The sequence below is a fragment of the Leptodactylus fuscus genome, chromosome 11 (genome assembly GCF_031893055.1).
Source record: "Leptodactylus fuscus isolate aLepFus1 chromosome 11, aLepFus1.hap2, whole genome shotgun sequence".
In the NCBI taxonomy this organism is placed as follows: domain Eukaryota; kingdom Metazoa; phylum Chordata; class Amphibia; order Anura; family Leptodactylidae; genus Leptodactylus; species Leptodactylus fuscus.
This window is the reverse complement of record NC_134275.1, coordinates 75,378,909-75,450,997: the sequence shown is the minus strand read 5'-3', so window position 1 is coordinate 75,450,997 and position 72,089 is coordinate 75,378,909. Positions and strand designations below refer to the sequence as shown.

At 45.5% G+C, this 72,089-nt stretch overlaps 1 protein-coding gene and 1 pseudogene across 2 annotated transcripts; both read right to left on the bottom strand.

Moving 5' to 3' along the window:
- Positions 1 to 773: 773 nt before the first annotated feature.
- On the bottom strand, positions 774 to 3,985 carry LOC142185499 (ficolin-2-like; annotated as a pseudogene).
- Positions 3,986 to 34,685: 30,700 nt separating this feature from the next.
- Positions 34,686 to 63,321, bottom strand: CCDC180 (coiled-coil domain containing 180). Of its 2 annotated transcripts, XM_075259066.1 has the most exons (37): positions 63,268 to 63,321; positions 59,384 to 59,564; positions 59,105 to 59,295; positions 57,165 to 57,253; positions 56,012 to 56,121; positions 55,805 to 55,933; positions 55,283 to 55,393; positions 52,909 to 53,004; positions 52,371 to 52,534; positions 52,170 to 52,289; positions 51,711 to 51,790; positions 51,096 to 51,184; positions 50,613 to 50,735; positions 50,354 to 50,527; positions 49,664 to 49,779; positions 48,673 to 48,799; positions 48,209 to 48,559; positions 47,892 to 48,115; positions 47,639 to 47,814; positions 46,028 to 46,208; positions 45,606 to 45,752; positions 45,376 to 45,520; positions 44,611 to 44,727; positions 44,202 to 44,300; positions 43,525 to 43,611; positions 43,252 to 43,436; positions 42,841 to 42,911; positions 42,449 to 42,566; positions 40,471 to 40,545; positions 39,652 to 39,718; positions 39,061 to 39,205; positions 38,596 to 38,756; positions 37,493 to 37,630; positions 37,148 to 37,259; positions 35,847 to 35,952; positions 35,548 to 35,683; positions 34,686 to 34,912 (listed from the first exon to the last, which is right to left on the bottom strand). In XM_075259066.1, exons 2-37 carry the CDS (start codon positions 59,450 to 59,452, stop codon positions 34,775 to 34,777), a joined length of 4,767 nt encoding a protein of 1,588 aa, XP_075115167.1. In that variant the 5' UTR covers positions 59,453 to 59,564; positions 63,268 to 63,321; the 3' UTR covers positions 34,686 to 34,774. The 2 variants fall into 2 exon arrangements, with proteins under 2 accessions (XP_075115167.1, XP_075115168.1); XM_075259067.1 differs by lacking the exons at positions 35,548 to 35,683; positions 35,847 to 35,952; positions 37,148 to 37,259.
- Positions 63,322 to 72,089: the final 8,768 nt, after the last annotated feature.

Sequence of the window (72,089 nt, the reverse complement as noted above, 5' to 3'; positions counted from 1 at the left end):
AGTGCCGGTACTGTAGCTCTTCACAGTCAGAAGGGCGTTCCTGACATTCAGTCATGGACGCCCTTCTTCACAGCAGCGCCTATAGCACTGTACTGTGCAAGCGGGGAAGAACGCCCCCTCCCTCTCCTTGCAGGACTCGTTCATAGATGAGCACTATCAGGAGGGAGGGGGCGTTCCTCCCCGTTCTCAGAGCACAGCGCTATAGGCGTTGCTGTGAAGAAGGGCGTCCATGACTGACTGTCAGGAACGCCCTTCTGACTGTGAAGAGCTACGGTAGCGGCACAACTTGTGAATTCAGCGCATTGTCGGCTTTCTAGCGGTATATAAAACTGCATGTGCCCCAACCCATGAAAGGTCCTCTTTAATGAATTACAAATAACCCTATCAATACTGGCATTGTGTTTTACCTTTTAACCCCTTCCTGACATCCGCCGTACTAGTAAGGTAGGTGCTGGGTGTTTAAAGATGGCGGCTGCCATAGCCACCGTGTGTCTGCTGTTTTATTTTTAGCAGACATCTGGCGCCAATGCCTGAGATTGGTCCCCGCACTGTACTAATAGTCATTTTGCGTTAATGGGTTAATAGCATACTATTAATACTGGTTACAGCTGTAACAAACCCCATTCACTGACTGCAAGAAGAGATCAAAAACTAAAATAAAGTCTAAGAAGAAAGTTACAGAGATTCATGTGATACAACGATAGAGCTTTATTCACACACAGTCAGTAAAACGACAACACCCATCGTACAGCTCAGGCGTAGGCACCTCGCACCTATCTGATCTTCATCTCTACATGCTCAAAGGAGTAGTGGTCACCCTTGGCCGAGACCCAGTTGATGCCAATGAAGGAATCGTTGTGGAAACCCTTAAAGTACCTGCCATTCAGGTAGGCGTAGTGACAGGCATTGAACCACCAGCCGCCCTTGTACAGACTGCCGCAGTTAGCGGTCGCGTGTGCATCATTGTCGCTGTCATAGGTGGAGAACTTCATTTTGTTGTGATGAACCAATGAGTCTCCTGGAGAAAAAGAAAGCACCATGTATAAATCCCCCCACATTACGGGACCCCAGAAACTGCACTGCATGAAATATCGTTTGTGTATATGCTAATTAATAGCTAAATTTAATGGGTACCTTTCAGGTCTGAGGTCACTGTCAATCATCCCAATAGGACTCGAGTTCACTATGAATTATTAGCTTTTGAACATACAAAGACTGAATTATATCATAGAAACTATGTATCCCAGAGATGGCATCTTCCACGTTCTCCTGGGTCGCCCTCAGATAGGGACCTGACAGAATCCCTTTAATACTTGCAGGGATTGATGCCGCAGTTTACACCTTCCTACCTGCATTTCCCTCAGTAAAGGGCCCAGCACTAATTGGTACTTCAGATTCTCGCTCCTCGTACTGAAGTAGGCGTATTTGCCATGGAATTTATTAGCATCAAAGTCCTGAAGGTCAACACGTAGCTCCCTTGCACCTGCAGAAGGACAGAAGTACTAGTCAGATTTTTTGAAATGCAGATTGGAGGATTTGATGTAAGGACAGGTAGGGTATAGAAACAAGTGGGAGATCACACTCTAAGGGTGAATTCACACTGAGTAAACGCTAGCTTATTCTGAACGTAAAACACGTTCAGAATAAGCGGCGTCTAAAGCAGCTCCATTCATTTCTATGGGAGCGGGGATACGAGCGTTCCCCATAGAAATGAATGGGCTGCTTCTTTCACTCCGTGCAGTCCCATTGAAGTGAATGGGGAGTGCCGGCGTATACGGCAAGCTCTGCTCATGCCGGAGCGTACACGCCGGCACTCCCCATTCACTTCAATGGGACTGCACGGAGTGAAAGAAGCAGCCCATTCATTTCTATGGGGAGCGCTCGTATCCCCGCTCCCATAGAAATGAATGGAGCTGCTTTAGACGCCGCTTATTCTGAACGTGTTTTACGTTCAGAATAAGCTAGCGTTTACTCAGTGTGAATTCACCCTAAGGGTGCATTCACATGGAGTAAAATGGAGTGTAATTTGGAGTGTAATTTTTATACGTGTAAAAAATTTACGTGCGTATTTTGGAGCGTTTTTTTTTACACGTGGCGTTTACGGAGCGTTTTTTGGAGCGTTTACGGAGCGTGTTTTTCCATATGTAAAAAAAACGCTCCAAAATACACGTGTATATTTTTTACACGTGTAAAAATTACACTCCAAATTACACTCCATTTTACTCCGTGTGAATGCACCCTTAGGCTGCGCCGCTCATTCTGACACGTAAACACGTGTCAGAGTGAGCACTATAAAAAAGAATCCCATTGACTTCAATGGGTTCTGTCTTACGCGTGCTACCCATTGAACTCAATAGAATACTTTATTACCTATTGCTTTCAATGTGATACGCGCGTATCACATTGAAAGCAATAGGTAAGAAAGCATCCCATTGAGTTCAATGGGTAGCGCACGTAAGACGGAACCTATTGAAGTCAATGGGATTCTGTTTTACAGTGCTCACTCTAACACATGTTTACGTGTCAGAATGAGCGGCATGTTACTCCATTAATGGAAAGTGAAGGGTTATACAGCAACACAGAGCATTTCAGGAGTAAACTGTACTGATCCTGTAGACAGCAGCAACCCCTCCAAACAGTTGATCACCCGCATATGACAAGCAGTGTTGTAACGTGAGTAAATTGAAACAAACAGGAATTAAAGACTGACGGATAGATCAGAGAGTCAGCAGCACAGAGTATTTCAGGGAAGGAGTGTACTGACATGCAAAGCCACGACTTGGCCATCTCTGTGATGAAGTTAGTGGGGGCAGGGCTGCCAGCAACAAGGGCTGTGTCGTAATGTGGGCAGGAGAATGCAAAGTGGAGGTCAGACTGATAGCAGAAGAAGCAGACCACCAGCAGCACAGAGTATTTCAGGGAACGAATGTACTGATGTGCAAAGCAGTGTCCTGTGCACTTATGTTATGATGTTAGTGAAGTTAAGGCTATGTGTGACAGAGCCAGTGTTATAATGTTAATAGGGGAATTTAGACACGTGGGGGTCACTAACTAATAGAAGAAGAAGCTGGCACACAGCAGCACAGAGCTTTTCAGGAACCTGGTCTGCTGCACTGACAGGAAGGAACAGTGACCCATCCAAAAGGCATTTACCAGTTAATGTCAGCTTGTGTATGTTCTCATTCCCCAACCAAAATTCTTGACTACTTCCAAATCCCTGTTTATAAGATTTCCAGTCCCTGTTGAAATCCACAGATCCATCCCAACGCCTCAGAAACACCTGCACATCGGAAGAGGGATTGTGTTATCCTTTATTCTTACCAGGTAAAGGTAAATGCACACAATGCAAGAAATTGCATGAGGGAAAAAAAATGTATGTATGATTTTGGGCGCAATTTCATAATTTTATGGATAAAGTTAAGAAACTGCACCAAAATTGCTGAATCAGAACTACATGCATTTATTTGAAGTGTGGATGTACCCAAAGTGACTATTCAACCATCTAGTTACTTACAATCCATCCGCCTCCATCCGTGTGCATGTCACAATAGACTCTCATGGGCTGATATGGGGAGGGGTATATGGTGTACCATTCACTGATGACGACCCCTCGCTGCTGCAGCTCTCTACAGTCTTTGGTACCTTTAAAAAAACAATACAAATCAATATATGAAAAGTAAAGTGAAGACTGGCACCATCTTGTGGGCATTCTGCAGAATGCAGGCTACAGTATAAATTAGAATTTGGGGAACCCAAGAGGCAAGTTAAAGTTTAGATATCAGCCCCCACAATCTTCCATTATATAACTTACCATTGTAATTATTGTCTTCACACTTTGAGCCACCTTTCAAGATAGAAAAATTCTATGTTATTGCGTTTTAAAGGGTTACAGTACTGAAAGTTGCAATTCTTGACATAGTGACATACCTGACCTAGCAACACAAGCCATCGTGGCCAGGCCCAGGGTCAGCAGAAGAGTCCACATGGTGGTAGTCAATGACTGGTCTGGGCGCTCTCATTCTGCTGCGAGTTATATAACCCTTCTACTATGATGACTCCCTCCTGTGTGTAAGCAAAGATGTTCTGCAGAACCGAGAGCCATAGTCTGAGATAACAGAGGTTGAATTAAGAGACATGGCTCATAGAGACAGTTGTAGAATAACTATTGGCACAATTGTTTTATGTAAATATTTACACTTTCAAATAAATTTATTTCAGAGGAACTTCTCTTATCAGCCACGCCATCACTGTACAAACGACGACCCACAGTCACAACATTGCCGTAATTTTAGGTTATTCATTTTCAAGTTAAAGCTAGACACAAAACAAAGAGAGCAAACACAACAATGAGGTCAGACAATATCTTTTAGACCAGGGCTTCCCAACCCCTTCAAATGAAGAACCCCCTAGTGAGAGAAGGTCTAAGATGAAGAACCCCCAAAGTAGCGATCACTACTATTGTCAACCAAATAAGGCTTCCCTCACCTATTATGTACAGTCCTATGAAAAAGTTTGGGCACCCCTATTAATCTTAATCATTTTTAGTTCTAAATATTTTGGTGTTTGCAGCAGCCATTTCAGTTTGATATATCTAATAACTGATGGACACAGTAATATTTCAGGATTGAAATGAGGTTTATTGTACTAACAGAAAATGCGCAATATGCATTAAACCAAAATTTGACCGGTGTAAAAGTATGGGCACCTCAACAGAAAAGTAACATTAATATTTAGTACATCCTCCTTTTGCAAAGATAACAGCCTCTAGTCACTCCCTGTAGCTTTTAATCAGTTCCTGGATCCTGGATGAAGGGATTTTGGATCATTCCTCTTTACAACACAATTCAAGTTCAGTTAAGTTTGATGGTGGCCGAGCATGGACAGCCCGCTCTCAAATGATCTGAAAACAAAGATTGTTCAAAATAGTTGATCAGGGGAAGGATACAAAAAGTTGTCTTAGAGATTTAACCTGTCAGTTTCCACTGTGAGGAACATAGTAAGGAAATGGAAGACCACAGGGACAGTTCTTGTTAAGCCCAGAAGTGGCAGGCCAAGAAGAATATCAGAAAGGCAGAGAAGAAGAATGGTGAGAACAGTCAAGGACAATCCACAGACCACCTCCAAAGAGCTGCAGCATCATCTTGCTGCAGATGGTGTCACTGTGCATCGGCCAACTATACAGCGCACTTTGCACAAGGAGAAGCTGTATGGGAGAGTGATGAGAAAGAAGCCGTTTCTGCAAGCACGCCACAAACAGAGTCGCCTGAGGTAAGCAAAAGCACATTTGGACAAGGCAGCTTCATTTTGGAAGAAGGTCCTGTGGACTGATGAAACAAAGATTGAGTTGTTTGGTCATACAAAAAGGCGTTATGCATGGCGTCCAAAAAAAACAGCATTCCAAGAAAAACACTTGCTACCCACTGTAAAATTTGGTGGAGGTTCCATCATGCTTTGGGGCTGTGTGGCCAATGCCGGCACCGGGAATCTTGTTAAAGTTGAAGGTCGCATGGATTCCACTCAGTATCAGCAGATTCTTGAGAATAATGTCCAAGAATCAGTAACGAAGTTGAAGTTACGCCGGGGATGGATATTTCAACATGACAATGATCCAAAACACCGCTCCAAATCGACTCAGGCATTCATGCAGAGGAACAATTACAATGTTCTGGAATGGCCATCCCAGTCCCCAGACCTGAATATCATTGAACATCTGTGGGATCATTTGAGAGCGGGCTGTCCATGCTCAGCGACCATCTAACTTAACTGAACTTGAATTGTTTTGTACAGAGGAATGGTCCAAAATCCCTTCATCCAGGATCCAGGAACTGATTAAAAGCTCCAGGAAGCGACTAGAGGCTGTTATCTTTGCAAAAGGAGGATCTACTAAATATTAATATCACTTTTCTGTTGAGGTGCCCATACTTTTGCATCGGTCAAATTTTGGTTTAATGCATATTGCGCATTTTCTGTTAGTACAATAAACCTCATTTCAATCCTGAAATATTACTGTGTCCATCAGTTATTAGATAGATCAGACTGAAATGGCTGCTGCAAACACCAAAATATTTAGAACTAAAAATGATTAAGATTAATAGGGGTGCCCAAACTTTCTCATAGGACTGTAATTGTCCTCTTAGGCCTCATTCACATCAGCGTTCCCCAAGCGGACTCTCCAAACAGAAACCTGAACGCTGATGTGAATGGGGCCTTAGTGCCACCCACATGTAAGATAAGGACCCCTTAAGTGCCCCACATGTAACATAATGACCCTCACACTGAGTAGAATGGCCCCTTTAGTGCCTCACATCTAATATAATGGGACTCACAGTGACCTACAAATAATACAATGGCACCCACAGTGCCATGGAGGCCATTATATTACAGGTGGGCACTGTGGGTGCCATTGTATTACTTGTGGGTCACTATGAATCCCATTATATTAGATGTAAGGCACTGAATGGGCGTGTGAGGGACATTATGTTACTTGAGGGGGGAAATGTAGGTGGTGTTATATTACATATGGGGAACAATTGAGGCCATGATATTACAACAGCTACATTTTCCCCACATTTAACATAATGGAACTCCACACCCCCAGATGTTTGAGAAGCCAGAGTGGTGAGCAATGAACCCATCTCCCAACTCACTTCCTGGGGAAATAGTAACTGCAATGGGCACTCATTGAGTTTCTAAAGTAAGGATGGCGTTTGCAGGCCTCCATTCTGGGGGAAGGGGTAGTGGGCAACATTCATTCTCAGCTGCAGTGCATAGCCCTGGAGACTGCAGGGAGAACCCCCCCGGGGTACATGTACATTTGTAACACTCAGGAGGGCCAGGGCTGGTATCACGGGTAATATATCAGATGTGGCCGGCTTGCAGGGAGTCCCTGGGTCCCAGAATGTGCACAAAATCTCCTTTTTGATGTCCCCGACTACCCACCCCCACGTGGTACCTGACAATGACAACAGACAACCAGGTCTCGGGGGTAGTCGTTGCTCTTTCACTAGCAGGACAAGGTAATACAAATGTACATATGGAGTAATTCTTCACATACAATACAGCGATCTTTGTAGATAGTGTCCAGTCAAGCAGGTAATGGAGCTTGGAGCAGGAATACTCTGTGCAGCAGCACGCCGCACATTTTGTCCCTCTTTCCGTTTTGAAAAAGTTGGGAGATATACATTATCACTGTGCCTAGAACATCATATTCAGCTGTGATACAGATGTATTCAAGATATGATGTCATTTTCGTACAGATCAACAAAACACACTGTATAAGTGCATATGTGTCTCAACAACTAGTATTGAGGATGGCAATCAAGGGGTTAAGTAGGTGCTGAACTTTCAGACTTGGATAATTGAATGTTGGATTGAAATAATTTCACTAACTCCAGACCCTTTGGCTTCTGCACACTTGTGATTATTACATATTACACCTCTGACTAGGCTGTGACCGCACTCTTCCTTCTATGATGATTCTTCTGCCATCCCATTATCAGCCTATAGAAACAATACATGTATACAGTGAGTACAGCGCACATACAGGATGTGGTGGGGACCGCTGTACCATTCACCACTGAGCTCAAAGGTGTAACAACACACACATGGAAAATCTGTCATTATTTATACACAACTGTGAGGTTATCTGCCCTGCAAAAAGTGATCAGTAAATATACAGACCAGAGATAGCAATAAAGATGTGACAAATCCATTGTATAGGGAAGTGTAATCACCAGTACCAGCCTCCTGTAATATAGTGATGTCACCAGTACCAGCCTCCTGTAATATAGTGATGTCACCAGTACCAGCCTCCTGTAATATAGTGATGTCACAGTACCAGCCTCCTGTAATATAGTGATGTCACCAGTACCAGCCTCCTGTAATATAGTGATGTCACAGTACCAGCCTCCTGTAATATAGTGATGTCACCAGTACCAGTCTCCTGTAATATAGTGATGTCACCAGTACCAGCCTCCTGTAATATAGTGATGTCACCAGTACATGCCTCCTGTAATATAATGATGTCACAGTACCAGCCTCCTGTAATATAATGATGTCACCAGTACCAGCCTCCTGTAATATAGTGATGTCACCACTAACAGCCTCCTGTAATATAGTGATGTCACCAGTACCAGCCTCCTGTAATATAGTGAGGTCACCAGTACCAGTCTCCTGTAATATAGTGATGTCACCAGTACCAGCCTCCTGTAATATAGTGATGTCACCAGTACCAGCCTCCTGTAATATAGTGATGTCACCACTAACAGCCTCCTGTAATATAGTGATGTCACCACTAACAGCCTCCTGTAATATAGTGATGTCACCAGTACCAGTCTCCTGTAATATAGTGATGTCACCAGTACCAGCCTCCTGTAATATAGTGATGTCACCAGTACCAGCCTCCTGTAATATAGTGATGTCACCAGTACATGCCTCCTGTAATATAGTGATGTCACCAGTACCAGTCTCCTGTAATATAGTGATGTCACCAGTACCAGCCTCCTGTAATATAGTGATGTCACCAGTACCAGCCTCCTGTAATATGGTGATGTCACCAGTACCAGCCTCCTGTAATATAGTGATGTCACCAGTACCAGCCTCCTGTAATATAGTGATGTCACCAGTACCAGCCTCCTGTAATATGGTGATGTCACCAGTACCAGCCTCCTGTAATATAGTGATGTCACCACTAACAGCCTCCTGTAATATAGTGATGTCACCACTAACAGCCTCCTGTAATATAGTGATGTCACCACTAACAGCCTCCTGTAATATAGTGATGTCACCACTAACAGCCTCCTGTAATATAGTGATGTCACCAGTACCAACCTCCTCTAATATAGTGATGTCACCAGTACCAGTCTCCTGTAATATAGTGATGTCACCAGTACCAGCCTCCTGTAATATAGTGATGTCACCAGTACCAGTCTCCTGTAATATAGTGATGTCACCAGTACCAGCCTCCTGTAATATAATGTCACAGTACCAGCCTCCTGTAATATAATGATGTCACCAGTACCAGCCTCATGTAATATAGTGATGTCACCAGTACATGCCTCCTGTAATATAGTGATGTCACCAGTACCAGCCTCCTGTAATATAGTGATGTCACAGTACCAGCCTCCTGTAATATAATGATGTCACAGTACCAGCCTCCTGTAATATAATGATGTCACCAGTACCAGCCTCCTGTAATATAGTGATGTCACCACTAACAGCCTCCTGTAATATAGTGATGTCACCAGTACCAGCCTCCTGTAATATAGTGAGGACACCAGTACCAGTCTCCTGTAATATAGTGATGTCACCAGTACCAGCCTCCTGTAATATAGTGATGTCACCAGTACCAGCCTCCTGTAATATGGTGATGTCACCAGTACCAGCCTCCTGTAATATAGTGATGTCACCACTAACAGCCTCCTGTAATATAGTGATGTCACCACTAACAGCCTCCTGTAATATAGTGATGTCACCAGTACCAGTCTCCTGTAATATAGTGATGTCACCAGTACCAGCCTCCTGTAATATAGTGATGTCACCAGTACCAGCCTCCTGTAATATGGTGATGTCACCAGTACCAGCCTCCTGTAATATAGTGATGTCACCACTAACAGCCTCCTGTAATATAGTGATGTCACCAGTACCAGTCTCCTGTAATATAGTGATGTCACCAGTACCAGTCTCCTGTAATATAGTGATGTCACCAGTACCAGCCTCCTGTAATATAGTGATGTCACCAGTACATGCCTCCTGTAATATAGTGATGTCACCAGTACCAGTCTCCTGTAATATAGTGATGTCACCAGTACCAGCCTCCTGTAATATAGTGATGTCACCAGTACCAGTCTCCTGTAATATGGTGATGTCACCAGTACCAGCCTCCTGTAATATAGTGATGTCACCAGTACCAGCCTCCTGTAATATAGTGATGTCACCAGTACCAGCCTCCTGTAATATAGTGATGTCACCAGTACCAGCCTCCTGTAATATGGTGATGTCACCAGTACCAGCCTCCTGTAATATAGTGATGTCACCACTAACAGCCTCCTGTAATATAGTGATGTCACCACTAACAGCCTCCTGTAATATAGTGATGTCACCAGTACCAACCTCCTCTAATATAGTGATGTCACCAGTACCAGTCTCCTGTAATATAGTGATGTCACCAGTACCAGTCTCCTGTAATATAGTGATGTCACCAGTACCAGCCTCCTGTAATATAGTGATGTCACCAGTACCAGTCTCCTGTAATATAGTGATGTCACCAGTACCAGCCTCCTGTAATATAGTGATGTCACAGTACCAGCCACCTGTAATATAATGATGTCACAGTACCAGCCTCCTGTAATATAATGATGTCACCAGTACCAGCCTCATGTAATATAGTGATGTCACCAGTACATGCCTCCTGTAATATAGTGATGTCACCAGTACCAGCCTCCTGTAATATAGTGAGGTCACCAGTACCAGTCTCCTGTAATATAGTGATGTCACCAGTACCAGCCTCCTGTAATATAGTGATGTCACCAGTACCAGCCTCCTGTAATATGGTGATGTCACCAGTACCAGCCTCCTGTAATATAGTGATGTCACCACTAACAGCCTCCTGTAATATAGTGATGTCACCAGTACCAGCCTCCTGTAATATGGTGATGTCACCAGTACCAGCCTCCTGTAATATAGTGATGTCACCACTAACAGCCTCCTGTAATATAGTGATGTCACCAGTACCAGCCTCCTGTAATATAGTGATGTCACCAGTACATGCCTCCTGTAATATAGTGATGTCACCAGTACCAGTCTCCTGTAATATAGTGATGTCACCACTAACAGCCTCCTGTAATATAGTGATGTCACCAGTACCAGCCTCCTGTAATATAGTGATGTCACCACTAACAGCCTCCTGTAATATAGTGATGTCACCACTAACAGCCTCCTGTAATATAGTGATGTCACCAGTACCAACCTCCTCTAATATAGTGATGTCACCAGTACCAGCCTCCTGTAATATAGTGATGTCACCAGTACCAGTCTCCTGTAATATAGTGATGTCACCAGTACCAGCCTCCTGTAATATGGTGATGTCACCAGTACCAGCCTCCTGTAATATAGTGATGTCACCAGTACCAGCCTCCTGTAATATAGTGATGTCACCAGTACCTACCTCCTGTAATATAGTGATGTCACCAGTACATGCCTCCTGTAATATAGTGATGTCACCAGTACCAGCCTCCTGTAATATAGTGATGTCACCACTAACAGCCTCCTGTAATATAGTGATGTCACCACTAACAGCCTCCTGTAATATAGTGATGTCACCAGTACATGCCTCCTGTAATATAGTGATGTCACCAGCACCTACCTCCTGTAATATATTGATGTCACCAGTACCAGCCTCCTGTAATATAGTGATGTCACCATTACCAGTCTCCTGTAATATAGTGATGTCACCACTAACAGCCTCCTGTAATATAGTGATGTCACCACTAACAGCCTCCTGTAATATAGTGATGTCACCAGTACCAACCTCCTCTAATATAGTGATGTCACCAGTACCAGCCTCCTGTAATATAGTGATGTCACCAGTACCAGTCTCCTGTAATATAGTGATGTCACCAGTACCAGCCTCCTGTAATATGGTGATGTCACCAGTACATGCCTCCTGTAATATAGTGATGTCACCAGTACCAGCCTCCTGTAATATAGTGATGTCACCAGTACCAGCCTCCTGTAATATAGTGATGTCACCAGTACCAGTCTCCTGTAATATAGTGATGTCACCAGTACCAGTCTCCTGTAATATAGTGATGTCACCAGTACATGCCTCCTGTAATATAGTGATGTCACCAGTACCAGTCTCCTGTAATATAGTGATGTCACCAGTACCAACCTCCTGTAATATAGTGATGTCACCAGTACATGCCTCCTGTAATATAGTGATGTCACCAGTACCTACCTCCTGTAATATAGTGATGTCACCAGTACCAGCCTCCTGTAATATAGTGATGTCACCAGTACCAGCCTCCTGTAATATAGTGATGTCACCAGTACCAGTCTCCTGTAATATAGTGATGTCACCAGTACCAACCTCCTGTAATATAGTGATGTCACCAGTACCAGCCTCCTGTAATATAGTGATGTCACCAGTACCAACCTCCTGTAATATAGTGATGTCACCAGTACATGCCTCCTGTAATATAGTGATGTCACCAGTACCTACCTCCTGTAATATAGTGATGTCACCAGTACCAGCCTCCTGTAATATAGTGATGTCACCAGTACCAGCCTCCTGTAATATAGTGATGTCACCAGTACCAGTCTCCTGTAATATAGTGATGTCACCAGTACATGCCTCCTGTAATATAGTGATGTCACCAGTACCTACCTCCTGTAATATAGTGATGTCACCAGTACCAGTCTCCTGTAATATAGTGATGTCACCAGTACATGCCTCCTGTAATATAGTGATGTCACCAGTACCAGTCTCCTGTAATATAGTGATGTCACCAGTACCAGCCTCCTGTAATATAGTGATGTCACCAGTACCTACCTCCTGTAATATAGTGATGTCACCAGTACATGCCTCCTGTAATATAGTGATGTCACCAGTACCAGTCTCCTGTAATATAGTGATGTCACCAGTACCAGTCTCCTGTAATATAGTGATGTCACCAGTACATGCCTCCTGTAATATAGTGATGTCACCAGTACCAGTCTCCTGTAATATAGTGATGTCACCAGTACATGCCTCCTGTAATATAGTGATGTCACCAGTACCAGCCTCCTGTAATATAGTGATGTCACCAGTACCAGTCTCCTGTAATATAGTGATGTCACCAGTACCAGCCTCCTGTAATATAGTGATGTCACCAGTACATGCCTCCTGTAATATAGTGATGTCACCAGTACCAGCTTCCTATAATCCCTTCCCACCAATGGCATTTTTTTGATTTTCGTTTTTCATTTTTGACTCCCCTCCTTCAAAACCCCATAACTTTTTTATTTCTCCGCTCCCAGAGTCATATGAGGTCTTAATCTTTGCGGGACAAATTTTTCTTCATGATGCCACCATTAATTATTCTGTATAATGTACTGGGAAGCTGGAAAAAAATTCAGAATGGGGTGAATTTGAAGAAAAAATGCATTTCTTCAACTTTCTTACGGGCTTTGGTTTTACAGCGTTCACTGTGCAACCAAAATGACCTGTCCCCTGTATTCTGTGTTTCGTTACGATGCTGGGGATACCAAATTTATATGGTTTTATTTACATTTTGATCCCTTAAAAAAAATCCAAAACGGTGTTCAAATTTTTTTTTTTTCTAAAAGTCGCCATATTCTAACAGCCGTAACTTTTTTATACGTGTGTGTACGGGGATGCATAGGGCGCCTTTTTTTTTTGCGGGGCCGGGTGTACTTTTTAGTTCTACCATTTTCAAGAAATGCTATTGCTTTGATCACTTTTTATTAAAATTTTTATCAGAATTAAAACAGTGAAAAAATGGCGGTTTAGCACTTTTGACTATTTTTCCTGCTACGGCGTTTACCAAACAGGAAATTTTTATTTATAAATTTGTAGAGAGGGCGATTTTGGACACAGGGATACCTAACGTGTATATGTTTCACAGTATTTAACTACTTTTATATGTGTTCTAGGGAAAGGGGGGTGATTTGAATTTTTAATACTTTTTAAAAAAATGTATTTTATTTTTTTTTAATAAATTTTTTTGCATTTATTAGACCCCCTAGCTTCCTGTATTGATATCACTAGTACCAGTCTTCCGTAGACCATTGGTGAGACACATCTTGTGTCTGTGTACTCCTGCCATTGGGCCCAGTCCTAGCCCTCCAGCAGTTTCGATTACTAACTGCTTCTGATGAGAACAGATATTTTTTTTTACATTTTACAAGTTAAAAAGACAAAAACAAAGACAGGACAAAATCATCCAATGACATGATTACAATGGCACGTTGGCCCCAAAGTACGATGTGCAAAGAAATAAGGCAAAAACATCATAAGTACTGATATGTAACGTGTACAATGGCACTCTGGCCCCGAAATACAAAGTGCCGGATAAAATAAACATTCATTTTTAACCAAAGAAAATATTTACAATGGCACGATGGCCCCGAAGTACAATGAGCACAAATAAACAGTAAACATTTAGAAAATTCTGTGGAAAGAAACATAACCTGTAAGTAAACATGAATCAGACCATGCTGTTCCATAAAGTAAAGTTCCACAGTTTGCTGGCATTAGGTTTACCGAGTCTCTTAACCCCTTCCCGCTGATGGCATTTTTTGATTTTCGTTTTTGACTCCCCTCCTTCTAAACCTCATAACTTTTTTTATTTCTCCGCTCCCAGACCCATATGAGGTCTTAATCTTTGCGGGACAAATTATTCTTCATGATGCCACCATTAATTATTCTGTAGAATGTACTGGGAAGCGTGTGAGCGGGGCGTTCCTCCCCGCTCACACTGTACAGTGCAATAGGCACTGCTGGGCAGAAGGGCGTCCTTGGCTAACTGTCAGGAACGCCCTTCTGACTGTAAAGCACTACGGTACCGGGACCGATAACGCTTTACACCGGGCACAGATCGGGAAAGCTGATAGCGCGCTGAATTCAGCGAAGTGTCGGCTTTCCAGCAGTATATAGAACTGCATGTGCCCGATCTGATGAAAGGTCCTCTTTAAGTTGAGCAATTTTTATGAAAAAGAATCGGCTACACTTTTCATTTTCCTCTAGATGTTTGATTTTAGAGGCAAAAATGATTTCTTTCCCTTTTTCCCTGATGGCAATGTTGATCTCATGCTTGATTTTTTTTAATGTACTGGTCCATATTTACCTCTTTTAACTTATGGTACGACTGAAGTTTAGTGAACAGTCTCTTGTACCATATTCTTTTCTTCTTTGTAGCAGCGATGCTCCTGTGGATGAAGAATTTCTTTCTCTCCTTTTTAGCTGTTTCCCACCAGTCTAAGATGGAGCGTTAGAAAGACTTGCTGGAAGATAATTTGGTATAAAAAAAGTTCAAATTCCTTTTTGACACTCTCATCCTCAAGGAGTGAGGTATTGAGGCGCCACACACCCCTCCCTCTGTTCAGTTTGGGCAGTTCAAATTCCACAAGCAACAGTCTGTGATCAGAAAAGATGTTTTGCTCAAGTTCAGCTGTACTGATTGCAATGGTGTTTCCCCCTACGCCCAACCAGCAGCACAACTGGGGTATTTCTGCCCCTGTGAGCTGTTAGGACAGGTGGAACTTTTAATTAACTAACAGCTTTACCCCCTATAAAGAGGCTGCAAGACCTCCTCCCCCCTGTGTTTTTTTTTTGTCCTGTGCGGACAGGACAGGTGGCAGGGGGGGGAGAGGTGTTGTAACCTCTTACTAGGGGGCACCTCTCCCTCCGGTTTTAGCTTACCTCCGCTCCTTGCCTCCTCCCGTCTGGGGTGCGCTCATCTTCCCCATGTGCCGGCGCGTGTCTGCCGGCACTTCGGCGGGTCAGGAGGCGGGGAGGAACTTCTCTTCCCCAGCGGCATAGGGGAACTGTTGTGTGCGGCCGTGTTCCCGGGCGGTGGAACTTCCGCTTCCGGGTTTGCCGCGCATGCGCAGTTCTCCGGCCGTCGGGCGCCGCTAACTGTGGGGTTTTTTGGTGTTTCTTCCCCCCTCCGGTCGGATGGTGGGGGGGGAAGTATTCAGGTCTCCTCCTGGACATTTCCAGCTTCCTGGGGCCCCGGGTTTTTGCAGTATTTCGGGGCTCTGTTGTGAGGGGGCGGGGCCTCATCGTAACTCCGCCCCTTTTTTGGTTTGCCCGGCTTATTTAAACTTCCCCCTGTCAGTACTGCCTTGCTTGCTCACTCTCTGGGTGCTCAAGCTGTTGGTTTGTCCCTCAAGCACATTGGGGTGGTTGACCGTGTTGTTTTCAGGTTTGGCAGGGGGAGGCAGGGGCTGGCAGACCTGGTCACTTATATGGAGCCTGAATAACTTTGTTTTTCTTTCTCCTTAGTATGTCCTCCTCTTCTTCTTCCGTGCTCCCCTCCCGGGGTAAGGCGACCTCCAAGAGGAAGCATTTATCCTGCGGTAAATGAAGGATTCCTTTACCCGACGGGTATGAGTATAGAGATTGCCATGGATGCAGAGGCCCCCCATCAGAGGATACACCCCTGCGTGATGTGGTCGGCTGGGTAAAAGACTTCGTTCATCAGTCTATGAGAGAAGTTAAAGATACCATCTCTCACATGGCAAAGAGACCTCGTGTGGAGCCCAGCGAGCTCTCTCTCCCACCATTGGAGGATCTCCATATTGGGGAGCTGGATTCAGAGGAGGAATCCGAGGAAGTGGAGAAATCAATATTTCCGTTGGAAAAGATGCCCAGACTGCTCAAGACCATCCGGGCAAAGGACCGTGAGAGCGGGGAAGGATCCAGCAGGAGATCCAGATCCTTCAGGGCAAATTCGGATTTAGTCCGAAAGATGGAGGCAGAGTGGAGACGGCCTGAAAGAGCGTTTAACGCCACTAAACGCTTTAGATCCTTGATCCCCATTGCCGAATCCCAGCAGGGAACATGGGGGTTTCCCCCCAAAGTGGATATGGCACGGTGGTCCCGTCTGAAGACGGATCGAATTTGCAGGATCCTATGGACCGCCGCGTCGAGGGCTCCCTGAGGCGGATATATGCAGCCTCCTCCGCCCAGGCTTCGGTGGGCATCTCCGCCAGCGAAGTGGTGTCAGGCCTGCGGGCTGAGTTGTCTTCCCTGGCTAGGGACATCGACACCGGAGTTCATCGTGACGACCTGCTATCAGCCATGTCAGATATTAATCTGATGGTAGACCACCTATCTGAGGCTGCCTTTTACCAGACGAAGCTGGCTTCTAGGGCAATGGCACTTTCCACCGCAGCCAGACGCCCATTATGGCTCAAACCATGGAGAGTCGATAATGCCTCTAAATTTAATTTGTGCGCCCTCCCCTTCGAGCCTGGGAGGCTATTCGGTAGGGAATTAGACCGAATCATGGAAGGCCTCGCGGATTCCAAGGGGAAGAACCTCCCTCAACCCTCCAACAGCGGAAGACCTTCCTTTCGGGGCCGCAGATTTTCTAGGAGGGGCTCTCGAGGCCAGAGACGCTCCGGCCCTCAGACCAGAGGGAGAGGTCGTGGCGCCTCCCATGACCAGCAGAAGCGCTCATCCTTCTGACTACCCGACTTCCCTTCCCCGCGCCCCCGCAGCTGTAGGCGGCCGGCTTTCCCATCATTTGGCCACTTGGAGTCTTCATATTCAGGACCCTTGGGTCTTACAACTGATCCAGGAAGGCTACAGAATAAGTTTCATATCTCACCCTGCGGAGAAATTTATAACAACTCGCCCTTTTCAGGGCACCAAACAACTTCATCTAGAAAGGTCCGTTCAGGAGTACATGGACAAAGCCGCGCTGGAACCCGTTCCTCTCACAGAACGCGGCCAAGGCGTTTACTCTCCGGTCTTCTTAGTTCCCAAGTCGTCAGGCGGATGGCGGATGATCATCGATCTCAGGTACCTGAATCAGTTCATCCACAAGGTACGGTTCCGGATGGAAACCATCAGATCGGTACTCCCCTTCCTGCAGCCCGGGGATCATTTCGTCACCTTGGACCTAAGGGACGCATACCTCCACGTACCTATTTTTCCAGCTCACAGAAAATTCCTAAGGATTGCTGTGTACTTAAACGGAAGGTTGTCTCATTTCCAGTTTACGGCTCTCCCATTCGGCATATCCTCGGCCCCCCACACCTTCACAAAGATAGTGGCTCCGGTCGCAGCCGCCCTGCGCCTCCAGGGGATCTTTTTAGTTCCGTATCTAGACGACTGGCTCCTAAAAGCCCGGTCAAAGGAGGTTCTCGCCACACAACTAGAGACCACAGTGGCTTTACTAAACAAGCTGGGCTGGCTAGTAAACTGGCAGAAGTCAGTAGTGGTTCCATCAACCCGGATCCAGTTCCTGGGATTCATCTTGGACTCTCTCAGTATGACGATCTCCCTGCCCTCTCCTCCCAAGGAGAAGATTGGTCGAGCGGCTCATCACCTATCCATTACCCGGAAGGTTACTATCAGGACGGCCATGAAGGTCCTAGGTCTCATGTCTGCCACCATCGAGGCAGTCCCCTGGGCCCTGTGGCACATGCGCCCCTTACAAAGCAAGATCTTGAGAGTCTGGAACCACAGTCCTTCAGGACTTCAGAGGCCTATCCAGTTATCCATCAGTACCCGTCGATCACTGGCTTGGTGGTCTCATCTCCAAGACGGGAAGTCCACGGTCCAGACCTCCTGGATCCTGTTGACGACAGATGCCTCCCTCACAGGATGGGGAGCGCATCTAGGGGAGACCCTGGTACGAGGTACATGGAATCGTCTGGAGAAAATGCGCTCGTCCAATTGGCGCGAGCTTACGGCAGTTCACCGTGCTCTTCTGGCGTTTGCACATCACCTGCAGGGACAAGCGGTGAAGATAAGGACAGACAACTTAACAGTAGTCCACTACATCAACAAACAAGGGGGAACCAGATCCCCCTCTCTCCTGCAGGTGACCAACCTAATATTCTCCTGGGCAGAAAGGAATCTGTCCCAGTTGTCGGCTGTTCACATTCGAGGTCGCTTGAACATCCTTGCGGATCAGCTCAGCAGAGGCCTGGTGACGTCAGGCGAATGGTCCTTGGATCCAGAAATCTTTCACCATCTTACTGAGATGTGGGGTCTCCCCGAGGTGGATCTGATGGCCACCCAGTACAACGCCAAAGTAGAAAGGTTTTGCTCCCTGTACCAGGAGGACAACCCTTTGGCGGTAGATGCCCTGTCAATACCTTGGAGGTTCAAACTGGCATACGTTTTTCCTCCCATTCCGATGATTCCAAAGGTATTGGCGAAGCTCAGGCAGGACCAGACCTCAGCAATAGTGATCGTGCCGTTCTGGCCAAAAAGGGCATGGTTTACCCACCTCATTCTGATGAGTCGAGGGATCTACTGGAGGCTTCCATCAGTCCACAACCTGGTAACTCTAAACAGACAGCTCTGCCAGGACCTGGACAGGTTCAACCTCACTGCCTGGAGGTTAACCGCGCCGTATGTGGAGATAGAGGATTGTCCCAGGGAGCGCTAAGAACACTAGCCCATTCAAGAGCGGAATCTACTAACCGGAGCTATCAGAGGATCGCCCGTGTATTCTGAGGCTGGTGTGAGGAGAACCAGCGCGATGCCGACAGAAATTCAATTGTGGAGTTCCTACAAGACGGCCTAGAGAGGGGGCTTTCACCAGCCACCCTGAAGGTTCAAGTTTCAGCGCTGTCCGCTCTCCTGGAAACTCGGCTATCGCAAGATCCTCTAATTAAGCAGTTCCTAAGAGGGGCCGCCAGGCTCCGACCCCAGGTACAACCTCCAGTCCCTCGGTGGGATCTGGCTGCAGTTCTACAAGGGCTATGTGCTCCCCTCTTCGAACCTTTATCTGATGTGGATTGGAAGTACCTGTCATACAAGGTTACCTTTCTGTTGGCAATAACCTCCGCCAAAAGAGTTGGAGAACTACAGGCCTTAGCGGCCTCTGAACCCTTTATAACCTTTTTCTCTGACAGGGTACAGCTGAGGTTTGTTCCAGGATTTTTGCCAAAAGTACCTTCACTTCAGAATATCAACCAGGTAATTTCTTTACCGGCCTTCTTTCCCTCCCCCACGTCCGAGTGGGAGGAGAAGATGCACAAGCTGGACTTGGTTAGGGCACTTCGGATCTACCTGGACCATACAGCCTCCTTCCGGAGATCAGAAAATCTGCTGATCAACGTATTTGGCCACAACAGAGGTGTCAAAGCATCGAAGGGGACTCTGTCCAGATGGATCAAGGAGGCCATCACTTGCTCCCTGCGTGCTCAAGACCTTCCGGTACCTGAGTTTGTCCGTGCCCATGCCACCAGAGCAGTGGCGACGTCCTGGGCAGAAAGACGTTCCCTTTCCTTGGAACAGATATGTGCCGCTGCTTCCTGGAGTTCACAGCTGACCTTCGCCAGACACTACAGGTTAGATTGGCGTGCGGCGGATTCCACAGCATTTGGACAGTCTGTCTTGGCATCAGCCTGCCAGGATCACCCACCCTGGGGTAATGGCGATACTTGCTAAATCCCTAGTTGTGCTGCTGGTTGGGCGTAGGGGGAATGGAAGATTATGAATGATAATCTGTATTCCCTTAGCCCAAACAGCAGCACAAGGCTTCCTTCCCAGATCCTTGTTATGGTGTATTGTATTTGTATTTGTATTGTATTTATATACTTTGATACTAACACAGGGGGGAGGAGGTCTTGCAGCCTCTTTATAGGGGGTAAAGCTGTTAGTTAATTAAAAGTTCCACCTGTCCTAACAGCTCACAGGGGCAGAAATACCCCAGTTGTGCTGCTGTTTGGGCTAAGGGAAAACAGATTATCATTCATAATCTTCCATTCTTACTAGTATGTAATCAATTGTTCTCCCAGGTGTATCCAGGGTCCTGTGGATTGCATTTCCTCCAGGCATCTACTAGATGGAAGTCATTAAAGGGGTATTCCCAAGTCGCATACTCACCAGTCTTCGTTGCTGTAAATTCTTCTTTCTTCCGGCATTGTTGCGTCATTGGTGGGCGGGGTTACATATGCAAAGCCAACGGCGAGATGCCGCTGGGCCTGCGTGCACGCTCATAGACCAGTCTAGCCTTCACAATGCGAATACAGACCCGGCATCCGCCTCTCTCTATTACAGCGGATTTGCATATGTGAATACAGACCCGGCATCCGCTGTAATAGAGAGGCGGATGCCGGGGAGTGTAGACGCCGGCACAGATGCCTGCAACATCGCTATGCTCCTGCCCTGCATGAAGCCAGCAGCGGCAGAAGCGATGCTGTTATTCCGCTCCTCCACCCCCCTCCCCCACCCTCCATCGCTCCTGCCGCTGCTGGCTTCATGCAGGGCAGGAGCGTAACGATGTTGCAGGCATCTGTGCTGGCGTCTAACCGTCCCCGGCATCCGCCTCTCTATTACAGCGGATGCTGGGTCTGTATTGGCAGCCCCTTCCCTCAAAGGGTAAACTACCCCCCCCCCTCCAGGCTCGCTCCCGTGCACTTAGCCCCTCCTCCCCCCTCAGAGCAGCAGATACATCACTTGACTTATGACCAGATAAGTCAAGGGATGTGTAAAAAAAAATGAATAAAGTAAGATAGTGGAGAAACAAAGCAGTTTTGCTGAAGCAATGTATTTAGGAAAAATCTTACATTCACATTAACAAGCAGTATAGATAGAATCCTTGTGATGGGACAACCCCTTTAAGTGCAGGTAGTTTTGGTTCCTCTTCTTCCACTTTGGTTCCTCTCTGTACTGTCAGTGAGGCCTCGTTCACATCTGCATTGGTATTCCGTCTGGGGGAGTCCGCATGGGGACCCCACTGAATGGAATACCAAACGCAACTGCAAGCGATGTGCCAGTGAAAGCACATGGACCCCATAGACTATAATCGGTCCGCGTGCTTGCTGCCAGATCTCTGCAGGGATCGTGCGGACAGAAAAGTAGTTCACAATCTACTTTCGTAGAGGTCTGTGCACTGTCACTGGCACATCGCTTGCAGTTGCATTTGTTATTCTGTTCGGGGGGTCCCCATGCGGACTCCCCGAACAGAATACTGAACGCTGATGTGAACCATAAAGCGATATCAGGCAAAGGGGATGTGATTGTGAGCTCTGACACTGGCTGCCTCTGATCAGAGACTTCCCACCTGACAATGCAGAGCCTTAAATAACTGCACTGACTGTTCAGTGGGGGCTAGAAAAGAGTTGGTGGTAAAAGGTCTCCTTTACCGATATTAAGGTGCTAAATGTTTCCAGTTGAATTTGCCCTTTAAGTAGAATTGCAGTTTCATAGTTATATTTTCCGTTCTGAGGACTGTCACCTCAGGTCTTGCTTCCTGTCCAGGCTTAGCACAGTCACGTATCGCTCACACAATGAAGCACATACTATCATCTGCACAGGACAACCGCACAGCGACCAGGGACTAGTAGCAGTTGTGGATACTCAGTTGCTGACAATGAATGCAGTCTGTGTGATGCTGTGTGCTCAGGTGCTGACATTTGGTAAGTATCTCATATCAATCTCATGTTCTTATACTTTCTATTCCTAGGCGGGCCGGCCTAGAAAGGGTGTGGGGGAGGTGAGGTGCCCTTATAACAAAAAAAAGTACCTAATATTTTCAGTTCTTAAAATAAAGTATTTGTGTAGACATCATCTCTTTTACAGAGCACAAAGTAATGGGTAATCAGAAAACCCTGTCCGATGCTTTAGTAACAAAACTGCAGATCTGTAGAGTCAGGAATTTCCTCGTAAAGCTCTGCTATTGTATAATGAAGATACCCAGTCACTACCATCATCTTCCCATGTCATGGGCGGGCATAGGGACCGCCAAAGTAGCTCTGCATTCTGAGTTTGAATACAGACCCAATACTTCTCAAGTCACAGCAGAAGGTTTGTTACAATTATATCCAGTCTAGACAATCATCTGTAAGACTTGGTTCACTCTAGTTCTGGGCTCTTTGTTATTCAGATCCGAACGACAGAGAGCCTGTCTGCTAAAACAGCGGTTTCCCTGCGGACCCCAAAGACTATAATGGGGTCTGAAAGGTATCAGTTGTGCAGGACTTTTCGATGATTTTCTACAAAGTGATACATACTACCTGCACGGAAACAATGGAGCAAACCATCCAGGCAGGGGAGGAAAATGTGCTGCTGACATGTTTAGCTCACAGACTGATCCTTATTACCTGCACCAATACATTGTGAGGTTCAGTTCACATCTGTGTTTGGGTTTCCGTTCAGGGACCCCCCAAATGGAAACCTATACGCATAAAAAAGTGGTTACCTAAGAAAGCCCGTGGACCCCATAGACTATTAAGGGGTCCGTGTGGTGTCCACGTGAAATATGTGGAAAGAAAAGTCCTTAAAGCAGTACTTTTCTCTGTCTTGTGCAGAAACCACATGGACCCCATTATAGTTTATGAGGTCCGCGGGTTTCCTTAAAGAGGACCTTTCATGTCCTTGGGCACGCGTGGTTTTATATACCGCTAAATGACATGAATTCAACGCACTGTTGGCTTTCTAGTGGTATATAAAACTGTATGTGCCCGAGGACATATGAAAGGTCCTCTTTAAGTAACTGCTTTTTTTTTTATCCCCAAGTGGACTCCCTGAACACAGATGTGAACTGGACCTAACAAATTACCTGGACAGGAGAGAGATTTGCTCTGATGCTGATGTGTGTAGATCACAGTCAGACTGATACATTTTATCTGCACTGATACAGTGTAACAAACTATCAGGAAAGGAGACATTTGTGCAGCTGAGGCTAAATTCACACTAGTGTTCAAGTTTCCATCCTTTGGGTCTGCATGGGGATTCCAATGCAGATGTGAATTTAGCCTGATGTGTTTAGCTCAGTGAAGATTATCTAGACAGGAAACATCTGTAACAAACCTTCAGCAGTGAGAAGTCTAGTTTTGATTTTCTCTTCACCTTGTGGGTGTTTTATCCATATAGGAATGACAGCCGGAGACCAAGTGACAGTATACAGTAATGCCATTAACGCCACCATCGGCCGCTCCGTTCTCCTGCCCATCAACATCACATTGACCAGCCAGTTCGCCAAGTACACAGTGGAGTGGGAGGTGGGGAACCAGTCCATTCTGTATCACACCGTACTGAACTGCACTGTGGATTCTCTGGGATACCCAGACCGGATTTTGGATGATAACCTTGTGATGTACCCCACATTCAGCCACAAGGTGGAATTCTACAGATTGAACTCATCACTGCTCATATACAATTTCCAGCTGACAGACAGCGGTATCTACAGGATCAGCTTCTCCTCTACTCGCCTTACAACAACCCAGCACATTGTGGTGAGGGTGCAATCGTCCGGTAGGTGAAACTTATTACCATGTCCAACCCTAGTAATGGGGCGTGAATGTACCTACACATTAGGAGGTTTTCTGTTATATGAGCCCCTGTGGACATTTGTAGTGCTGTGGCGCTATATAATAAATAAGACATGTATATATATCATGAAGTGTCCAAAATCTGCATAAGGCCGGGGCCCCACGGACGTAAACGCCGCGATTTGCCCGCAGTGGAGACGCTGTGGGAAAAATCACGGCGTTTTACAGTGCACGCAAAGGGGATGGGATTCATGCAAATCCCTTACCCACGTTGCGGAAAAAAATGCAGTGCCGACAAAGCCGTTGCGGCTTTGCAAATCGCAGCATGTCAATTATATCTACGGAAACGCCGGCGGCTTTTCTGTAGATATAGTGGGAAGAGAAAGTCCACAGAGGAAAACTCTGTGAACTTTCTCTTCAAAGCACTGCAGAAAGAACGGCAATGCGATCACGCAGCGGTTCTTTCCGCAGCGCTTTAGCGCTGCGATTACGTCCCGTGGGGCCCCGGCCTAAAGAATACTTCCCTGCTATATTCTATGTCTCCAGCAGAGGGCGTATTTAGATTCCTAAATATTAGAGATGAGCGAGTAGTACTCGATCGAGTAGGTATTCGATCCAATACTACGGTATTCGAAATACTCGTACTCGGTCGAATACCACGCGGTAAACGCAGTAAAAATTCGATTCCCCTCCCACCTTCCCTGGCGCTTATATTTTTTACACTAATAACTATGCAGGGGAGGTGGGACAGGAACTAGGACAACGTAGGCAGTAAAAAAAAAAAAAACGTATACAGTAGAGATGAGCGAGTAGTGAAATATTCAAAATTCGATTCGAATAGACCTCAATATTTGACTATTCGATCGAATACTACTCGCTCATCTGTATTGAATATCCTACGCTACTTGTTTTTTCTCTTTTGCCGCACCCAGTTGTATAGAGAAATGCAGTGGGCTATCCTAAATAGTAAGACATAGTCTGAACAGGCCCGTAGACCCAATCCATGACACCTGTTGGACAGATACACATTAGCATACTATGTACTATTTGGGAATGTGTGCACTGAACGCACACACCAAACCTAGTATGAACACCACCTTAATAGTACCTTAAAGCTTACACATTGGTTTGTTGAAAAAGGAACTACCGGTTCCCTTGGATTGCAATGGGAGCCGTCTTTTTGGCCAGGATTTTGGCCTCAAAATCCTGACCAGAATACCCCGTGTGAACTTACCCTTACAAATCTGTGGGCCTCTTCAGCTCTTACACTGTCACAAACTCTTCACCTGCGTAGAGTTAACATTCAGCGCAGATACAAAAGTTTTACAGTATATTTTACAGGGGATCAAGCAATCGCAAGTTTGCAGAACTGTAAAAAGATTTAAAAAAATAAAATAAAATGGTGAAAGTATAAAAATAAATAAAATAATACAACTATTTCGACTTTAAAATAAAATGTGATCTGTCACATGATTGCCAGGACTAGTACATTACAGCTTACAGTACTGTATACGTAGCTTCTAGGTCTATCTTCCCTGGAGAGTCCGGTGGTCACTGATCTCACCCTTGGCAGGTGCACATTTTTGGTAAAGTTAGGCTAGGACTACATGGTAACTTTGGCCACAACCCCCATCACCAATGTGTGTGAATGGAATTGCACTGCGACCCCAAGTGTGCTGAACATGCAATTTCTAGTCACAAAATTTTTGTTTTGCGACCAGACGTCACAGCACCCTCAGGGTCACACAATGAACCCATTCACTTACATTGGTGACAGAGTTGCAGGACAACACGGTAATCTTTGGTCATGATCAAAGCCGCTATATAGTCTCAGTCTTATAAGTGGACGGCCCCAATGCTAGGCTAGTTCCCCACGGGTTTAGATTTTTTTTTTTTTTTTTTGAAATGTAGATTGTGAGCCCCACAATCAGTATGTCTTTGGAGTATGGGAGGAAATCCATGCAAACACGGGAAGAACATACAAACTCCTTGCAGATGATGTTCCTGGCAGGACTCCAGCACTGCAAGACTGTAGTGCTAACCACTGAGCCACCATATTGCCCCGAGTTTAGACATTTTGTGACGTGTAGCCTGGCAGCTTGCAAATTTTTTATCATACAGAAACAAAAGTAAGGAAACCCTAAAAACCTGAAGCTTTTCTGTTTCAGATCCGGCTGCAGCCAGTACATGGACGCTCTGGATATTCGCATTCTGGAAAGTTCTGTGCTTGATACCGCTCACTGCTCTCCTGATCAAGGTTCATGTTCGGGGATGAGAGCTGCCATAATCATATACTAGACTGACGGGCCAGTTTGGGCTCCCCCACAATGCTGAGTTGACTGCAATGGCCGCTTGCCCTGTTACAGCCTTCCTCATGAATTGCTTGTGCCAAGGGAAGTCTCTGGCAAGTCTTTATGGAAATCCATAGATGATTCCAGACTATTTACTAACAAGAGCATAATAGGGATTGAACCGCCAGGATTATTGCACTAATGTATCTCTAAAGGATATGACAACCCTATATGACAACTATCCATGATGCAAGTTTGGTTACAAATTTGTGTAAAATGCCCTTTATAGTGGGAGTAACCCGGATGGCTATAAATATAACAGACACCACCATGAGAGGTTGTGACTCTACTTACCCTTATACAGCAGATTAGCAGGCTGGTATAGAGCAGGGGTCGGCAAGGCGAGGCTTATTTCCCTGGCACAACATCCCGAGTCCTCGCCCAGACCAAACACGGCCATAACTGCTATTACCACTAACTGGAGGCTGTACATGGACTTTCATTGCTTCTAATGGAAAAGTATAGGAAATAGCAGTAAATGCATGTGTCCTGAAGCATCTGGTGGCAGCACTTCTGTGTTATGGTTTGTGGTATATGACTTTAGTATAGTGGTCATCAGCCTTATAATTATTGCCAGGCATTCCAAGCACCTCATCTCTAATTAATTTTTTTTAATTTAAATCGGCATGCCGAACATAAAAAGGTTTCCTACCCCTGGTATAGGGGATACGGGTGGTGTAACCTGAAGCTCCTGGGCCAACTACAAAATCTGTAAATGGACCCCATACTAATTAATGCCATCTAGAAGTCCTTTGGGTTCCCTCGGTGTCCAGTAATGACTACTACAGCTGCACCCCATATAGCTACACCGCTGGACTTACTCCATAGAAAATTATGTACATTATTCATGTATAGCAGTTAAAGGGGTTTTCTGGACTATTGTAGCTCAGGATTGGCTGTTAGAGATGAGCGAGTACTGTTCGGATCAACCGATCCGAACAGCACGCTCGCATAGAAATGAATGGACGTAGCCGGCACGCAAGGGGTTAAGCGGCCGGCCGCCGTCAAAGCGGAAGTACCAGGTGCTTCCATTCATTTCTATGGAGCGTGCTGTTCGGATCGGCTGATCCCAACAGTACTCGCTCATCTCTATTGGCTATCAATATCAGATTGGTGGTGGTCTGACACTCTGCCCCCGCACCAATCACTACATCAGCAACCCCTACAAAATGTTATATATTAGTGTTACTCTAGGTCATGTGTATTGAATGTTATATACAGGTGACATTATATGCCTTATATACTGTGTATAATATATATAGGTGCTATCATCTGCCCTATATACTGTAATATATATGTGCTATCAATGCTCTATATACTGTGTGTTCTGTACCAGATGTTTTCCGTGATATTTATCACTGACATTAAGCCACAATAAAATGAGTCAGTCTGTAGTTCTGTCATTATATCTTCTCTATGATTAGCTGTAACAGCCGCAGACTCCGAGTTATAGTTTCACAATTACTGCACTGCTTGAGATTTCTTCTTCAGTTGTAAACCAGACCCCCAGAAATCAGCTTATTAAAGGGCCAGTAGCGCTCCCAGAGTCTTGCTTTTGCTTTTCAGGCCATGTTATATCACCTGGCCTGAACACAGCTCAGTCCCATTCAAGTGAATGGGATGCAATTCCATGAACAGCCACTAAACTATGTATGGCGCTGTCCTTGGTAAGTAGTGAACAGGATGTAACATTCACTCAAATGTGGCAGCTTCTTTAAACAGCTGATCAGTCGGGGCCAGGTATCGGACTTTTACCAATCTTAAGGATAGGTCATCAATTAATAAGTCCTGGAAAATCCCTCTCCCCCATGTCCAAACCGCGGCACTACAGATGGGGTATTCTTACCCCTGTGTGTGGTTTAGGACAGGTGGAATTTTAATTAATTAATTTCAAGACTGCCCCCCCCCCCCTATAAGAAGGTAAAAGGAGGTTTCTCTTACCTCCTTTGCTTTTTCTACTTTAGTGCTTTTTGGTGGGAACAGTCTTACCTGTTCCCCTCTCCTGCGCCGGCTTGGAGGCTTCCTGCTGGTGCTTGTCCCGGCTGGCGCTTCTGCTGGCCGGCGCGTGTCCTCTCGGCGCCGGCTTCCCTTTGCGCATGCACGGCTTCTCCGCTCGGCGCATACGCGGGAGGCGTCGGGGTCGGCTCTCCAGCCGGGAGGAAGCAGCAACCCTCCCGTGGTTCCGGGGAGGGGGAGTGCTGCGGACGCTTAACCCTCTTCCTCCCTGCTGGAGGGAGAGGGGGAACAAATAAATAAATAAATAAACAAGAAACCCACTGGGGGTTTGATCTAGCTCCCCTATGGGGGGGAGAGAAGAAAAAATATAAATAAAGAGAGAAAGTAAAAGGGGGAAGAAGGTTGGGCCCATCTAGGCGAGATGTATACAAAAGGTATTTGGAATCGGTCAGAAAGGACCAGGTCTTCCAATTGGCGCGAGATCAGAGCCATCTACCTAGCACTTCTACATTTTGCCCCCTCCCTTCGGGGCATGGCGGTGAAGATACGCTCAGACAATTTAACCGCAGTCCAATACCTGAACAAGCAGGGAGGTACCCGGTCACTTGCCCTTCTAAGAGAGACAGATCTCATTTTCTCCTGGGCAGAGAGGAATCTATCTTACCCATCTTATGGCGGTTCACATCACGGGATCCTTGAATGTGATAGTGGACCAGTTGAGCCGGGGTCTGATGGTGTCAGGCGAGTGCTCCCTGAACAAAGAGGTATTTCACCAAATAACCGAGATGTGGGGAATTCCAGAAGTGGACCTAATGGCCACCAAATACAATGCCAAGGTGGAGAAATTTTGCTCCCTCTATCTGGAGGACGATCCCTTGGCAGTGGATGCCCTGTCAATTCCATGGAGGTTCAGGCTGGCGTACATCTTCCCTCCGCTTTCCATGATACCAAGGGTATTGATGAAAGTCAGACAGGAGCAGGCATCAGTGATTGCAATCATCCCATTTTGGCCAAAGAGGGCATGGTTTACCGAGCTCATTCAGATGAGTCGAGGGATATATTGGAGGCTCCCTCCACAGCACAACCTGGTCACTCAGGGTGCCAGATTATGCCAAGACCTCAACAGGTTCAACTTGACAGCCTGGAAGTTGACCGGTCCATACCTGGACTAGAGTTGCTACCTACAGTCATCAGGAATACCATAGCTCACTCTAGAGCTCCAGCCACTAACCAGGCCTACCGCAGGATCTTCAATATCTTCAAGACCTGGTGTACAGGGAAACGGGTATCTCAGGATAGCCCTTCTATACAGACCATTTTGGAATTCCTGCAGGATGGCTTGGATAAAGACCTTACACCGGCCACACTGAAAGTGCATGTAGCTGCCTCATCAGCCTGTCTGAACAGGCGTCTAACCCAGGACACCTTCATATCCCGGTTCCTTAAGGGGGCAACCAGATTAAGACCTTCTATAAGGTCGCCAGTGCCTCAGTGGGACCTTTCCACCGTCCTATTAGGACTTTGTAACCCTCCTTTTGAACCGATGCAAGAAGTGGACTTTAAATTCATGACCCTAAAGGTGTCGTGTGGGGGAACTGCAAGCTCTGCCAGCCCATGAGCCCTACACAGTTTTCTATCCTGACCGGGCCCAATTGAGGTTTTTACCGGGGTTTTTACCTAAAGTCCCTTCTTATGCCAATGTAAATCAGGTCATCTCCCTGCCTGTGTTTTTCCCTTCTCCATCCTCTCCTAAGGAGAGGTGGCACACTCCAGACATAGTAAGGTGCTTACGTATCTATCTAGAGCGGACAAGTAATTTCAGAAGGGAAGAGAACCTGCTGGTTTCCTTTTTTGGGCGCTCCAAAGGATTGAAAGCCTCAAAACCCAAGCTAGCCAGGTGGATCAAAGAGGCTATCTTTCGTCTATCAGGGGCTTACTCCCACCCATTCCACCAGGGCAATGTCCACCTCCTGGGCAGAAAAACATTCGGTATCTTTGGAGCATATTTGTGCGGCTGCCACCTGGCAATCCCACAGTACCTTTGTTAAACATTACCGTTTAGACCTTCAGAGGTCAGAGGCTACTGCCTTCGGCCAAACCGTTTTATCATCTGTGTGCCGAGGGGGCCCTCCCTAGGGGTTATCTCGCTACATCCCCATCTGTTGTGCCGCGGTTTGGACGTGGAGGAATCGTGGGTTATATAGATAACCTGTCTCCCTTAGTCCAAACGGCGGCACAAGACTCCCTCCCTATTAATTTTTATTGTCAGGTTTACTTTATAACTAACACAAGGGGAGGAGGTTCCTCTTACCTTCTTATGGGGGGGGGTGTGTGGGGGGGTGTCAGTCTTGAATTTAATTAATTAATTAAAATTCCACCTGTCCTAAACCACGCACAGGGGTAAGAATACCCCATCTGTTGTGCTGCCGTTTGGACTAAGGGAAACAGGTTAACTATATAACCCACGATTAATAACCAATCTCTCTGTTGGCTCATGTTGAATGGGATTATATAGGGGCACAATGCAGCCATTACCCACAATCCCCAGCAAATGCCTTTACTCAGGAAATATCACCTGGCTCTAAATCGGGAGTCTCAAACTATATACAATACAAATTTATTGTTAAACCCCAGCAGTGGCTCTGTACAGTATAATGTTCCCCCCCCCCCCCAGCAGTGGCTTTGTACAGTATAATGTCCCCCCCCAGCAGTGGCTCTGTACAGTATAATGTCCCACTCCAGCAGTGGCTCTGTACAGTATAATGTCCCCCCAGCAGTGGCTCTGTACAGTATAATGTCCCCCCAGCAGTGGCTCTGTACAGTATAATGTCCCCCCCCTTAGCAGTGGCTCTGTACAGTATAATGTCCCCCCAGCAGTGGCTCTGTACAGTATAATGTCCCCCCCCCTTAGCAGTGGCTCTGTACAGTATAATGTCCCCCCAGCAGTGGCTCTGTACAGTATAATGTCCCCCCCCCTTAGCAGTGGCTCTGTACAGTATAATGTCCCCCCAGCAGTGGCTCTGTACAGTATAATGTCCCCCCCCTTAGCAGTGGCTCTGTACAGTATAATGTCCCCCCAGCAGTGGCTCTGTACAGTATAATGTCCCCCCAGCAGTGGCTCTGTACAGTATAATGTCCCCCCCCAGCAGTGGCTCTGTACAGTATAATGTCCCCCCCCCCCTTAGCAGTGGCTCTGTACAGTATAATGTCCCCCCAGCAGTGGCTCTGTACAGTATAATGTCCCCCCCATCAGTGGCTCTGTACAGTATAATGTTCTCCCCCAGCAGTGGCTCTGTACAGTATAATGTCCCCACCAGCAGTGGCTCTGTACAGTATAATGCCCCCCCCAGCAGTGGCTCTGTACAGTATAATGTCCCCCCCCAGCAGTGGCTCTGTACAGTATAATGTCCCCCCCCCCCAGCAGTGGCTCTGTACAGTATAATGTCCCCCCAGCAGTGGCTCTGTACAGTATAATGTCCCCCCAGCAGTGGCTCTGTACAATATAATGTTCTCCCCCAGCAGTGGCTCTGTACAGTATAATGTCCCCCCCCCAGCAGTGGCTCTGTACAGTATAATGTTCCCCCCCCAGCAGTGGCTCTGTACAGTATAATGTCCCCCCCATCAGTGGCTCTGTGCAGTATAATGTCCCCCCAGCAGTGGCTCTGTACAGTATAATGTCCCCTCCCCAGCAGTGGCTCTGTACAGTATAATGTCCCCTCCCCAGCAGTGGCTCTGTACAGTATAATGTCCCCTCCCCAGCAGTGGCTCTGTACAGTATAATGTCCCCCCCCTTAGCAGTGGCTCTGTACAGTATAATGTCCCCTCCCCAGCAGTGGCTCTGTACAGTATAATGTCCCCTCCCCAGCAGTGGCTCTGTACAGTATAATGTCCCCTCCCCAGCAGTGGCTCTGTACAGTATAATGCCCCCCTCCTTAGCAGTGGCTCTGTACAGTATAATGTATGTCCCCCCAGCAGTGGCTCTGTACAGTATAATGTCCCCCCCATCAGTGGCTCCGTACAGTATAATGTTCTCCCCCAGCAGTGGCTCTGTACAGTATAATGTCCCCTCCCCAGCAGTGGCTCTGTACAGTATAATGTCCCCATCAGCAGTGGCTCTGTACAGTATAATGTCCCCTCTCCAGCAGTGGCTCTGTACAGTATAATGCCCCCCCCCCTTAGCAGTGGCTCTGTACAGTATAATGTCCCCCCAGCAGTGGCTCTGTACAGTATAATGTCCCCCCCCCAGCAGTGGCTCTGTACAGTATAATGCCCCCCCCATCAGTGGCTCTGTACAGTATAATGTTCTCCCCCAGCAGTGGCTCTGTACAGTATAATGTCCCCACCAGCAGTGGCTCTGTACAGTATAATGTCCCCCCCCCAGCAGTGGCTCTGTACAGTATAATGCCCCCCCCCCAGCAGTGGCTCTGTACAGTATAATGTCCCCCCCCAGCAGTGGCTCTGTACAGTATAATGTCCCCCCCCAGCAGTGGCTCTGTACAGTATAATGTCCCCCCCCAGCAGTGGCTCTGTACAGTATAATGTCCCCCCAGCAGTGGCTCCGTACAGTATAATGTTCTCCCCCAGCAGTGGCTCTGTACAGTATAATATCCCCACCAGCAGTGGCTCTGTACAGTATAATGTCCCCTCCCCAGCAGTGGCTCTGTACAGTATAATGTCCCCTCCCCAGCAGTGGCTCTGTACAGTATAATGCCCCCCCCCCCTTAGCAGTGGCTCTGTACAGTATAATGTCCCCTCCCCAGCAGTGGCTCTGTACAGTATAATGCCCCCCCCCTTAGCAGTGGCTCTGTACAGTATAATGTCCCCTCCCCAGCAGTGGCTCTGTACAGTATAATGTCCCCACCAGCAGTGGCTCTGTACAGTATAATGTCCCCTCCCCAGCAGTGGCTCTGTACAGTATAATGCCCCCCCCCTTAGCAGTGGCTCTGTACAGTATAATGTCCCCCCAGCAGTGGCTCTGTACAGTATAATGTCCCCCCCATCAGTGGCTCCGTACAGTATAATGTTCTCCCCCAGCAGTGGCTCTGTACAGTATAATGTCCCCACCAGCAGTGGCTCTGTACAGTATAATGTCCCCTCCCCAGCAGTGGCTCTGTACAGTATAATGTCCCCACCAGCAGTGGCTCTGTACAGTATAATGTCCCCTCCCCAGCAGTGGCTCTGTACAGTATAATGCCCCCCCCCCCATAGCAGTGGCTCTGTACAGTATAATGTCCCCCCAGCAGTGGCTCTGTACAGTATAATGTCCCCCCCATCAGTGGCTCCGTACAGTATAATGTTCTCCTCCAGCAGTGGCTCTGTACAGTATAATGTCCCCCCCCCAGCAGTGGCTCTGTACAGTATAATGTCTCCTCAGCAGTGGCTCTGTACAGTATAATGTCCCCCCCAGCAGTGGCTCTGTACAGTATAATGTCCCCCACAACAGTGGCTCTGTACAGTATAATGTTCCCCCCCCAGCAGTGGCTCCGTACAGTATAATGTCTCCACATGTGTTCTTTACTGTCACTTTCCTGCTACATCTGGTGTCCGATTCCGGGCTTGGTCTCTGTTCTCCACATCAGACTTAACATACAACAAACTTTTCATAGTCAGATTGTAACAGGTAGTGAATCATGGACTCCCCATGGTTGTTATCTAAGTAGTTTCCCTGATAATGGAGCAAAAATAGTCAACCCAATACATTGTAGGAGGAAATACAGAAACAACCATAGATAATCTGAAGTGGGGTCTCCTGTAGTCGCAGATAAAGTAAAAAAAGTAACAGTAAATGCTTAGATACTACACAGTATCACAGCACTGCAGACCGGCTATAAAATACTGATCAGACATTTGTAAAAGTAGAATATAGAATGAAATCCAGTGATTCACCGGTGATGTTTTCTGATAGAAGTCGTTCTCTTTTTCCACACAGCCCAGACTACCACGATAACTTCATCCAGATATGATTCTCCTTGAAGAGTTTGCAGCAAAAATATATTTGACTCCATTGCAGCAAGCATATTTTTGCATAGCATTTAGAAAGGCTATTCCAGACATACCTTTCATTTTTTAATCCTCTCAGCCGTTTTTGAATTTGCCCACTTTTATTGATATCTTAATTAGCCACCTCGGAGCACTGCAGAAGTTCACTGAGCACTGTGTGCTGTATAAAACAGGGGGAGGTGAGAGCAGAGAAGGCTGATGAGTCATCATCATCAAAAGCAGCAGCCTTCCCTGTGTACACATATCACACAGTGCTTAGTGAATTTCCGATGTTCCAAGAAGTGCCACCCCGGGAGGACGTAGAGACTACGTGCTCGGCAACAAAAAGGTTAAACACTACATTATGTCCACTTCTGTAACCAGATATACAGATGCCAGAACTAGCTTGTGATAAATTCTATTATATTCCATACTGCTTATAAACACTGGTAGATCCTTTGGGAGCCATCACAGTAGATCACAATGTGTCCTATGATTTAAACACACATGAATGTAAATCAGGATCAGTTGGGTGAGTAAAGCTCCTTTATCTTTAGGACAGACTGATGCCACCATTCCTCCCAGCGCTGCGCTGCCAGGTGTTGCTGCATCCGCTCCTCTTCAATGTCGATCAGGGCCGACTCTGCATCGTGTAGAAATTTCTACAATGCAAAAATTGCAGGAAAAATGTCATGAGGTTATTTTATTCTACAATATACAATCCAGTGAAGCTTGGCTTCAGTTTTTTTTAATTCCTGTGGGTGGCACTAGAGAGAGCGTTACACATATCATGGAGGAGAGACCATTTGCATACTTTTCCCAGGGAGCATTACTTCAAAGACTTCCTAGCCTTAGGGTAAGTTCACACGGAGTAAAATGGAGTGTAATTTGGAGCGTTTACGGAGCGTTTACGGAGCGTATACGGAGCGTTTACGGAGCGTTTACGTAAATGCTCCGTAAACGCTCCGTATACGCTCCGTAAACGCTCCGTAAACGCTCCAAATTACACTCCATTTTACTCCGTGTGAACTTACCCTTAGTCTTCAATGTAAATGTATCTCAGACTATGTGCAGTGCTCACTACACAGTAGTAGTACTATGCTGTAATGCTGTCATGGATCCACTGTCCATTATCTGCATACCATATGTTCAGTGCATGCACAGAGGCTGCTGCAGAGCTGGCTCACAGTCCTTGGACTATATGTGGCACGTTTCTATATACAGGAGTCTTTGATTTGATTTTGAGTCCCACAGCCCCAAATTCTTCCCTAACACTATACTATAAAATCAACGTTACCATATATGCAGCATCCCGAGCTTCCACTATGGATATGTGACCTAAGGTGGTCTTGGCGGTGGTCACTGATGCAGTTGCTGGGCTGCCATTCACATCTCTGATCTTTGAGTCTTTGAGAGAGATACCCGGCCACACCCTGTAAGACGGACAGGACAGAGCTTTGCTTTTCCTCTACTGAATGGAGATTGTCACTTTAAATTCACTAACACTCTTCCATATTCCTGAAGCCTCAAACATCTTGTCCCTGGACCTGAATCTCACGGTTTTTCTCCCTCAAGCACGTGTGTCCCCAGCCTTACCTGCAGCCGCGCTCTATCAGAGGCTGGTACTCTGTGTCTTCTAGTGGTTGTCCGGCCTGCTTGCGTCTGATCAGTGTAGAAAGCTTCTCCTTCAGTATGTCAGTCTCTGTAGGTATCATAAGAGACACTTTCACCACTGCTGTGCAATACACGAGGGCTCCAGTATGAGGCCCCAGGAGCAGATCTCAGTGCCATATACCTTCTAAAATCTGCTAAAAACCTCAATATGCAGAAAAAAATGATATTTCAGCCCACAAAAGGACAAATACTGTGGAGGTGTCTTGACTACATGATTGCAAGAGATTGTGTGGCCCATAAATGATGCTTCAACCTCATCCATAGCTTTGCAGGAGCCAAGGAAAAGATTGAGCAGGGCATTACCCTGGTCCAGATCCTCGAGCGTGCACAGAGCACAGGATTTTTGAAGAGATCATTGCATCTGATATCTGGCACTGTGATACTGGACAGGCAAAATGGCGGCAGTGGTAACTTGTAAATGTAGATCTTTATTGTAAATGTTAGGAGCATCATGTCAATACTGTAGATGATCTCTGCAATAAGGGTTACTTCACATGCAGTAGGTTTGGTGCAGATATTTTGCAAATATGGGGAATGGAGAAACAAATGCACTGGGATGTGTGGAACTAATGACACGTGTGGTTACTCTTATCTTGGCAAATTGCTGCCAAGATGGAAATAACGGCTCCTAAATTCTGTTCCCTAGGGCGAGACTTGCTGGATCAGCTGAGCAGCACTGCCCTACACTCCCATAGAGGTGAATAGGAGCTACAGAAAGGGCATAACACAGCAGCCCCTAGGGCGGAGACTTACTTAAGAGCAGGTATTCCTATTATGACAGCGATGGGAATAACCCTTTAAGGCCCATAGAGTGGGCCACAGCAAAAAAGCACTGCAGGAAAAACTGTAAACGCATTGTGGATATTCCCACAGCAATTTTTACAGACATTCTGCTTCCATTATATCTATAGGGTGCCGTTTCTGTAAGTATAATCGACATGTTGCAATTTCCAAAAAGGAAACTGTTTGGAAATCACAGCATTTTTACGTTATTCTATAATGTGTAGATGTGATTCTCTAGAAACCCATCCACTTTGTAGAGACTGTAAAACGCCATGTTTTTTGCCAGGGCGTTTATGCCATGTGGGGTTCTGGCCTAAGTGACATCTCTGCTAACTGTTCCTGTTTTGCATCCGGTCTCCGTAATCTGTAACAGTGGACTACAGTCTGATATACCCTGGCCGAGCTCACTGACAGATGGAGGATAACTATATACCACTTACTGGCCGCTAACACGTCATCTACTGTAAGTGCTTCATCCAGTTCCAGCAGCATGTGCTCGCAGAGGGAGGCCAGAGACGTGACGAAACGCTGAATATTCTCTGAAACACATTCCTATGAAAGGTAATATCAGTAATGAGAATATAAGGGACAGCAGATACCCAGGATGTGTACTGTAAGTGACGCTCAGGTGACAGGTCACACATGTAGAGAATATTTCATTCTATTGGCAGCAGCCTCTGCACACCCAATGATACAAGAAAGAAATAAAAACCATAAGAGCGGACAGCCAACAATTCTCTTGGACACACGTGACCACTAGGGGCACTATTTCCACTTAGACCTACCTTTAGGTGCTGGGCATGTTCATCAATCCCCTCCCGCTCTTCCTTCTGCCTCCTCGCCTCCTGCCGACAGATCTGCTCTAAGTTGTGCCAGTTATCGGGATGTCCCAGACTTGGTCTCAGCAGATTCTTCATTTCTTCCTGGAAGACAATACATGACATGTAGTAAATGCAGGTTTGCTGCGGTTCCTGCCATTTCACCCCTACACTCAAAGTATCAAAGTCCATGGTTAAAATCTAAGAGAAATGGGCAATTAGCTGTCGATTTATGCAGGTAGAAGAGATCTGTAAAATCTCATCCACCTGTATGGGACTGTAATCTGTGTGGGATTACATCTGTACAATCTGTAGGTAAAATACAGAGCAAATGTGAATACATACAGTATAAATGATTGTTGGGGACTGGTAACAACCTTTCAAATTCAAATCATGAATCATCATCATTGTCACTCTTTTTTATTACTAGGTGATTCTAGGACCATACATGTCAGGTATAAATGCTTGTACTCCCTCCTCACCACTCAAGGGTTAGTTTACCAATGTCTGTATCCCTCTTTCCACCCCTAAGGGTCAAGTTGTCATTGATCTCTTCACTCTAAACCCCCAAATTTGGGCTGGGAAATCTGGTCCATACATCAACCCTATAACCCTGCCTAAACCCAATCAGGAGACTGGGACTCCTTGTGTCATGGTGATCTATAATGCTAGGAGTCCCTGCCTCCTCACACGTATATATAGTATGTAACAGTGCAGACAAGCAGGTAGCATTATAGATCACTATGAGCTGGGGAGTCCTGATCCCCGCATGGTGAATGTGTGTCCACAGCTCAACCCCTCAGCTGATTACCAGGAGAGTCTTCTAAACTTTATTAAGGGTGCAATTTTTTTTGTATACAGTTTTTTAATGATAAAACCAGATGTGGATCACAATGTAAGAGAACATATTGAAGACACAGGTCCTCCCCCCTCCTTTCTGTTGATCCAAGTCTAGGTTTGGCTTTAAAAACTGCAAACAAAAAACTGGATGTGTAAATGAGCCTCAAAATAACTGAACTATTTAGAGATGTGCAAGGACCATATATCAGGTGCTGGAGAAAGAAGAGCACCTTCGTCTGGTTCCCCTGGCTGACCCCTCTCATGAAGAGCTGTGTAGAGCTGTCTATAGAGTTCTGCATGCGGTTGAAGATGTCTTCCCTCAGGCTTCTTATTCTAAGTGGTGGGACGTGACTCATCAGCTTCTCGAGTTGCTCCAACTGTTCCCGCAACTCTGGAAGGACAGGAGAATTAGCATGCATTTATTCCTGCAAGATGGCTTCACACAAGAGTGTCCGCTACATGAAATGGACCTTGGTTGTATTTCTTGTGCCAGGACCCACATTCCTGGCATCGTAGTCATCTATGGTTCTAGCAGTCCCTGCGACTATACTGTCCCATAATGAAAACATAACTGCCGTTCTGCAGGGATTCCTAGCATGATAGATGAATATGATGCTTGGAGTCCAGGATACATGGCCTGGATTGGAGCCGGCCTACCTTTAGGAAGTTATTCTACCATGTAATGAGGATATTACCCAGTACACAGTTATTGTGGTACTCCAAAGCCTGCGTCTCATAGGACTGAAGCTTCATGACCAAAGTGTCTGCACAGTCTTCAAACGTTTCCTGCAGTAAGTCTGGACGGGCTATAGGGCGGCGCTCCTTCTTCTTATAGAATTCCTAGAATACATGAATAATATCAGCTACAGATGAGAAAGAAACAAGGGTTAATGTGAGGCAGTGTCCATTCTGTGGACCTGGGCATAGCAAGGCTGCTATTTATTCTCGCGCTCCACTTATTCTTCAGTTTTGAGACTCATATAACATGGGATTTGACAAATGATTATGGCATTATTGGGATAAAGGGGTAGATAAAGTGTTGTATAATGCATTTTCCTTATGTAATAAGTAGCTCACATCCCCTAAAGCAGCAGATCAGTGAGTATGGGGGTGCCAAACTCTCCAGAAAGCAATTCTCTCACTAATGAGATCTATGGCAGATTGACTGATCATAAATGTATGTTAAAACCTTCGGACTGCTGGGACTTCCACTGAACCACAAAGCATGGATGCCGAGAGCCCCATCTATGATGGATATAGAGACCACTGCCTACGCTGGATATTACCTCAGCCAAATACAGCAGGTGATCATTGCTCTCCCACAGAATGGATGTCAGGACGCCCTTAAAGGTACTGCATAGAAAAGACAAAGAATAAGTACATCAGAATATATTTTATATCTAGTGCAATATACTAGCAAGTTCTCTACCTGTGAGACTGTCCCTAGTTTAGTTGTGTCCTTAGGATAGACATTGAACATTGTGGACAGAGAATAAGTCATACAACCTTAGAGCAGTGCTGCAGAATATGTTGGTGCTACATGACAGGGGTACTCAACTAGTTTTAGTAAAGGTCCATTGACTTGGGTTCGTTGTAAAGTAATGGTCTGAGCTGAACACATCCAGTGTTTATGCTACTTTTCAGACAAAGAGACGCACAAGATTTAGGAAAAAAATAGGAAAAAATATGTGACATTATACTCTGCAGGGGGCACTAAGGAGCATTATAATGTCGGTGTGGGCACAAAGAAGCATTATACTGTGGGTGGGGGCACCAAGGAGCATGATATTGTGGGTAGGAGCACTCGAAGAGTAAAACGCCCATATAATATGCCTCCTCACAGTATGCTCCTTAGTACCCTCTGCCCCACGATATAATTGTCCATTAGTGCCCCTACACATAATTAATATTAACAGCAGTGGGGAGAAAAACCTTCATCTCCTGTCCGCTATCCCCAAGCCCCAATCCTTTACACTAACTGAGCAGCGGCAGGGGTCCGGACAGCTGGTCCACCAGTCCTTGCTCTATGAGAACCCACTGACCTTGAACCAAGAAAAAACACAGACTTAGACCACGGCAGAATCACGCGATGATTTTTGTCTTACTCAGATTCTTCTTTCTTTTCTCCAAAAACCTGGTACTTCTTGTCAAACCTTGTCGGCTTCACCAGCTTACGCAGACTATGCAAGGGAAAATATATAATAAATCCTTTTATGTCAGATGGACAGATATGAGTGTAAGGAGCCAGCTCTGTATGGCAGTAACGTATCTTGGGCTGGATATTATGTACTTCTGGACCAGCCGTTGGGTTTTTACATCAGGAAGTTGGTTACCTTGTTCTGTAAGAACATACCAATACGTCCAAGCAGATTTCAGCAGCTGCACTAAATTGTGCAGCTGCTCAAATGGGGAGCCGGCTGTAACTACAGCCGAAGCTTCCAGAGAGAAGGCAGGGAAGGTTTATTACCATCCCTGCCTTCCTTGATCACTGTGTATACAGCGCTCAATGAATGCTGTATACACCGCTAATGGTGCTGCCATAATGCGGCTGCCCTCTAACCCAGCGGTCACGTGATCCGCCATGATCAGTGTTGGGTCCTACAGATATAGTGGGCAGGAGGCTGGATTCCTCCTGCAACTGGGGCTGGTGCTCTAGTTACAGGGAAAATCAGCCTTCCCTCCCAAAGAAAAATAGTGATCAGATGTCCCCAAAGGTCTATTATGACCTTATGGGGACACAATGTGAAAAAATAAAAAATAAAATAGAAAAGTGAAAAAGAAAATGTAAATAAATAATGAAAAAAATAAAATAAAACAATATGTCAATAAAACACCCTTATTAAAGGTTCTAGCCCCACCCCCGAAAACACCATACAAAATAAAAATTATCTTAAAAACTAATTTTAAATAAAAAAAAATGGGTTATCAAATAAAAAAAATGAAAAGTGAAAATCAGACACGTTTTCCCTCCTCTTTTGTTTATATTTTCCCAGATACAATTTTTTAAAAAAGAAAACGTGCAAAAATAAAAACAACATAAAACTAAAGCCCTATGTGTCACCAAAAAAACCTGCAGAAATGAGTTGAATAACGCAAATGATAAAAATGTTAAAGAGGACCTTTCATGGGTTTGGGCACATGCAGAGTTATATACCGCTGGAAAGCCGACAGTGCGCTGAATTCAGCGCACTGTCGGCTTTCCCGATCTGTGCCCCGGGTGAAGAGCTATCGGTCCCGGTACCATAGCTATTCACAGTCTTAAGGGCGTTTTTGACACTTTGTCAGGAACGTCCTTCTCCACAGCAGTGCCTATATCGCTGTACTGTGTGAGTGGGGAGGAACGCCCCCTCCCCTACTGATAATGCTCGTCTATGGACAAGTACTGTGAGCAGAGGGAGGGGGCGTTCCTCCCTGCTCACACTGTACAGTGCTATAGGCGCTGCTGTGCAGAAGGACGTTGCTGACAGAGTGTCAAAAACGCCCTTCTGACTGTGAAGAGCTACGGTAACGGCACCGATAGCTCTTCACCCAAGGCACAGATCGGGAAAGCCGACAGTGCTCTGAATTTAGCGCACTGTTGGCTTTTCAGCGGTATATAACTCTGCATGTGCCCAAATCCATGAAAGGTCCTCTATAAGTTGATGTCTCAATTACCCTAAGACAGTGGTAGCCAACCCTATGTTTGGGACAGAGATGTGTCCCCTGACTTATTTAAGGGCTGCCTGTTATGTTCAGTGTCACCTGTTGCCTTTTTGATGCTAGAGGTGCCCATAAATCTATTTGTACTGCCCATCATAGAGATGTGGAATCTCAGCTGCATCTCACGTTCACTATAATGGAGGAGGATGGATTTGATCTATGAAACAAATCCCACACAGAATCAGAAAAAAATAGCGACTTTCCTGCAAACCTAACCCCATGTCTGTCAGTAGGTTCTTTTTAATTGAAGTGAATAGAACTAAACTGCAATACCACATACAACCTCTACACAAGGGTGGTGCTGTTTCAGGAGGAAAGCATCCATGTTTTTACTATTGGACAACCTCTGTAAAGCTGACTGAATGTTACTTTATAGAACAATACCTGGGAGACGTAAACTTGATGGGGACATTTTCTCCTTCGGTTGAGCCAGCCTTCTTTTTATTTCCACTACTGGGTCGTAATGGAGGATGTGGCGCTATGGGTGGAGTCTGATGTGACCCTGGAACAGTACAAAATGATTAGAACATAGAGAAATGTTACATTAGCCAGAATAGAACAGATTACAGTATATTATTATATTCTCCTCATTAGCCAATGACAGATTATACTATATAGGACATCAGTATCTGATCTGTGGGGTCTGACTCAGTAAACATGTCACACAATAACATGAGGCTTTGTGTTGGCAACTGTGATATGGTTTTCTGTTGCGATACAACCGCCATGTCAGTACATAGCCTATATACCAGCTTTATACAGGTGTAATGACTTACCAGCTACAGTGGACTGTGATGGATTCCCTTCTTCCTGCTCCTGATGTGTCTCTCCATATATTCTTTGAGTTCTGTAGTTTAGAAAGGAAAGAGTTATAGACTGGCTATCATTTCCAAACACGTCTAATGTCGTGGTGACATATCAGAAGCTGAGCGATGTGCCCCTTTGGTCTGATCGGCTCTCATCATGCAAGCGGTGTATAGGCTTATATCAAATCTATGTGTCTGTACAACATATACTCCGCACAGCAATCGGCTAAGGGTTTCCACCCCTTTATTATGACTCACTTTAAGGGGACAATTCCCATACAAAACCAATCATGTGACCTTTTTGTTAAAGGATAAAAGACAAAATTTCTAGATGTTACAAGCCATATTTAATAACCAGAATCGGATAACTTTGGCACTCACTTCATGATGCTCTTTATGACGCCCACCGCTGCATCATCTAAAGCCAGTTTTCCAATCCTACTTGGATTTAGTAGGTTCTCGGGGCTCCCAAATGTGACTTTTCCTTCTTGTCTAGAGACGTCACCACGAGAAGCTGTGGCAATAGGGCCTTGTAATGGAGATTCTTGTAGAACTGGGCTGGGGTCCTGCAGATTAGTAGAAGGAGCTTAGACAGGACTGATTTATAATATGTATGTGTTACTGCATAATGTCTACGTGTTATTGGTCACTCACCAGGAGACATGACAAGTAGCGGCTTCTCTTGGTTACTTCCTCCATTACCGTTCTCATGAATGAATACAGATCTTCACTGCTTACTACCTACAAGCACGATAATTGGGGAAATCACTTAATACAGGTAAGCCAATCATTTTTCATGCAAAATTAAAGTCTTCCTGGACTTAGTATAGGTCAGCAATTGAAGATGGGTGGGGGTCCAATATCTACTTTCATCTGCCTTAAGAAGCAGCGGCACAGTCTGAACTCTGCTTTCACTTCTCAGACCATGTCATGCTTATTGGCCACATGGCATGACTGTAGAATGGGGCTGAGCTTTGATACCAAGTATGGCTACTATCTAGTGTACAGTGCTGTGACTAGTATATCCATATGAGCCATTTGGTGGTCTGTTTAGTGTATTCACATATATTGTAACTCTCTCTCCATATATGTTATAGTTATGTTCAGCTCAGGATATCACAATATTGCCAAGCTGCACATTTTCGAGGAGATATGGCAGACTAAATGTATGTTTGTGATATTAGTTCAGGTCTGCTGTGACACAGCCTGCTATGGATTGTGGGGCACATGATGCTGATGTCTATGAACATTTGCACTATAAGGCACCAATTACAGAGACTATTGCTATATCCTTGTATAATAATAATCCCCAACTACTAAAGACAACTTACCTCTTTATCAATGTTTGGCCAGGCGCAGGCGTCCGTCTTCATCTGCAGCTGGTCTAGGTCAGAGTTGATCTGCTGAGACTGAGAATTACTGTCTGCAACCTATAGATAAGTAGAAGAAAATCATCTAGATCAGGGGTAGGGAACGTATGGCTCTCCAGCTGTTGCAAAACTACAACTCCCAGCATGCACACTTGCTCTGCTGTTCGTGGAACTCCCATGGAAGTGAATGGAGCATGTTGGGAGTTGTAGTTTCACAGCAGCTGGAGAGCCAAAGGTTCCCTACCCCTGATCTAGATCATTCTCTGATTCAAGGCTTTGTACATAGGGGGCAGTAGTGGTCTAGACATGGACATCCCTTTAATACAGAAAGATTTTCTCACATCTGTGCATTGTGTGACCGCGCACTTACCAGAGCTTTAATCTTCACCTGCAGGTTTGTCAGTAGTTTCTGAATATTCTCAAGAAAAATCATGTCTGTAGTTATACCAAGGAATTTTTCTTCAGACTTCTTCACAACTTCTGTGGACTAAGTGGAGGGAACCATAGTCTTTAATGCATCTGTGATAGGAAGACAGTATGGAGGCACTGGGGGGCATGAACATAAAATAATGTGGGCAAATAGTGGGGCAGAGACTCGCATCGGGTAGTCACTTCACTTCTTATAGTCTCCAACTAGTGAGTCATCCTTTGTTTCCAGCTGTCGGACCACCCCCCCATGGGCCCCAGTCCCTCCATTAGAATGGAGTAGTGGGGGACACGTGCTTTCTGCCCCTCCATTCATCTCTATGGATCCAAGTGCAGTACTCTGCTTCTCAATGGCAGTCCCATAGAGAGCAAACTGGATGTACACGACTGACATTCCATTTAAACAAGGAGTCTGAGGACCCCCCCCCCCCCCCTCCTACTGATCAGTGAGGTTCCTTGCAGCAGTACCCTCACCAATCATACAGTTACCCCTAGGGAATAATATTCATGTGGCAGAGTATAGGGACATGTCCGCCATACTATTAACCCAAATGGCACAAAAATATTATTCATTTTGGTTGATACAGCCTAAATAAATAAGAAAGCAGAGTGATAGTTGTGAGGGAAGTCCTGATGGTGTATACACTGGATACAGGGCGGCCATGTTCTGGCAAACAACAAATGAGTCCCCCAATAAGCCCAGCCCTACCTGCTCTAAGCATCGAGATTCCAGTCCTTCCAAATCCACCATGATGGAGCCTTCAAATGCTGCAATGGTAGCTGACGCTTTATGCAGTCTCTTGCGAAGTGTCTCGATCTCTTCTGGAGAAAAGTTTCCTCCTTCTGAAAACAACCTGATGGAAGATTTAATTCAGACCCGCTAAGACCTGACTGTAATATTACTGCAGATCTGTGGGACATGGATCGCAGAATACTTACCGGAATGACTTGATGAAATCTGAGTTGGTGTCGCACAATTTTCCCAGCATCTCCTCCACGTGTTGCCGGTAGTTCCTCATGGCCGTCTGCACTCCGCTAATGTGACTGTCCAAGATGGAAGGGAGGGAGTTGCAGAGGGTGACTAGTCTGAAATGAAAAAGTGTGAACAGGGACTAGATCTGGGACGACAGAAGAAAATCCCATAATAAGCAGTGAGGATGTGGCTGGCATTTCTACTTGTCTGTCTAAATAATAGTGAAAGGAGGGTTTATATTTCTGGCGGACTACCATCCCCAGACTAAGACCAGACGCTTCCATGGTCATGTTATGAAATCACTTCCTTCTCCTCCATTCTGTGTTCTCTATATTAACCTCCACGTTGCAGCCTCGCACCTCACTACACAGAATACACAAGGCCTCACTTGTCAGATTTCCTGCTGTTCAGAAATGTTGTTTCCATGCCGCTGATTTTACTGCGGAAGTTTTGCGTATCTTCTTTCATCTTCTCAATGAGTACAATGCTTTCTTCCTTCAGGTCGGACAGGGCTTGGGTCACCCCCTCACAGTGACGGTCCACACGCTCCGAGTGCAGGCGCAGCTCAGCTAGAACAGTAAGGTGGACATGATATTAAAAATACAGTTTATTTCCCCCATTACTTTATCTGTAGCACCAACATGTGCAGCAGACACATACACAGACTGTAATTGCTCACACCAGTCACTTGCCTGGAGGCCTCAAAAGTTAATTTCCTTATATCAGATATATACATTAGTGTGTACAGTTAATACCAGAGTATGTTGTGTGCCGGACCCAGAGATCACCTATGTAAGTAAACTCCATGCAGGCGTTTTTCTACTTTGCTCAACCATCCTGATGCAAGACAAAATGGAAGCTCTGTGCTCCCTACGTTACACTGTCCCTATTCCAATTAAATCCTGTAAAGATGACATCTTGATATTCTCGCCACACAATACATCATTGACACAACAATGATGGCATCTTCCCGAAATCACTGTACTCACCTAAATTACTGGTTGGTAGTATTATTGGAGATTGTAAAAGCTTCTACTGCCATCTAGTGGTCATATTTGGTATATGGCTTTGTTCACTTTCATGAACTAAGTTTTACAAAATTGGAAACGATCACCATAGAATAGAAGGGCTAAAGCGATTGCCCAGTTATGAGATCACAAATGATATGTAAGGCACCTGCTATTTATTTTCCTCAGCGCCTGCTACTAGGATGCTCTTATACTCAGCTTTATAAGGTTAGACTTGTGATGTGTGACTACGGTTTTGCTACAGGACTACTACCCCTATTCTCATGATCGGTCAGGGTGGGAAGACAAGTGATCAGACAAAGGTGATAATTGTTTTTTTTCCAACCCCATCAATGTTATTTATACAGGATAAGACATCTGTATCTGAGGTTGGGGTTGGTCCAACACCTGGACCCCACACTGTTCAGCTGATCCATTGGTGTCTTGACAACAGAAGCTACTGCTCAGGATGGGGCCAAACACTTCTCTACTCCTTCTCAAGTAAGAGGTGCAGAGCTGCAGTACTGTGGTGTCACCACCTTACAGAAGATGGAGCTGCAGCTCTACCTGGTTTGTCCCGTGTAGTAGCTTCCAGCACCGGCACATGGCCAAATCAGCTGATTGGTGCAGCATCCAGGTATCAATACAGAAAAACCATCTGAGGGCCAGAAAGTATTTTAAGTATTACAGACAAATCCGGTCACGTGACCTTGCTGTCTCACTCCCTTCTTTCTGTCCCCTACATTTTGCTAACAAACTTTCTGTAAGATTACGGTGAAGATCAGTCTTACAGGAGTTATCTGCAGTCTGTACATCTGTAGATTTATTCTGATAAGTTAGATGCATTTCATAAATATGGTTGTAAAGGTGGCCATTTCCTATATCCCTGCAGCACCTCTTTGTAGGAAGAGCAGTATCAGAGAGCCGCACAGGAAGGAGGAAACATTTGGACACGGCAGAATTTAGAAACAGGAGAGCGATTTGGGTTGCACCTGCTCTAACATTGTGTACGTCCATCTTTATGCGCTGGCTTCGAGGCTGGTGCAGGTGATAGCGTAGGTCCAACTCAGACTGCAGCTCTTCGTTCTTGGCCAGGACTATACTTTGTGAATTGGAGACGGTTTCATCAAAAAAGTCTTCCAGATGCTCAAAGAACTGCAGACGGAGACTAAAACAGAGAAGGTCATTAAGACTCTGCTAATAACAGTCTAGTAAATGAGAAATCTCCTGATAGCCTGCACAGACCTTCTTATAAGTTCTGTGATCATCTCATCTGATGGAACAACTTGTTCCAGATTTAAAGGGCTCTCGTCCTGTAGAATGGCCTCCGTGAAGAACACGCCATCCAGCTGACCCTCCATGGAGAATGTGGGCTTCACGTCTTTCTTCTTTAGGACCGTGTAGGTATTCTGTCTGGTGGTTGTGAATGTTTCACTTATCACAGGGGTGTCCTCTATGGATGACCTATTCTAAAAAGGACAAAGAATCATTTATTCATTAGATCAATGACCCTTAATTCATGAATAAACCTGCATAATGTGCATCAGATTCCATCTCCTCACCTCAGGCTGTGCTGTCTCTATTCTTTCAGAAGCCTCTCGTGGCTCGGATACCAGACTGTCTTCAGAGGTATCTTCATGGATCCGCTGTGAGGAGTCCTCATTATGTGCAACCACTGCATTCCCTCCATGGCTATCCCCTGTGGTCTCTATATTAGGGGACTGGAGAATAATGGCACCTGCATCCTGTATAGTGTCATCCTGGGAGAGCTCAGCCGTGTCTGCAGGGTGTGAGGTCTCTACAAGTTTACCTACAGGCATATCTTCATATGGAGTCATTGTAGGGTTACTGGATACAGGGTCAGGGCTTATGACTGGTACACTGTCAGGCGCTCCCGTATTTGAAGGCAAGTCCTTTGAGAACAAAATAAAATGGAACGAATCAATGTCATCATATTGGGTCAGGCTCAGATAATAGGTGACTTGTACTTGTAGTTGAGCCTGGGTTTCCAAATTGACGACCATACCTTTCCATATATTTCTTTTACATGAAAGAACTTGCTCAGTGCCGCACTGTACGCCAATAATTCACTCAGCACCAAGGCAGGATATGATTCAATGATATGGACTTGATCCTGATGACATTTCTTGTATCTGTCCAGTGAAGGAAACACATTTCATATTTATGGCCTATCCTTAAGAGGAGTCATCAGTATCAGAACGTTGAGGGCCCAACTCTCCGCCATAATCAGCTGCTTAAAGGAGCTACAGCCTCAGCATTGTTTACCAGGCCATATATATTGTGTGCAGTACCAGTAGCAACCACTACATAACGCATGGTGCAATATCTGAAAGCCGAAAGGTTGCAGCATTCACCCCTCCAAACAGCTGATTGTTGGGGATGCCAAGAGAAAGACCGCCAACAGATCTAATATTGATAACCTATCCTAAGGAAAGGACATCAATATTAAAGTCCCAACCCCCCCTTTGACAGTAATATGGAGACATCATAGACTATATAGATGTACATAACTGTGACTTTTGTGACTGGTTGGCCCCAAGTCATTGCCTTTGGACATTTCTGGATTACATTGTTGTGATAACTGCTTGTGTACATCTCTGAGGAATATGTAAGCACTATAACAACACAAGATTTCCTTTGTAATGTTTTAATAGATCTGTCTCATAAAGAAAACTCCCATCTATATGTTCTAATAGAGAACATGGACATAACAAGCTGGGACATAACAAGCTGGAACATAACAAGGATCTGTCCTATATATCATACGGATGACACTCACTGTCATGTAACACTACACATACCCTGCAGTGGATATGTCTGACCAGAAACAACTTTCCCTATAATAGGCTTCCAACTTGATGCTTCAGTTTTGTCACATAACATTGGTGGATCTCACTGACCCCATCCACAGCGACCCCCTAGTGCAGCTCTCTAGCAGACCTTCCATACCTGAGGAACCATAGCATTCATGCATACAGGCCAGACACAGCACCCACCCAGACTTGATATCCTGTAGAGCCGCCTGCACCCTTCCCATACACACACGCAGCTGTTCCGCTGTGCTCTCTTGCCGCAGTTTGTCCAGAATTATGTCCAGATCTGCTTCCTTTGCCTTAAAAAAAATAAAAAATATTACAATGGATCTTTAGTTTGTTGCATGTAAAAAAAAAGTTATAGGAGATATCTACTTTCTATTATTGATGGCTTATCATTAGAATAGTTTATTAATATTGGATCTGAGAACCAGGACCTCCGCAGATCAGCTGTACTAGAGCAGGTACTGTTCACCAGCACAGCTCACTATCCAAATAAAGTCTAGGAGTGGCTTTAGGAATTGCAACATTGCCCACTGAAGTCTATGAGACAGCATTGCCGAACCTAAACTCACCATTAAAATGTATATCATATAGAAAAATGTGTAGTCCGGCAACTCTGGACTGTATGTAAAATGTATATGGCGAACTAGAAGCGTAGTTGGGATGTAAGCCCAGCCCTGCAACAGCTGATCTGCGGGGTCTCAGCTGTCGGACCCGCACAGATCTAATATAAAGTGGCCTTTCTTAAAGTGTCAAACACAAAAAGTGAATGTAAAAGTGAAAAGCTGCACAATAAAAAAAAAAATGTAGAAGTAATGTAAATGTAAAAGTAGTAGCCTGGGAGGTTTAGTACTAGGGGAGTGTCCACACCTGGTTTTCTGCCTCGTGCTTCTGACGACAGCTGTCTATATTGTTTTGCAGGGTCTCTTCTTGTCTGGCAAGTCCAGTTTGCAGGATTTCCCATAGGTGAGCTGATTTTTTGGCAAATTTAAACAATTTGTTGATATGTGCGGCCATTGCCTGTGATACAGATTCTAGAGAATCCTGAAATGAAAACAGGAGAATGTTGAAATCCGAGGCCGCAAGGCAGAACGGTCGATGTTATATGGACTGACGCCAGGACACTTACACTGTACATCTGATGGGTTTTCTCAGACTCCTCCTTGAAGTGATCAATAAATGGGGATCTTTCCTTGGTCAGAATAACCTCGGCGTCTTCATGACTGTAGATGTTCAGCTCTATTAACTGTGCCTGGAATAAAACACAAATCCTAAATAATAATCCATCTCTCATATGACAGACAGTGAAGTAGTTACGAGAGATACAGGGCAGACAACAGCTATGAGGCCTAGGGTCATAGGACACAACACCTTCCCCTGATTATTATGACACCATGATAGTGGTTATCTATAGCAGTCACTAGGGGGAGCTCCCTTCATACAGATTTACTGTGCTCAGATTAGTGTTATTATGGCTTGTATGCTAGTTTTCTGGCATAAAAAGTTGTATTTTTTTGCATAACCACAACATTTTTAATTCTGTTTGGTGAGGATTTGCAGGTGGTGAGATACCTGTTACATACCCCAACTGCGACCACAGTGAAACACTTACCTTACTCTTCTCTGACTCTCTTATACATCTTCGGATCACATCATCTTGAATGTTACGGAGTTTGTCTAAGAATTGTGAACTTACATTGTCTGAATGGGGGAAGAAAAATGGTTAATATGTTCTCATACATTTGTAAACCTGTCACATGACCTACAGGATTAAAGGGATTATCCAGTTTCTACTATTGATGGTTATCCTTAGGATAGGCAATTGATATTAGATCTGCAGGTGTCAATAAACTGTATCAAGACAGTGTATACATCCCAGGAGGCATGCCGCTTACTCGCCATAAAAACTGTAGCAGCAGGTGTAGGTACTGCTGCGCTGTCCCATAGACATCAATGAGATGCTGCTATAGTTTGTAGAGCGAGTGAACAGCGCGGCTCCTCAAATGTAAACATTCCCATACACCCAGGACCCCGCAAAGATCTAATGATGGGCTAGCCTATTGATAAACCATAAATAATAGAAACCAAATAACTCCTTTGGGGCAACTTGTGACAACAACCCATAAAATTGCATTCAACATTTCAGGGTCTGTGAGGTGATCTAATCTTTGAACCTTCTGATCTAAGACCAGTAAATCAGTGTACAAGTCACAGTCATGCCACTTACCTATCTGCGTGTTTAGGGCTAGGAGTGAATCGCGCCACTGAACCACTGCTGTCTTAGTGCAAGTTGGAGGGACAAAACCACTGTGAAAGTAAACTTATGGTGAGATGAATCATTGCCGTAGATAATATATAGAGAGAATACATTAAAGGGGTTCTCCTGTTTTATAATCACATGATATGTCTGTAGACCAATTCTAAGCAAGGCTGATGAACATCCAGGGAAAAAAAAAAGGTCTGACGTCCCTTGAAGGGGTATTCTGCTCACAGCAAGTTACTTGCTGATTCTGTAGGCTCCCTATTGTGGGCAGGGGATAAAATGATGTGACTGGAATAACCCTTTAACTCCTGGCATATGGTAAGAGTATTAGCTGCCTCTCCTGGTCATGTTCTAGCCTTGTAGTATTACAAAACGCATAGATCCCTGTTAGTGAGGTTATCGGCCCCTCTAGTCTTCTGATACCTGACTGAGCACATAAGCTGGAGCCTCTCTTCATTCAGAGGTTTGTACAAACCCATCAGCAAATCCGCTTCTGTTTTCACTCTTCCTGGGATTTCATCTATTTCACGTTCTACAAAGTCTCTGTGGGACATATAACAAGGTTATACACCAGGTCTTGGAATAAATAACCCGTATTTCATGTAGCAAATCTATACAATTCACCTGAATTCCTGAATTATCACTTCTCTTTGATAGCATCTCCAAGCCTTTATCAGATCCTGCCACCGGAGGCGCTGCAATCCCTCTCTCTTCAATTCGGCTTCCATTAGATTAAGGGAAAGCTTGGCAATAGCTCGGTGGTTGGCTAATATGGCCTGATTTATCATCTAAGAGAGTGAGGATACAAGCAGGAAACAATATAATCCATATATGCTATAGAAAATTGTGCATGGATGGGACTGGAGGGTGAGGGCTCAGGTATCCTACTGACAAGGAGCTAAATGCAGGGGTTGTGGATTTATGCAATGACTGCAAGTGATACAGTACACAGGTCTTACGGACTGCTGGCGTTCCTGACACAGCCTTTAGGTTATGTTCCCACTGGGTATAAATGTTTGCAACAGTCCCATTAATCTGAACGTACCTTGCAAAAATCCATGTGCTTGATGCCGAACTGATAGAACTGATATTTTAGCCACATACATTTCTGGGAAGATATCCCATATGTGAATACAGCCTTAGAAGCTTCAGTATGACTTACCATGGCCTCATTATTTATAAATCTATGCACATCAGATGGCATCAGAAAGCAAATATCTTTCAAGAGTGTCGTGTACTTCCTCAGGACTTCCGCAATCTACAATAAAAAAACGTGTTTATTAGGGTGAAAGCGGAAAGGAAAGCATCAATCTGGAGTAGTTTGTGCCCAAAACCGGCGACATGCTTTACACTTCACCTTCTATGTGTATTAGACACTTATTGTGTTAAATTTTGAGGCAGAAATTGCACCAAAATTTAAGCTGTTACACCAAATTTTTCATGTCACAATTCTGTTGTAAACTAAGCCAACTAATAAGTGGAGCAAGGCTAGACTAGACAGCGTGAGAGTGCGCCAGATTATCAAACAGCGTCAGACACTTTGGAAAATCTGGTGCAGTCCAAGACTACTGTCAAGGCTATGGGCACATTCATATGATCGGGTTTCAGTCATGAAACTCAGTCCATGTGTTGGTCAAATTTACCAGCTTGCATCTTATGCCGGGAGACGGACTCAAAGTTTTATAATTATCTATGCTGATAGGTGTTCCTGAATACTTTCCTGTACTATATTAACTACAGTATATCACTGAGAGGCAGGGAATCCTACAATCATAGACAACTATACTGTAAGGAGTCCCTGCATACTGTCCTGTACTATATTCACTACAGTATATCAGTGGGAGGCAGGGAATCCTACAATCATAGATAACTATACTGTAAGGAGTCACTGCCTACTGTCCTGTACTATATTCACTACAGTATATCAGTGGGAGGCAGGGAATCCTACAATCATAGATAACTATACTGTAAGGAGTCCCTGCCTACTGTCCTGTACTATATTCACTACAGTATATCAGCGGGAGGCAGGGAATCCTACAATCATAGATAACTATACTGTAAGGAGTCCCTGCATACTGTCCTGTACTATATTCACTACAGTATATCAGCGGGAGGCAGAGAATCCTACAATCATAGATAACTATACTGTAAGGAGTCCCTGCATACTGTCCTGTACTATACTCACTACAGTATATCACTGAGAGGCAGGGAATCCTACAATCAGAGACAACTATACTGTAAGGAGTCCCTGCATACTGTCCTGTACTATATTCACTACAGTATATCAGTGGGAGGCAGGGAATCCTACAATCATAGATAACTATACTGTAAGGAGTCCCTGCATACTGTCCTGTACTATATTCATTATAGTATATCAGTGGGAGGCAGGGAATCCTACAATCATATATAACTATACTGTAAGGAGTCCCTGCATACTGTCCTGTACTATATTAACTACAGTATACCAGTGGGAGGCAGGGAATCCTACAATCATAGGCAACTATACTGTAAGGAGTCCGTGCATACTGTCCTGTACTATATTAACTACAGTATACCAGTGGGAGGCAGAGAATCCTACAATCATAGATAACTATACTGTAAGGAGTCCCTGCATACTGTGCTGTACTATATTAACTACAGTGTACCAGTGGGAGGCAGGGAATCCTACAATCATAGATAACTATACTGATAGGAGTCCCTCTCTTGGCATAAGGTGCAGGCCAGTCAATCCAGCCAACACACGGCTGAAACTAAGTCATGTGAATGCGCTCTAACTTTGCACTGTCCAAAACTTAGATAGTTTTAGTTTATCTGTCCTGGTATATATAAGCAGCAGTATTAGGGTGCCTGCCCATGTAGAGGTAGTCACATGTGGCTGAAACTTAACCTGCCAATGAACATGACTGTACAGTATAATAGTGTGCTCATTGGTGGTCGCATGCATATTGTATATATATATTCATATGGTATACATCCAACAAATCCCTCAGTATAAGCCTTTAGTGGCATGTGTCATTCATAGACCCCATGTTATGTTATGCATGGTATATAATTTTTTCAGTATGATATTTAATACAGAATTATAATGATGTATACCGATATATGTGTATACCGATATACAAATATTTCATTCAGATCTAGGATGTGTTATTTCAGTGTTCCCTTTATTTTTTTGAGCAGTGTATATTTTCAGCCACTGATGAGTAAATGGGGGCCTATGGATATGTTTACTGGGGCCTTCCCTACATATATCCCAAACCTACATTACAAAGCACAATGTGAATGTAACCTTACAACAATGGGCCTTTACATAGACATACCTAAGTGAGAGAATGTTCTGTTATTGTACAAGCCTATGTTGCCCAAAGAGATGCCATAAACCATGTAGCCAAGACATCCACAATCTGCTGAAGATGCCTCAAGTTTTGGGCTGTTCTTTAGTTATGTTAGTCAAAAGTCTTGTGAGTTTTAGCCGGATTGGTTATTTGATAGATTTCAGGTCTACCACAGCCCTTCCTTAGTCTATCCCGACCTACCCGATCTGCACGTTTTTCCTCCACTTCCAGCATAACCCTCTCTGTGTCCCTTATGTGCTGTCTCCTGTGACTGGACTCCTGTCCCACCTGAGCCCAGAGTTCATGCAGAGCCTGTGGGGAGAAAAACACAATCATGATCCCGCCACCATCTTGGAGAAATATGCAAAGATCTTCTGTGGATGTAGGCTCGCTCCAATCCTTCTGTCTCTTCACATCACCCCAGACAGACTGGATGATGTTGAGATCAGGGTTATATCTGTGGGGGCGATGTCATCACTTCCAGGACTCCTCCTCCAAAGGGCAAATGTCACACCAGATATTGATGGGATTTACATTTACAAAAATAAACCATTAACCCCTATTTCTGAAAGCATTCTTACTTTATGCCTTACAGATGTATGTCCTAGAATCTTTCCTGGTTCATATGCTAAATACTGCAAACACAGTGTGAATGCAGCCCAAGGATAAGATGAAGCCGTTTATCAGAACAGAACCTCATGTCTATGTCTTGCAGCCACTTACAGTCATTGTGAAGTTTGCTTTGTCAGCCCTGTCTTCATACTTCTGAAATAACAGGTCAGTCTTCCTATCAGATTCACAGATCTTCCACTGGAGACTCTTTCCATCCTCAATAACCAAGATCTCCATTTCCTAGTAGCAAAGAAATAAAAGATGATGGGACAGAACCGTCTCCAGTATAAGAAGCACTGGCAGGAGCCTCACCCCCACCTTACTAATATCCGCCAATTCCTTCTGCAAGGCGGACACGGCAGCATCATGTCGCTCCTGTCTATTGAAGGTGATCCGCTGCAGGATGTCACTGTCTGTCTTCTCAGGAACTAAAATACATGGAAAATGAACCTAAAGTGGTTGTCCAAGACCCATGGGAAATGATACAGGTAAACTATCCACAGGATAAGTCAACAGAATCAGATCAGTGGGGATCTGACACCCGGATCCTGCACTGATCAGCTGATTCAGATCCTGAAGGCTGTATACAAGGTATATAGCCAGAAGCAGCTCTGCTCCTATAGAAGTGAATGGGGGCAGAGCTGTAGTTCCCTGCGCCACCACTATAGTGTGTGTCTCCACACACTGTATACAGCTGCCAGTTCTGTACACTGTAGCGTTGGCACCAGGAAACTCCAGTTCTACTCCCATTCACTTCTATAGAAGCAGAGCCGCTTTTGGTCGTATATACCTTGTATATGGCTTCTGGCAGCCAAATCAGCTAATCGGTGCGGGGTCTGGATCTACTCTATGGATATGTCATCAGTATTCATACTATGGGTCTCAGACAACCCCTTTAACTAGAGTGACTAGGTTATGGATATTGATGACTATCTGGAATTCAGCATTTATTTATTTAAAGGTAATGTACACCTCCCTAGTATAATTTCCCACTAGTGTCCACATAATATAATGGGAACAATACTATATATATGTTAGCATTCCCATATATCTCTATCTGTCTAATGATCCCCCACAAAGAAACACCTTCCGACTGTTCTACTTTTAGCAGTAGGGATCAGTACACATTATTCCTGTGCAGGGAGTAGGGATGCTTACCGATCCCTTCTGCTGCTGTGTTGATGCTGAATGTTTCTTACGACCTCTGTCAGTATGGAGACAGGGATCCAGACAGTAGGTATTTGCAGTATCTGCTCAGCCCGTGGTCTGCCAGCTGCACCAACCTCTCACCTGCCCTGCACAGATCTCAAAGACTGGAAGGGAGAGGTGTGCCGCCTCAGAGCTCGGACTCATCTGACACTGCTGAACCCCCTGACTTTGGACTTTAAGATGCAGGAACTTTTCAGCAAGGTTTGAACTTGAAAAAATACAGAATATCACCAATATGTATGACCGGACTGTAGTGCATTACCAATGACATCACAGAGTCCTCTCACTTCTAGAGCTGCAGCAAAATCTTCACTTTCCTGAGTTTTCTTCAGAGCTGCTGCAGCCTTGTCCCTAAAAGAGAAATTGTAGATCGGAGAACAATTGTATACACACGCTATATACTGTATACACACCTGCAGTTACAGATTACATACTCACCTCTATATACAGGTAAGACCATACAATATACTCTACTGTATACGCACAGTATATACTCCCCTATACAGTCCTATGAAAAAGTTTGGGCACCCCTATTAATCTTAATCATTTTTAGTTCTAAATATTTTGGTGTTTATAACAGCCATTTCAGTTTGATATATCTAATAACTGATGGACACAGTAATATTTCAGGATTGAAATGAGGTTTATTGTACTAACAGAAAATGTGCAATATGCATTAAACCAAAATTTGACCGATGCAAAAGTATGGGCACCCTTATCATTTTATTGATTTGAATTCCCCTAACTACTTTTTACTGACTTACTGAAGCACAAAATTGGTTTTGTAACCTCAGTGAGCTTTGAATTTCATAGCCAGGTGTATCCAATCATAAGAAAAGGTATTTAAGGTGGCCAATTGCAAGTTGATCTCCTATTTGAATCTCCTCTGAAGAGTGGCATCATGGGCTACTCAAAACAACTCTCAAATGATCTGAAAACAAAGATTGTTCAACATAGTTGTTCAGGGGAAGGATACAAAAAGTTGTCTCAGAGATTTAACCTGTCAGTTTCCACTGTGAGGAACATAGTAAGGAAATGGAAGACCACAGGGACAGTTCTTGTTAAGCCCAGAAGTGGCAGGCCAAGAAAAATATCAGAAAGGCAGAGAAGAAGAATGGTGAGAACAGTCAAGGACAATCCACAGACCACCTCCAAAGAGCTGCAGCATCATCTTGCTGCAGATGGTGTCACTGTGCATCGGTCAACTATACAGCGCACTTTGCACAAATAGAAGCTGTATGGGAGAGTGATGAGAAAGAAGCCGTTTCTGCACGTACGCCACAAATAGAGTTGCCTGAGGTATGAAAAAGCACATTTGGACAAGGCAGCTTAATTTTGGAAACAAAAATTGAGTTGTTTGGTTATAAAAAAAGGCGTTATGCATGGCGTCCAAAAAGAAACAGCATTCCAAGAAAAACACTTGCTACCCACTGTAAAATTTGGTGGAGGTTCCATCATGCTTTGGGGCTGTGTGGCCAATGCCGGCACCGGGAATCTTGTTAAAGTTGAGAGTCGCATGGATTCCACTCAGCATCAGCAGATTCTTGAGAATAATGTTCAAGAATCAGTGACGAAGTTGAAGTTACGCCGGGGATGGATATTTCAGCAAGACAATGATCCAAAACACCGCTCCAAATCCTCAGGCATTCATGCAGAGGAACAATTACAATGTTCTGGAATGGCCATCCCAGTCCCCAGACCTGAATATCATTGAACATCTGTGGGATGATTTGAAGCGGGCTGTCCATGCTCGGCGACCATCTAACTTAACTGAACTTCAATTGTTTGTCCAAAATACCTTTATCCAGGATCCAGGAACTGATTAAAAGCTACAGGAAGCGACTAGAGGCTGTTATCTTTGCAAAAGGAGGATCTACTAAATATTAATGTCACTTTTCTGTTGAGGTGCCCATACTTTTGCACCGGTCAAATTTTGGTTTAATGCATATTGCGCATTTTCTGTTAGTACAATAAACCTCATTTCAATCCTGAAATATTACTGTGTCCATCAGTTATTAGATATATCAAACTGAAATGGCTGTTGCAAATACCAAAATATTTAGAACTAAAAATGATTAAGATTAATAGGGGTGCCCAAACTTTTTCATAGGACTGTATATACAGATTGTGTACTCACCTGTATACACAGGTAACACCATACAATACACTGCTCTGTATACACACATTATACTGTATACTCACCTGTATACAGCCGGGTTCTCAGTGAAGCCATCATAAGGCATGCTGTCCACCCACCGGCGCTGGCGAGGAGATAACAGTCCAGCAGAATGGGTGTCCTCATCCCGGATAAGGGGAATCTTTCCACTATCCAATCCTACTTCATGCTGGGCCCCCCTAGCCCGCGCCTCTCCCAGGGAGCGGACAAGCTGCACCTGGAACATTATAACAGGACAAAGGGTTAATTCACATTAAAGAAATCTTCCCTGTATGAACTGTGACCAAGCACAAATGTGTCCTCACCTCTGCATCAAAGATCTGTCTGTAGACCTTACCGCTGGGAACGACATGGACTTCCCCCACAAGAGCCATGATGTCATCTTATGAATACCGACGTGTCAATCCCAGTCATGAGACGATGTATAATGACCGTCACACTCTCCAGGCCAGGACCCGGATTATTATAAAGACATCATCTCCAGATCTGAGGAAAACAGAACCTAAGAAACTGCTGTCTGGCTAACACATAAGTGATAAAACATACATGGAAAAACCGCACAAGCAGGAACTAGTTAGAAAATGGAAGAGCAGAGTCTGAGTGCTATAAGGCCCATCTCTAGAAGCGGATAAAGTACTTCAAACCAACTAGAAACCCAAAAGAAAGGCGAAACACAGAAGAATGAAAATGTATAAAATACCGAACTTTACTGAAACATAATAAAAAACAACAAGTGCGGTCCTTCTATCTACAGCTATGGCTCCGCCCAGTGCGGTCCTTCTATCTACAGCTATGGCTCCGCCCAGTGCGGTCCTTCTATCTACAGCTATGGCTCCGCCCACTGTGGTCCTTCTATTTACAGCTATGGCTCCGCCCAGTGAGGTCCTTCTATCTACAGCTATGGCTCCGCCCAGTGCGGTCCTTCTATCTACAGCTATGGCTCCGCCCAGTGAGGTCCTTCTATCTACAGCTATGGCTCCGCCCAGTGAGGTCCTTCTATCTACAGCTATGGCTCCGCCCAGTGCGGTCCTTCTATCTACAGCTATGGCTCCGCCCAGTGCGGTCCTTCTATCTACAGCTATGGCTCCGCCCAGTGCGGCCCTTCGATCTACAGCTCCGCCCAGTGCGGTCCTTCTATCTACAGCTATGGCTCCGCCCAGTGCGGTCCTTCTATCTACAGCTATGGCTCCGCCCAGTGCGGTCCTTCTATCTACAGCTATGGCTCCGCCCAGTGCGGTCCTTCTATCTACAGCTATGGCTCCGCCCAGTGCGGTCCTTCTATCTACAGCTATGGCTCCGCCCAGTGCGGTCCTTCTATCTATAGCTATGGCTCCGCCCAGTGCGGTCCTTCTATCTACAGCTATGGCTCCGCCCTTTGTGGTCCTTCAGTCTATGGCGATGGCTCCGCCCAGTGCGGTTCTATGTATTACAGTTATGACTCCGCCCAGTGCGGTTCTATGTATTACAGCTATGGCTCCGCCCAGTGCGGTTCTATGTATTACAGTTATGACTCCGCCCAGTGCGGTTCTATGTATTACAGTTATGACTCCGCCCAGTGCGGTTCTATGTATTACAGCTATGGCTCCGCCCAGTGCGGTTCTATGTATTACAGTTATGACTCCGCCCAGTGCGGTTCTATGTATTACAGCTATGGCTCCGCCCAGTGCGGTCCTTCTATCTACAGCTATGGCTCCGCCCAGTGCGGTCCTTCTATCTACAGCTATGGCTCCGCCCAGTGCGGTCCTTCTATCTACAGCTATGGCTCCGCCCAGTGCGGTCCTTCTATCTACAGTTATGACTCCGCCCAGTGCGGCCCTTCTATCTACAGCTATGGCTCCGCCCAGTGCGGTCCTTCTATCTATAGCTATGGCTCCGCCCACTGCGGTCCTTCTATCTACAGCTATGGCTCCGCCCTTTGTGGTCCTTCAGTCTATGGCGATGGCTCCGCCCAGTGCGGTTCTATGTATTACAGCTATGGCTCCGCCCAGTGCGGTCCTTCTATCTACAGCTATGGCTCCGCCCTTTGTGGTCCTTCAGTCTATGGCGATGGCTCCGCCCAGTGCGGTTCTATGTATTACAGTTATGACTCCGCCCAGTGCGGTTCTATGTATTACAGCTATGGCTCCGCCCAGTGCGGTTCTATGTATTACAGCTATGGCTCCGCCCAGTGCGGTTCTATGTATTACAGCTATGGCTCCGCCCAGTGCGGTTCTATGTATTACAGTTATGGCTCCGCCCAGTGCGGTTCTATGTATTACAGTTATGGCTCCGCCCAGTGCGGTTCTATGTATTACAGCTATGGCTCCGCCCAGTGCGGTCCTTCTATCTACAGCTATGGCTCCGCCCAGTGCGGTCCTTCTATCTACAGCTATGGCTCCGCCCAGTGCGGTTCTATGTATTACAGTTATGGCTCCGCCCAGTGCGGTTCTATGTATTACAGTTATGGCTCCGCCCAGTGCGGTTCTATGTATTACAGCTATGGCTCCGCCCAGTGCGGTCCTTCTATCTACAGCTATGGCTCCGCCCAGTGCGGTCCTTCTATCTACAGCTATGGCTCCGCCCAGTGCGGTCCTTCTATCTACAGCTATGGCTCCGCCCAGTGCGGTCCTTCTATCTACAGCTATGGCTCCGCCCAGTGCGGTCCTTCTATCTACAGCTATGGCTCCGCCCAGTGCGGTCCTTCTATCTATAGCTATGGCTCCGCCCAGTGCGGTCCTTCTATCTACAGCTATGGCTCCGCCCTTTGTGGTCCTTCAGTCTATGGCGATGGCTCCGCCCAGTGCGGTTCTATGTATTACAGTTATGACTCCGCCCAGTGCGGTTCTATGTATTACAGCTATGGCTCCGCCCAGTGCGGTTCTATGTATTACAGTTATGACTCCGCCCAGTGCGGTTCTATGTATTACAGTTATGACTCCGCCCAGTGCGGTTCTATGTATTACAGCTATGGCTCCGCCCAGTGCGGTTCTATGTATTACAGTTATGACTCCGCCCAGTGCGGTTCTATGTATTACAGCTATGGCTCCGCCCAGTGCGGTCCTTCTATCTACAGCTATGGCTCCGCCCAGTGCGGTCCTTCTATCTACAGCTATGGCTCCGCCCAGTGCGGTCCTTCTATCTACAGCTATGGCTCCGCCCAGTGCGGTCCTTCTATCTACAGTTATGACTCCGCCCAGTGCGGCCCTTCTATCTACAGCTATGGCTCCGCCCAGTGCGGTCCTTCTATCTATAGCTATGGCTCCGCCCACTGCGGTCCTTCTATCTACAGCTATGGCTCCGCCCTTTGTGGTCCTTCAGTCTATGGCGATGGCTCCGCCCAGTGCGGTTCTATGTATTACAGCTATGGCTCCGCCCAGTGCGGTCCTTCTATCTACAGCTATGGCTCCGCCCTTTGTGGTCCTTCAGTCTATGGCGATGGCTCCGCCCAGTGCGGTTCTATGTATTACAGTTATGACTCCGCCCAGTGCGGTTCTATGTATTACAGCTATGGCTCCGCCCAGTGCGGTTCTATGTATTACAGCTATGGCTCCGCCCAGTGCGGTTCTATGTATTACAGCTATGGCTCCGCCCAGTGCGGTTCTATGTATTACAGTTATGGCTCCGCCCAGTGCGGTTCTATGTATTACAGTTATGGCTCCGCCCAGTGCGGTTCTATGTATTACAGCTATGGCTCCGCCCAGTGCGGTCCTTCTATCTACAGCTATGGCTCCGCCCAGTGCGGTCCTTCTATCTACAGCTATGGCTCCGCCCAGTGCGGTTCTATGTATTACAGTTATGGCTCCGCCCAGTGCGGTTCTATGTATTACAGTTATGGCTCCGCCCAGTGCGGTTCTATGTATTACAGCTATGGCTCCGCCCAGTGCGGTCCTTCTATCTACAGCTATGGCTCCGCCCAGTGCGGTCCTTCTATCTACAGCTATGGCTCCGCCCAGTGCGGTTCTATGTATTACAGTTATGACTCCGCCCAGTGCGCCCTTGTGAAAGAAAAGTATTTGCGCTGCCAGGACTGAGGAGAGGACACTGTGATATGACTTTGGGCCTCACAAACAGATGACCATGAGTAACCCAAGAGGTGAGAAGGTCACAGGAGAAGAAGTCGGTGCCCATGCTCCCTCCCTCAGCCTCTGCTCCTTCTGTCACCATCCCTCACGCCCCTGAGCACGTCCTCAGACCCGGCAGGGCCCCTCACCTGACCCCCGGCTGTTCTTCCTGTCACAGAACTTACTACGGTGCAGAAGCTTGGGGTCACTATGGCAACAAGGCCGTAATATCGCGGGACTGCCCGAAAACGCCGCGCATTTACATATAGGGCGGGGATTTACGGCTGTCGTAGATGCAAGTTATTTGTTTGCCCGGAGCGCCCTCTGCTGGTCACTCGCAGTATTGCAGTCACTGCCATTGAATGGAGTTGTTCAGGTTCATTCCTAATAAATCTGCTTAGTGTAGACAGGAACTTAGCATAAACTAGGTCCTCTAAATAGAAAGAGCAAAAGACCCGCCAGACACAAGAAAAGTAGCACAAAAGTCATTCATTTGTGGCTCATATGCTATAGCAAACTACAACTATCAACCTTCCCCCGACAGCTGCAGGTTTGGGGAAGGGGGATAAGAAACCCAAAAACTAATAGGAAAATATATAGATATTGCAGAGGAATACAAATACATTGGGGAAGGTCTAAGAGCAAAACTGTATTAGTTGCCCATAGCAGCCAATCACAGCACACAGCAAGCAATCGAGGCACATAGCAGCCAATCACAGAATATAGCAGCCAATCACAGAATATAGCAGCCAATCACAGAATATAGCAGCCAATCACAGAATATAGCAAGCAATCGCAGCACATAGCAGCCAATCACAGAATATAGCAGCCAATCACAGAACATAGCAGCCAATCACAGAATATAGCAAGCAATCGCAGCACATAGCAGCCAATCACAGAATATAGCAGCCAATCACAGAATATAGCAAGCAATCGCAGCACATAGCAGCCAATCACAGAATATAGCAGCCAATCACAGAATATAGCAGCCAATCACAGAATATAGCAGCCAATCACAGAATATAGCAAGCAATCGCAGCACATAGCAGCCAATCACAGAATATAGCAGCCAATCACAGAACATAGCAGCCAATCACAGAATATAGCAAGCAATCGCAGCACATAGCAGCCAATCACAGAATATAGCAGCCAATCACAGAATATAGCAGCCAATCACAGAATATAGCAGCCAATCACAGAATATAGCAAGCAATCGCAGCACATAGCAGCCAATCACAGAATATAGCAGCCAATCACAGAATATAGCAGCCAATCACAGAATATAGCAGCCAATCACAGAATATAGCAGCCAATCACAGAATATAGCAGCCAATCACAGAACATAGCAGCCAATCACAGAATATAGCAAGCAATCGCAGCACATAGCAGCCAATCACAGAATATAGCAGCCAATCACAGAATATAGCAGCCAATCACAGAATATAGCAAGCAATCGAGGCACATAGCAGCCAATCACAGAATATAGCAGCCAATCACAGAATATAGCAGCCAATCACAGAATATAGCAAGCAATCGAGGCACATAGCAGCCAATCACAGAATATAGCAGCCAATCACAGAATATAGCAGCCAATCACAGCACACAGCAAGCAATCGAGGCACATAGCAGCCAATCACAGAATATAGCAGCCAATCACAGAATATAGCAGCCAATCACAGAATATAGCAAGCAATCGCAGCACATAGCAGCCAATCACAGAATATAGCAGCCAATCACAGAATATAGCAGCCAATCACAGAATATAGCAGCCAATCACAGAATATAGCAGCCAATCACAGAATATAGCAGCCAATCACAGAATATAGCAGCCAATCACAGAATATAGCAGCCAATCACAGAACATAGCAGCCAATCACAGAATATAGCAAGCAATCGCAGCACATAGCAGCCAATCACAGAATATAGCAGCCAATCACAGAACATAGCAGCCAATCACAGAATATAGCAAGCAATCGCAGCACATAGCAGCCAATCACAGAATATAGCAGCCAATCACAGAATATAGCAGCCAATCACAGAATATAGCAGCCAATCACAGAATATAGCAGCCAATCACAGAATATAGCAGCCAATCACAGAACATAGCAGCCAATCACAGAATATAGCAAGCAATCGCAGCACATAGCAGCCAATCACAGAATATAGCAGCCAATCACAGAACATAGCAGCCAATCACAGAATATAGCAAGCAATCGCAGCACATAGCAGCCAATCACAGAATATAGCAAGCAATCGCAGCACATAGCAGCCAATCACAGAATATAGCAGCCAATCACAGAATATAGCAGCCAATCACAGAATATAGCAGCCAATCACAGAATATAGCAAGCAATCGCAGCACATAGCAGCCAATCACAGAATATAGCAGCCAATCACAGAATATAGCAGCCAATCACAGAATATAGCAGCCAATCACAGAATATAGCAGCCAATCACAGAATATAGCAGCCAATCACAGAACATAGCAGCCAATCACAGAATATAGCAAGCAATCGCAGCACATAGCAGCCAATCACAGAATATAGCAGCCAATCACAGAATATAGCAGCCAATCACAGAATATAGCAAGCAATCGAGGCACATAGCAGCCAATCACAGAATATAGCAGCCAATCACAGAATATAGCAGCCAATCACAGAATATAGCAAGCAATCGAGGCACATAGCAGCCAATCACAGAATATAGCAGCCAATCACAGAATATAGCAGCCAATCACAGCACACAGCAAGCAATCGAGGCACATAGCAGCCAATCACAGAATATAGCAGCCAATCACAGAATATAGCAGCCAATCACAGAATATAGCAAGCAATCGCAGCACATAGCAGCCAATCACAGAATATAGCAGCCAATCACAGAATATAGCAGCCAATCACAGAATATAGCAGCCAATCACAGAATATAGCAGCCAATCACAGAATATAGCAGCCAATCACAGAATATAGCAAGCAATCGAGGCACATAGCAGCCAATCGCAGCACATAGCAGCCAATCACAGAATATAGCAGCCAATCACAGAATATAGCAAGCAATCGCAGCACATAGCAGCCAATCGCAGAATATAGCAGCCAATCACAGAATATAGCAAGCAATCGAGGCACATAGCAGCCAATCGCAGCACATAGCAGCCAATCACAGAATATAGCAGCCAATCACAGAATATAGCAAGCAATCGCAGCACATAGCAGCCAATCGCAGAATATAGCAGCCAATCACAGAATATAGCAAGCAATCGAGGCACATAGCAGCCAATCGCAGCACATAGCAGCCAATCGCAGCACATAGCAGCCAATCACAGAATATAGCAGCCAATCACAGAATATAGCAAGCAATCGCAGCACATAGCAGCCAATCACAGAATATAGCAAGCAATCGCAGCACATAGCAGCCAATCACAGAATATAGCAGCCAATCACAGAATATAGCAGCCAATCACAGAATATAGCAGCCAATCACAGAATATAGCAGCCAATCACAGAATATAGCAAGCAATCGCAGCACATAGCAGCCAATCACAAAACATAGAACATATCTCCCAACTTTCAAACAACAGAAAGAGGGACAGAATGGTCGGCGTGCTTTGCGCGCCATGGAAAATTTAGCTCCACCCACTTTCACGCTGACTCCGCCCATTCTCATCCATTTTTCAGGTGCCCCCACACAGTATAATCCTCCTACAGTCGCCCGTACATTATATGCCCCCACATTATAATGTTCCCTTCCAACTGCTCCGCAGTATTAAGTCCTTCTCCTGGTGCCCCGGTTTAAACTGGCAGAAACTAGAATGGACATGAAATTGGGGCAGCTGGAGGGGGGACATTAAACAGTGGGGGTAGTTGGAGGTGAACAATAAATTAATGGCAGCTGGAGCGGGACATGAAACTGGGGAAACTAGAGGGGGGCATTAAACTCGGGCAGATGGAAGGGGACATTAACCTGTAGGGTTATCTTGAGGTTGACATTAAACTGAGGGCAACTATAGGCAGACAAGTCACCCTCCAGCTACTCCCACAGTTTAATTTCCTCCTCTAGTGACCCCAAATTGTTTAATGTCCCCATGCAGTTGCCCCCAGTTTAATGCCCCCCCCCAGTTTAAGTGCCATCCTTCATCTACCCCCAGTTTCATCTTCCCTCCATCTCTGCCCCCAGTTTCATCTCCACGCTTCATCTGCCCCCAGTTTCATGTCCCCCCTCCATCTCTGTCCCCTGCATTATGTCCCCCCTTCATTTCTGTCCCCAGTTTCATGTCCCCCCTCCATCTGCCCCAATTTAATGCCCCCCTTTATCTGACCCCAATTTAATGTTCCCCTCCATCTCTGCCTACCAGTTTAATGTCCTCCTCAATCTGCCCCCCCACTTCATCTGCCCCTAGTTTCATGTGCTCCCTTCAGCATGGTCACCCTTAATTTTCCCTCAAAGTTTAACATAAAAAAACCCCCCTGATACTCACCTTTCCTCACCACCCCGCCGCTCTGTCTGCAGTCTCAGTCACAGAGCTGTAGGCATGTTGTGAGGACGTCATCACATCGCACCTACAGCTCCAGGGGCTGGAGGACTGTGGTGTAGCAGTAGCTGTCCGCCGACAGATCCCGCTTCATTCATCGGCCGCAGATGAGCTGAAACTGGGACATACCTCCTGCTAACTGGGACTGCGGGACACAAACCGGAATCCGGGACGGTTGGAAGTATGAACAACCAATCACAGAGCAGCTTTCATTTTGCATTCTACTCCTGAAAAATAAAAGCCGTGTTGTGATTGCTTGCTATGTGCTGTGATTGGCTGCTATGGACAATCAACACAGTTCTTCATTTAGACAATGTAATAAAAGTGGGCATACTATAGTAGAAGAATAAGTCCCAGCACACAGCCAATAAATACCTTCAACTTCACCAAGAATGAGCAGGTTGGCCGCTGTGGCCTATAACAACCAATCACAGTGCAGCTTTCACTTCTTAAACTGCGTTGGGAAAATCAAAGCTATGCTGTGATTGGCTCCTATGTGCTGCGATTGGTTACTATGGGTAGCAAAACCAGTGAGTTTGTTACCAACTTGCTCTAATCCTGGAGGAACAACAAGTCTCAGCTAGCATTTGCATAAACAGTGCACCGGCTTTTGGACCGGAATCTGAGGTGGCAGGACCAGCCATGAGATGATCAGTGTGGACGTCACCTTCTCCACTACCTGCTCCAGGTGTCTCAGGCCGGATCATGGAGTCCATCCCGAGGAGTGAGACACCTGGTGTGGTAGGATAGAGCAGATTCTCAGCATTCACATGACACCACCATTGTACCTGCTGTATTACTTCCAGAGATATCACAGGTTACAGACGCAGTTGGTATACGGGAGCTGTATATACTTATATATCTATGACCACACATAACAGCGGCCATACCAGACACACAACATGTACCTAGTGAGCCACACACGGCCTCCATGAGAACACTGCACCTAACAGAAACATTTCATTAGGTGCTCTCAGTAGTGCAGCCTCACGGTTTGGGCCTAGAACTCAGAAAGACAATGTTTACTATGGGTTTCTGAGCAGTAAATATGACACCCGTGTATAATTGTGTGTGATATTGTGTAGTGTGGGAAATGCAATGTGTGCTTGGGTCATGGGGCCCCAAAAATGTTGGCAGAGACCCTGGCGGTAAAGTCAATAATGTCTTTCTGTGCTGCCATACAGGGACATATATCGCCTATTTACGGCAGTAAATGGGCTCAGGACATCATAAAACAAAGTAGACCCAACCTGACAGTCTGCACTGAGCCTTAATTGTACAGTATGTATATATATATATATATATATATATATATATATATATATATATATATACCACTGGGCTAGTATTATTGTGTGCAGTATAGGATATGGGCAATATGTGTACAGTATAGTAGTATATATATATACCACTGGGCTAGTATTATTGTGTGCAGTATAGGATATGGGCACTATGTGTACAGTATAGTAGTATATATATATACCACTGGGCTAGTATTATTGTGTGCAGTATAGGATATGGGCACTATGTGTACAGTATAGTAGTATATATATATATATATATACCACTGGGCTAGTATTATTGTGTGCAGTATAGGATATGAGCACTATGTGTACAGTATAGTAGTATATATATATATATATATATATATACCACTGGGCTAGTATTATTGTGTGCAGTATAGGATATGGGCACTATGTGTACAGTATAGTAGTATATATATATACCACTGGGCTAGTATTATTGTGTGCAGTATAGGATATGGGCACTATGTGTACAGTATAGTAGTATATATATATACCACTGGGCTAGTATTATTGTGTGCAGTATAGGATATGGGCACTATGTGTACAGTATAGTAGTATATATGTATACCACTGGGCTAGTATTATTGTGTTCAGTGTAGGATATGGGCACTATGTGTACAGTATAGCAGTATATATGTATATCACTGGGCTAGTAGCGCCATTATAAGGTCCTGTCTGGCACAAATCTCTCTATATTAGAAAAATTAATTTCTGTCTGTCTGTCTGTTTTTTATGCGCGACCAAATGACTGGACTGATCTTCACCAAATTTGGTACACAGATACTTCAGGTGTCCAGGAAGGTTTAAGACGAGGCCTCAACTCGCTTGGACGTACTGTTGCTGAGATACATCATTCCCAAAATAATGACCCCCCCAGTGGCGTAACTAGGAATGGCGGGGCCCCGTGGCGAACTTTTGACATGGGGCCCCCCCTCCCCAAACCGATGCCGAAGACCTCAACTGACCCCCTCCTCCGCACTCTATTATGTCCCTTAGTAAGCCCTGCACACAGTATTATCCCCAATAGTGTCCCCTGCACACACAGTATTAACCCCTATAGTGTCCCCTGCACACACAGTATTAACCCCTATAGTGTCCAATGCACACACAGTATTAACCCCTATAGTGTCCAATGCACACACAGTATTAACCCCTATAGTGTCCAATGCACACAGTATTATTAACCCCTATAGTGTCCAATGCACACACAGTATTAACCCCTATAGTGCCCCTGCACACAGTATTAACCCCTATAGTGTCCCCATATGTCCCACTATGGACACCTATAAACATTTATTATACTCTGGGGTCTGAAAAGACCCCAGAGTATAATAATCGGAGACCCGGGGGATTAAAACCATTAAAAGAACAGAGACAGTTGCTTACCTGTTCCTGTCGGCTGTCCTGTCCGCTCTTGTCCAGCTTTAATGACGTCAGACGTCACATGACCCGGGAAGCTGGCCTGGGTCATGTGACGTCAGACACGAATGACGGAGGCCTGGCAGGATCGCGGAGAGGTAAGTAACACTGTTTTTTATGTTACCTTACCTCTCCGGTCCGCCGATCATTATACTCGGGAGTCTGCAAAGACCCCCGAGTATAATGATAGCCTCTGTGGGGCCCGCAGTGTCACTTGCCGATCCCGGCCCAGCCAGGATCGGCAAGTGAATAGGGCCCGTAACGGACTTTAAAAAAAAAACGCAGCGGTAGCGGCTGTCACCGGGCCCCCTAATGGCCCGGGCCCTGTGGCAGCTGCTACTGCTGCTACCACGGTAGTTACGCCCCTGACCCCCCCCATTAGCCAATACAAACCTGCAATTCTATCACTCATATTCCAACTGCTATACACTCTTGTAGAGTGTCAGCTCCCAGGAGCAGTCTCTTCTGTAGACCATAGAAATTATTCTTATGTAAATCCTTGCTCGCCAGACTTTTTACCCATATAAGGCTAGGTTCTCTTTTTTTTTATTTTTTTTTTATGTAGATTGTGAGCCCCATATAGAGCTCACAATGTACATTTTATTTCCCTATCAGTATGTCTTTGGAATACGGGATGGAAATCCATGCAAACACGGGGAGAACATGCAAACTCCTTACAGATGGTTTTTTGCCCTTGGCGGGATTTGAACACCAGGACTCCAGCGCTACAAGGCTGCAGTGTTAACCACTGAGCCACCGTGTGGCCCCTCATATAAGGCTAGGTTCACATGATGGAATGTGAAGCAGAATTTAAGGCAGTCTTCTGTCTCAGATTTTATTGACAAATTCTGTCCCTGTGTAAGCTGTGGTGGAAAGCCAAAGCCCTAGACTCATTTTCTCCTCAGACCACTGTGTGATGTTATGTGCCATGGTTGTCACTGCTGAGGCCTGTGAATAGGCCTCAGCAGACACAGGGAGTGCGCCATGTGTCCTGACACTCAGTGTGCCCCACATGACCACTGAAGCTTAATCACAGGCCTCAGCGGTGACCCCCAAGGTGTGTGACTTCAGATACAGACCTGAAGAGGACTCCAGGGGAACTGCTGGATTCCCAGGAAAGGTGAGTAAAACCGTTGGTGGTTTTTACTCACCTCCCCTGTGCTGCGCAAGTTTGACTGCTACATGTTTGATTACTCCAATAGCTAGCAACAAATATTTTACTCTCCATCCCCAATCCTGTCGCATCTGGCCTCTGGAGGAAGATGGGGAAGCCAAACTGGACAGGAGCAGGGACTGATGAGTAAAATATTGGCCACTACCTGTTGGAATAAACCAATAAGTAGTGGCTAAATAAAAAAAAATCCCAACCCTCAGTCTGTACCAAGAAGTGTAGAAGGACATAACTGAACTAGAGAGAGTGCAGAGAAAGCGACCAAGACAATGAGAGGAATGGCTGGATTAGAATGCAATGACAGATTAACGAATTTGGGATTATTCCCCAATTTTTTTTCGCTTGACATAGGACAGTTGGCTTCAGTCTCATGGGGTTTTTTTTGTTTTCCTCTGTATCAACACTCTAGGGTTATAGGTTAGACTGGATGGACCTGAGTCTTCATCCAACCTCCTCTACTAGGTTACTATAAATTGTGCGGCAGTGGCAGCTATAGGATCATTGCAGCTTGACGGGATACAAACCAAACCTTTCAACCAACCACTTTAG

What these genes read in the sequence shown, in the direction of transcription:
- CCDC180 (XM_075259066.1), bottom strand. Translation starts at nt 59,452, where the DNA reads ATGGCTCTTGTGGGGGAAGTCCATGTCGTTCCCAGCGGTAAGGTCTAC. An exon ending in ACCTGCTGTATTTGGCTGAG is followed by an intron (nt 39,206 to 39,651) that starts GTAATATCCAGC and finishes CATGTATTCTAG; the next exon opens with GAATTCTATAAGAAGAAGGA. An exon ending in CTCGGGATGCTGCATATATG is followed by an intron (nt 34,913 to 35,547) that starts GTAACGTTGATT and finishes TTTGCATTGTAG; the next exon opens with AAATTTCTACACGATGCAGA.